This window comes from Schistocerca nitens, chromosome 11, assembly GCF_023898315.1.
Source record: "Schistocerca nitens isolate TAMUIC-IGC-003100 chromosome 11, iqSchNite1.1, whole genome shotgun sequence".
Lineage (NCBI taxonomy): Eukaryota > Metazoa > Arthropoda > Insecta > Orthoptera > Acrididae > Schistocerca > Schistocerca nitens.
The window spans coordinates 111,441,168-111,513,256 of NC_064624.1; the positions used below are offsets into that span (position 1 = coordinate 111,441,168).

At 43.2% G+C, this 72,089-nt stretch overlaps 1 protein-coding gene across 1 annotated transcript; it reads left to right on the forward strand.

Moving 5' to 3' along the window:
* Positions 1-11,149: 11,149 nt before the first annotated feature.
* Positions 11,150-40,747, forward strand: LOC126213016 (ankyrin-3-like). The gene is made up of 3 exons (XM_049940577.1): positions 11,150-11,787; positions 19,015-19,164; positions 39,949-40,747. Exons 1-3 carry the CDS (start codon positions 11,165-11,167, stop codon positions 40,433-40,435), a joined length of 1,260 nt encoding a protein of 419 aa, XP_049796534.1. The 5' UTR covers positions 11,150-11,164; the 3' UTR covers positions 40,436-40,747.
* The last annotated feature ends 31,342 nt before the right edge of the window (positions 40,748-72,089 follow it).

Consider the following 72,089-nt stretch of genomic DNA (forward strand, 5'->3'; position numbering starts at 1 on the left):
AATTATTTGCTTGACTTATTCCAGTCTCTGTCTTCCTCTACAGTTTTTGCCCTCTACAACTCCCTCTAGCACCATGGAAGTCATTCCCTCATGTCTTAGAAGATGTCCTATCATCCTGTCCCTTCTCCTTATCAGTGTTTTCCACATATTCATTTCCTCTCCGATTCTGCGTAGAACCTCCTCATTCCTTACCTTATCAGTCCACCTAATTTTCAACATTCGTCTATAGCACCACATCTCAAGTGCTTCGATTCTCTTCTGTTACGGTTTTCCCACGGTCCATGTTTCACTACCATGCAATGCTGTACTCCAGACGTACATCCTCAGAAATTTCTTCCTCAAATTGAGGCCGGTATTTGATATTAGTAGACTTCTCTTGGCCAGAAATGCCTTTTTTTGCCATAGCGAGTCTGCTTTTGATGTCCTCCTTGCTCCGTCCGTCATTGGTTATTTTACTGCCTAGGTAGCAGAATTCCTTAACTTCATTGACTTCGTGACCATCAATCCTGATGTTAAGTTTCTTGCTGTTCTCATTTCTACTACTTCTCATTACCTTCGTCTTTCTCCGATTTACTCTCAAACCATACTGTGTACTGATTAGACTGTTCATTCCGTTCAGCATATCATTTAATTCTTCTTCACTTTCACTCAGGATAGGAATGTCATCAGCGAATCGTATCCTTGATATCCTTTCACCTTGTATTTTAATTCCACTCCTGAACCTTTCTTTTATTTCTATCATTGCTTCCTCGATGTACAGATTGAAGAGTAGGGGCGAAAGGCTGCAGCCTTGTCTTACACCCTTCTTAATACGAGCACTTCGTTCTTGATCGTCCACTCTTATTATTAACTCTTGGTTGTTGTACATATTGTATATGACCTGTCTCTCCGTATAGCTTACCCCTACTTTTTTCAGAATCTCGAACAGCTTGCACCATTTTATATTATCTAACGCTTTTTCCAGGTCGACAAATCCTATGAAAGTGTCTTGATTTTTCTGTAGCCTTGCTTCCATTATTAGCCGTAACGTCAGAATTACCTCTCTCGTCCCTTTACTTTCCCTAAAGCCAAACTGATCGTCACCTAGCGCATTCTCAATTTTCTTTTCCATTCTTCTGTATATTATTCTTGTAAGCAGCTTCGATGCATGAGCTAGTAAGCTGATTGTGCGATAATTCTCGCACTTGTCAGCTGTTGCCGTCTTCGGAATTGTGTGGATGATGCTTTTCCGAAAGTCAGATGGTATGTCGCCAGACTCATATATTCTACACACCAACGTGAATAGCCGTTTTGTTGCCACTTCCCCCAATGATTTTAGAAATTTTGATGGAATGTTATCTATCCGTTATGCCTTATTTGACCGTAAGTCCTCCAAAGCTCTTTTAAATTCCGATTCTAATACTGGATCCCCTATCTCTTCTAAATCGACTCCTGTTTCTTCTTCTATTACATCAGACAAATCTTCACCCTCATAGAGGCTTTCAATGTATTCTTTCCACCTATCTGCTCTCTCCTCTGCATTTAACAGTGGAATTCCCGTTGCACTCTTAATGTTACCACAGTTGCTTTTAATGTCACCAAAGGTTGTTTTGACTTTCCTCTATGCTGAGTCTGTCCTTCCGACATTCATATCCTTTTCGATGTCTTCACATTTTTCCTACAGCCATTTCGTCTTAGCTTCCCTGCACTTCCTATTTATTACACTCCTCAGCGACTTGTATTTCAGTATTCCTGATTTTCCCGGAATATGTTTGTACTTTCTCCTTTCATCAATCAACTGAAGTATTTCTTCTGTTACCCATGGTTTCTTCGCAACTACCTTCTTTGTACCTATGTTTTCCTTCCCAACTTCTGTGATGGCCCTTTTTAGAGATGTCCATTCCTCTTCAACTGTACTGCCTACTGCGCTATTTCTTATTGCTGTATCTATAGCGTTAGAGAACTTCAAACGTATCTCGTCATTCCTTAGTACTTCCGTATCCCACTTCTTTGCGTCTTGATTCTTCCTGACTAATGTCTTGAACTTTAGCCTACTCTTCATCACTACTATATTGTGATCTGAGTCTCCTGGGTACGCCTTACAATCCAGTATCTGATATCGGAATCTCTGTCTGACCATGATGTAATCTAATTGAAATCTTCCCGTATCTCCCGGCCTTTTCCAAGTATACCTCCTCCTCTTGTGATTCTTGAACAGGGTATTCGCTATTACTAGTTGAAACTTGTTACAGAACTCAATTAGTCTTTCTCCTCTTTCATTCCTCGTCCCAAGCCCATAATCTCCTGTAACCTTTTCTTCTACTCCTTCCCCTACAACTGCATTCCAGTCGCCCATGACTATTAGATTTTCGTCCTTTACATACTGCAAAAAAAAAAAAAAAAAAAAAAAGAAATGGTTCAAATGGCTCTGAGCACTATTTGACTTAACAGCTATGGTCATCAGTCCCCTAGAACTTAGAACTACTTAAACCTAACTAACCTAAGGACATCACACAACACCCAGCCATCACGAGGCAGAGAAAATCCCTGACCCCGCCGGGAATCGAACCCGGGAATCCGGGCGTGGGAAGCGAGAACGCTACCGCACGACCACGAGATGCGGGCTTACATACTGCATTACCCTTTCAATATCCTCATACACTTTTTCTATCTGTTCATCTTCAGCTTGTGACGTCTGCATGTATACCTGAACTATCGTTGTCGGTGTTGGTCTGCTGCGATTCTGATTAGAACATCCCGGTCACTGAACTGTTCACAGTAACACATCCTCTGCCCTACCTTCCTATTCATAACGAATCCTACACCTGTTATACCATTTTCTGCTGCTGTTGATATTACCCGATACTCATCTGACCAGAAATCCTTGTCTTCCTTCCACTTCATTTCACTGACCCCTACTATATCTAGATTGAGCCTTTGCATTTCCCTTTTCAGATTTTCTGGTTTCCCTACCACGTTCAAGCTTCTGACATTCCACGCCCCGACTCGTAGAACGTTATCCTTTCGTTGATTATTCAATCTCTTTCTCATGGTAACCTCCCCCTTGGCAGTCCCCTCCCGGAGATCCGAATGGGGGACTATTCCGGAATCTTTTGCCAATGGAGAGATCATCATGACACTTCTTCAATTACAGGCCACATGTCCTGTGGATACACGTTAAGTGTCTTTAATGCAGTGGTTTCCATTGCCTTCTGCATCCTCATGTCGTTGATCATTGCCGATTCTTCCGCCTTTAGGGGCAATTTCCCACCCCTAGGACAAGAGAGTGCCCTGAACCTCTATCCGCTCCTCTGCCCTGTTTGACAAGGCCATTGGCAGAATGAGGATGACTTATTATGCCGGAAGTCTTCGGCCGCCAATGTTGATTATTTATCAAAATACCGAAGACGTTTTGATTATGAATCAAAGACGCTACCCCTAGACCACGGGTCCTCCTCATGTTCATCTGGACATGATTTCAGCTCACACTCCTGATGGAAACCTCCAGCAGAATCTCCTGAACCTCAAAGATCCATTTCTCATCAACTTCCTGTCATTCGGGCTTCTGAGCAGTCTGCGATGGCAGCAACTTTTATCAAAGACCCAACTCTGGTATTTTCCACCTATTCCGAATTGGAAACTTTACCACATTGGTTGTTGCCCCAAGTCTGGAAAAGTCCCCGATGCCATTTTCACAAGGCGAACTGTGTTACTAGGAATTAGTGTGCCCACAAAGCTGAAATCTGCCACACCTCCACTTCTATATCTATGGACTTGTGACTGGGTGATGCCAGGGAATATTCTTCCCAACCATATTTTACAGAAGTGACACCGGTAGAGGCTATCCTCCTGCAGTCAACTCAGTTGCTGTCTATACAAGTCAAGTTGACACTGGGTCATCAGCTACAGTAATCGACTGGGCTACACAAGCCATTAAGTCTCCTCCAGGCACCCCTTCACAACAAAGTTATGTACTTTTAGTAACAACACCATTTCTGTTACAAGAAGTATCTGTTACAGGATATTTGCATAGCAGATGCTACTGTGGTGCACAGTAACTCCAGCTGGGATTCTGATAGTTGTGGCCCCTGGGGTCTCTAAACTGTCCAGCCTAGACCCATTCCATGCCTTGGGGCTTGAGATCTGCACCACCTCTGATACAGTCCAAGCCCTGGGCCTCTCCCTACACACCAACATCTGAGTCAAATTAGGACCAGTGTTTTGCCAGTGAGCATTCTGGGGTTCCAGTCACATATATCCCTTACACCTACTGCAGCTGCACATTTGTTTAAGGCCTGTAGCGTTGAGTTTGCATACCAGGATAAGGTTCAACAGGACTTGCAATACCTTCAGGATGAGAGCGTCCTCATCCCAGTAACACATGGCCAATGGGCCCTTCCATTTTGACTGTGGAGAAATCATCATGCACTGTGAATGCCCACTCCCAAGCTTCAGGACACTGTTTCCATCTCGCTGGATCTATGGTATTTGCCAAAAATGACCTTCATGATGGTTAGCTCCACCTCGCACTGCATAACAGCTCCCAGGAGATTGTAATCATAACTACCATAACCACTCCTTTTGGATTGCTCCAATATACACAGCTTCCGTTTGGCATAGCCAGTGTTACATCAAATTTTTGGAGGTACTATGAGCAAATCTTAAAGGACATCTCAGGGATCATTAGCTACCTTGATGATTTTCTGGTTGTTGGAAAGAATACAGCTGATGTTGCTCTTCTCCACATCCACAGAAGCTTACCTTCGTTGTAATCTTGGCAAATGTTCATTTTTTGTCCACCAGGTCGAATAATTAGGACACATCCTCAAGACATCAGGCATGTGTCTTATACCACATTGTGTGCCTGCCGTCCAAAATTTTCTGGCCTCGATAGATGCATCCCAGCTGAAGTCTGTCTTAAGTCAGCAGAACTGCTATCGACCATTCATGCCCCATGCTTCAGCGATTGTGGCACCACTCGCTCTGTAACAGAGTTCCCTGGAAGTGGCCACCCTAATGTAATAAGGCGTTCCAAAACCTGAAGATCTACTTGTCTCATGGCTTACAATCCAATGAAACAATTGGTATTAGTGGCTGATGCTGACTAGCACAATTTGTCCCATATTGAGAATGGCGTGGAGCGACCCACTGCATTTGTATCCAAGACACTTACAGCAGGATAGAGGAACTACAACCACATAGAACAGGAGGCTGTGGTCCTCATCTTTGGCAGCAAACGCTTCCATGACTACATCTATAGCCGCTGGTTCACACTCATGACAGATCATAAACCTCTAATGCGTCTCTTCAGGTATTCATCATCAATATCTACCTAACAATACCAACTCACATAGTGCACCAGTTGCCACTGTGGGCTCTGTTTCTCTCAGGATATGCCTGTTGTAGCCAATATCACCCTAACGCCACCCATGCCAATGCCAATATCCTATCGCAATTAAAAGTCAGTCAGAACCCAGAATTTCATGAAGATCCAGAAGTCTGTTTTCATGAGGACAGTGAGACTGCCATCATCAAAGGCCCATCTTCCAATTGGTGCACGCCTTGTGGGATAACACACGGTGACAGGCTGTGTCCTCCAGGAGGTTTTGCATTATACAACAGAAGGATGGCCTGCAGCAAAGTAATGTCTCATGTACCCAGACCTCCAAGCCTTCTGTAACACACAGCAAAAGTTATTATCCTTGCATCGCATTGTGCTGATAAAGGTCGTGATGGGCCGCGCTCTGGTGCTCATTCCCAGAACCCTATGGCATAAAGATCTTTGGCATCTCCATGATGGTCATTGTGATGTCATTTGGTCTCTCCTAGCAATGCATCCACTGGAAGGGTATGGAGACACTTAATGCAAGGATGATGAAAAAGTGCCTTGCATGTCAAAACAAGCGAGCTATGCCCCCCTGTCAGTATTTTCCATGGCCTCCTATGGTGACTCATTGGTCCTTTCTTCATTTTGACTTTTCTGGCCCATTCCTTGGATCAGTGTTTCTTCTGCCCCATACCTTCTTGGATCAATGGACGGTGTAGGTTTTCTTTGCAGGATCCAATGCAGGTGTGAACAGCTTACCTTTATTCTCCATTTGATTGGGCAGGCAATGTTTGAATTCCAGCTGTTGCGAAGAGGCCATTGCTGCTGGCATATCCATGAAGTATTGCCCCATCATGGATGCAAACCACTGATGGGTATCATAACTCCTTCTTCCACTGCAGACGCCTGTAAAGCGACTCTCTTTGCGCCCTCAGCCATTTCCCCACCCAAAACCTCATGTGGCCAGCAGCAATTCGTCATGGCTCTCATCACGAATAAAAGTGGATCCAGTCCCCCGCCCCCCTTCTCCCAGAATGGTGAATGCTCCAACACGGTCGAGGCCTCCAGGGCCGGCTGTTGCCTAGTTTCACTGGTGGGGGAGAAGGGCAGGCAGTGGCTGCATGAATTATGGTTGTAACGTGTAAGCCACAGAATGCAACACTCATGCAGTCCATAGCAGCCTGCAAGATTTTCAGAAGGCGCACCAAGAGCTACAGACCAACATATATCTCGCCAAGTAACAGTAAAAGGTCGCTGCCCTTATCGCCAGACCATGCCTTTATCCAGTCACGAGTTAGAACGGGACAGCACGGTTCTTCGTGGAGAATAACTATTTAAGGAAACCCAGTGATCACTGTGGACAGTACCCATCGACGGGAGTTACCCGATTCATGCTAGTGTCTATACGCCATCGATGATGACAGTGTAGCGGGGAGAAATAGGATTCTGATTTGGAAAACAGCTCTCACCGAGTATTGGTCATTTCAATGTTTAGTTCTGGCTCCAGGGAGTTACGTGGAGCAAAATCCACAGAACTGTATTTTGTTCGGAAACGCATAGGAGGTTTAGTCAGTTTGTAATGATAAATAGTGACAAACAGTTGATATGCCCTCTGAACGGACACAAAGAAACAAAGAACCTATTTTGCTTCAACTGGGACACTCAATAACGAAAAATGTATGGATTTTGCAGAAATTATCAGCTAAAGGGTAGTTCTGTAGTATGAATTCATAAACCCCACAGGAATTCCCCTACATAGATGCAGCACAGTCATAGACTTAACGGCGGAAACACGAGACATCAGGACTAAATTTTATCGGGAGATGCTTTACAATGGCACGAAAGTTACCCATGAACTTGTCATCTTGTTTGTCAAGTTCAGTAGGATCTAAGTCATTAAGGGGGCCTTAATGCAATCGCCTGACATCCACAGATATTCACCACATCGATGATAGGGTCTAGTCCTTTTCTATTTCTTCCCCACCAGCTTCGCCAACCCTTGGTCCTGGTGATGTTTCATATCTTTTGCCTTGTTCATCATCATGTGAACAAAATTTTGACCATGGATTAGAATAACTATATAGTAAGTATTGCACGCCTGGATGTTGAAATATTGAAGATCATGCTTCCACACCAGAAACTTGGAGTTTTCCAGGGCTGCAACATTTTGATTACTACCTTTACCAGACTTGTCATAGCGAAAAACAAACAGTACTTACAGAAGGCACCGTCCTCTTTGGCAGAGTATACTAAATAATGTTGAATGTACGATATTGGCAAATTTGCGAAGCGAGGGGAAATCTATAAATTGCATTAGGCACAGAAAAGGTTTGGAATTGTTGTAGCTTCATGTGGTAATCAAATTTTTTGATACTTAGCGAACAAATACGCATAGTTACAGCCCGATCGTGTATTGTCTCCACGCAGCCAAACATAACCATTTCCAGTCAATGATCGGCTCAATTGGACCAGAGGACCCAGTCCACTCCATGTAAACACAGTCCACACCAGTATGAAGCTAGCACCAGCTTGCACTGTGTCTTTTTGACTTTGTCGGGGTCTGCACCATCCTCGAACTCTACAATCAGATCTTACCAACTTTAATCGGGACTCATCCAATCAGACCACCGTCTTCCAGTCGTCTAGGGTCCAACCAATGTGATCACGAGCACAGGAGAGGGGCTACAGGGGAAGTCGTGCTTTATGCAAATGCACTTACGTTGGTCACCTGCTGTCATAGCCCATTAACGTAATTTCGCTGCACTGTCCTAAGAGGTGCGTTTATCGTATATCTCACATTGATTTTTGCGGTTGTTTCGCGTAGTGTTCCTCGCCTCTTAGCACTGATAAACGCCGCTGCTCTCGGCCTCTAAATGAACGCCGTCGGCCACTGCCTTGTTTGTGGTAGGTTCTCTCAGCATACTCCTGACGCTGTGGATCTCCAAATGTTGAATTGTCTAACGATTTCCGAAATTGAATGTCACATTTGTCTCCCTCCTCCTTCTAATCAGCGTTCAAAGTTTATTAATTCCCGTCGTGCGGCTATAATCAAGCTGGAAACCTTTTCATGTGAATCACCTAAATACAACAGACAGCTCAGCCAATAAACTGTCGTTTGATACCTCGTGTATGCCGGACTACCGCCATATGTGAAAGTGCATACCGCTATCCCATGATTTTGCCACCTCTGTGTGGATGTAGCAGCTGGCATCTCTCGTAGTTTGATTCTCGAACTTCAACCGTGGACTTCCTCTGGTATTTTTCTGATATTGTACCTAAACAGATAATCAACAAACCCCTTCTAGCCAGCATTATTTTATTGATTTCGTTGTTTGTTATCTTATTAGTCCCTTTGACTTTTCACGGTGTGCCTTTAACAACACATTTCAAAAGTATTCCGTTTTTCAGTTCCTTATATCACAGAGTCCAGATCTCACATTTACAATATGCAAAACACTACAAACACGCTTTTGGAAGCATTTTTCTGGTGTGTTAGCAGTCAGTTTTAGAGGCTAACATCTTTTTTCTAGGTTTTGTTCTGATTCTTACTTTTTCCTCGCTTCTTACTCCTCCAGCGATTTTATTTCCTAAATCAACAACAAAGTGTCAGAGTACGTGGCCATCCACGACAGGTACTCGGACGCTGATTTGTCGTCGTTTTGTCACAAACCATCGGTAATACAGTTTCGTCATGACTTTGTCCACTTCAATTTAAGGTGGAATCTAAGATGTGCTGAATCAAATTGTGCCGTTAAGGATATGTGAGTATTCACGTGACTCATTATTTTGATACAGGAAGAATGTCGTTTTGTTGTACTGACTTGTGAAGAACAATATTTCTACTAGGAGTACTATGTGGGTCGTTTTTGACCCACGACGGAATTTCGAGGCTGTTACCCGCCTCTATAATCATCGCAAGACCAAACGCTCCCGTGACTTTTCATCATTTATGGGGTTGTACAACTTACCACAATTTCATCCCCCCTAGCTCACTCACCTAGAAGTATGAAAAATATATCTGTTATACCAGTAGTACGATGTGGGTCATTTTTGATCCATAGCTATTTAACGCACAGTTTGATATCAGTAATACCGGGTTTCTTTCACTAAATATGATTTGGGCACGCCTCGACGTTATTCACGAGCTGTTAGGGTATATTATACTTTGGGCCAAAAAGAACGTTAAATACGAAGTATTCGGTTGTCGAATGATACTTTATATCAGCGAGGCTTTCCGTTTTCTATTGACTGGCGACATGCAGACCTACGTGAAGTAACATTGCAAAACTACAGAATAACATGTGACATATTATACTTCATTATTTTCATCGTGGCAGTGACAGTATAACAGAGGTAGTGGCGGAGGACATCCGTTGCCATATGTAATTTTATTTATGTTCGAAACAGGCTTATGTCTATTGAAACCATTTTATTGGTCTTGACACAGCTGCTGGTCTAAGAGATTAGTCATTTATTTGTGTGTATGACTTCTGAAGAAGGCTATATTATTATAGCAGAAACCATGGTTCAGATTTAAAAGAGACAAAATTTAGTGCAACTGTGGGCTGTTTTTCATTCGAGACAACATATTATACAGTGCAGAATCCCACCGCCCCCTCCTACACTATGGAGCACTGCTAACAGTTCTCTTAGACTACAGCAGATGTCAGTCGCGTCGCCCTTATGGAACGTCACGACTGACAGCTTCTTCACCTCCATTAAACAGGCAGATGCGCGCTGAAGTGGAGACGACACACTGTATACAACACACTCACAAGTCAGGCGACCATCTTCTCACAGCTTACGATGGGAAAACGTAAAAGATATCCGCATCCTGAGTAACATGCATGCTAGATGTCAGAAGAATGAGAATACTGAGAAGTAACTTCCAGAAACAGTGAAGTTTTATAATGACACTAAGGATGGATTCGATGTTTTTGACCAAATCGCTTGATGCTACAGTCTCGGAGTTGTTACACAACGATGCCCTGTACGTGTCTTTTCCTTGACCTCGCCATGATTAACGCTCGCACAATTTTTAAGTTACGTACCTCTGAGAAGATTTCACTTCGGGACCTTATCCTCAGAGTAGCAGATGACCTCGCTGCCTCTTACACACTGCAGACAAAAGTCAGTCTCCCCTTACAGCCACTCGATACTGCCAGTGGCCAACAAGGAATTAGAAGGTCTTCTCAAATTCAGGTTTCCTGCAGACAACAAAACAACAGAGGGAAATAAAACGTCAACTGCAACAAGTATGTGTGCAAAAGTTGACGAGCAAAAACTCTTGTCGGCTTTCTGAATCCCAGTTTAGGCAATTATGTCACGTCCTTGTTCTCAAATATACTTAAATGTTTATAATTATAGGCTGAAGTTATTTGTTCTTATGTTTTATTTCCTTCATTGAAATAACCACAAAAAATGAAGAGCATTTTAGTCACCTACTGCTTTTTAGAATCTTTCACAAATATTTGGTACTTTTCGTATTCTTCTATAAAAGGAAAAATACTATTAATACTCACATAAACAATTTGTTTTTGTTCTGTTTCAATCTTTTTATAAAGATAAACATTACAACATTGCTTTACCAAATTTACGAAAGATTGTGGAATTTCTTCTGTAACATTTAAATAAAAAGATGTTTACTTAGAGAAAATTTATATTTGACCGTGTACTATTCATTTTAGAGACGTATTGTCAACATGGAGACACTTAAAATACCACCCAAACAGGAACAAAATGGTGGTTTTCTACTGCAGGTCAAAAATGACCCACATGGTACTACCAGGGGTATGGCGAAGTCTGGTTCTTTTAGTGTTAGGAAGTGATGGTTGACGCAGATCGACTTGTGGCTCAAGCATGTTCTCACATGGAGGGTGCTGTGCAAGGGGGAAGGTCTACACAGTGACGCTGTGTTTCAGAATCGCCCACAGCAGAACAGGTCCAGGAGGGGACAGGGGCTGTAGCTGTGGACCTGGGCACCCTGCTGGACGCTGGAGGCAGCGCCGTGGTGACTCTGGGGGCGGGCGACACCCGTCTGGCAGCGCACAGGGCCGTCCAGGCCGCCAGGAGTCCCGTGTTCGCCGCTGTTTTCAGCCACGGCACGCTGGTGGCCGCAGTCCCAGACGTGGGGGGCCCGTTGCTGCGCCACCTCGTGGCCTACATGTATACCCTGCAGCCCCGCAGCTGGCCAGAATGGCCCCCCAGCTGCTGGTCGCGGCTGATAAGTACGGCTTGTCAGGCCTGAAGGCACAGTGCGTGCAGCAGTTGGCCGCACAGCTGTCTGTTGAGACTGCGGTGGCCACAGCTGTGCTCGCTATTCGGAACTCCTGTATCAGCCTTAAGAAGGCCGCCGCCGCCTTCATAAAGACTCATATTTTGCACGTGATGGCCACGAAGGGCTGGGAAGATGCGCTACATTGTCAGCCTGAAGATCTGATTGAAGTGCTCAGGCTGCTGTCTGAGCCACCAGCAGAAACCAGGTAAATACAAGAGAAGCTACATGTCTACGTTGTCCAGTCCTGTGTAGTTCTGTGTGTGTGCGTGTATTTCCAGCTCTTTTACGTGTATCTGTGCAGCAAAATACATCATCACTGACAGACATTTTCTGATATCTCGCGATGCTTTGATTGATTTCTCAGTTTAATGTTGTTGTTGTGGTCTTCAGTCCAGAGACTGGTTCGAAGGAGCTCTCCATGCTACTCTATCCTGTGCAAGCTTTTTCATCTCCCAGTACCTACTGCAACCAACATCCTTCTGAACCAGCTTAATACACTCCTGGAAATTGAAATAAGAACACCGTGAATTCATTGTCCCAGGAAGGGGAAACTTTATTGACACATTCCTGGGGTCAGATACATCACATGATCACACCGACAGAACCACAGGCACATAGACACAGGCAACAGAGCATGCACAATGTCGGCACTAGTACAGTGTATATCCATCTTTCGCAGCAATGCAGGCTGCTATTCTCCCATGGAGACGATCGTAGAGATGCTGGATGTAGTCCTGTGGAACGGCTTGCCATGCCATTTCCACCTGGCGCCTCAGTTGGACCAGCGTTCGTGCTGGACGTGCAGACCGCGTGAGACGACGCTTCATCCAGTCCCAAACATGCTCAATAGGGGACAGATCCGGAGATCTTGCTGGCCAGGGTAGTTGACTTACACCTTCTAGAGCACGTTGGGTGGCACGGGATACATGCGGACGTGCATTGTCCTGTTGGAACAGCAAGTTCCCTTGCCGGTCTAGGAATGGTAGAACGATGGGTTCGATGACGGTTTGGATGTACCGTGCACTATTCAGTGTCCCCTCGACGATCACCAGTGGTGTACGGCCAGTGTAGGAGATCGCTCCCCACACCATGATGCCGGGTGTTGGCCCTGTGTGCCTCGGTCGTATGGAGTCCTGATTGTGGCGCTCACCTGCACGGCGTCAAACACGCATACGACCACCATTGGCACCAAGGCAGAAGCGACTCTCATCGCTGAAGACGACACGTCTCCATTCGTCCCTCCATTCACGCCTGTCGCGACACCACTGGAGGCGGGCTGCACGATGTTGGGGCGTGAGCGGAAGACGGCCTAACGGTGTGCGGGACCGTAGCCCAGCTTCATGGAGACGGTTGCGAATGGACCTCGCCGATATCCCAGGAGCAACAGTGTCCCTAATTTGCTGGGAAGTGGCGGTGCGGTCCCCTACGGCACTGCGTAGGATCCTACGGTCTTGGCGTGCATCCGTGCGTCGCTGCGGTCCGGTCCCAGGTCGACGGGCACGTGCACCTTCCGCCGACCACTGGCGACAACATCGATGTACTGTGGAGACCTCACGTCCTACATGTTGAGCAATTCGGCGACTCGTCCACCCGGCCACCCGCATGCCCACTATATGCCCTCGCTCAAAGTCCGTCAACTGCACATACGGTTCACGTACACGCTGTCGCGGCATGCTACCAGTGTTAAAGACTGCGATGGAGCTCCGTATGCCACGGCAAACTGGCTGAGACTGACGGCGGCGGTGCACAAATGCTGCGCAGCTAGCGCCATTCGACGCCCAACACCGCGGTTCCTGGTGTGTCCGCTGTGCCGTGCGTGTGATCATTGCTTGTACAGCCCTCTCGCAGTGTCCAGAGCAAGTATGGTGGGTCTGACACACCGGTGTCAATATGTTCTTTTTTCCATTTCCAGGAGTATATATTCATGTCTGGGTCTCTCTCCACAGTTTTAACCCCCCACGCTGCCCTGCAATACTAAATCAGTGATCCCTTGACGCCTCAGAATATGTCCAACCAACGGATCCCTTCCTTCAGTCATGTGCTACAAATTCCTCTTCTCCCCAATTCTATTCAGTATATCCTCATTATTTCTGTGATCTACCAATCTAATCTCCAGCATTTTTCTGTAGCACCACATTTCGAAAGCTTCTATTCTTTTCTTGCCTACACCATTCATCACCCATCTTTCACTTCCATACATGGCTGGCTACACTCCATACAAGTACGTTCAGAAAAGGCTTCCTGACGCTTGAATCTATACTCGATGTTAACAAATATCTCTTCTTCAGAAACGCTTTCCTTGCCGCTGCTGGTCTACATTTTATATGCCCTCTACTTCGACCATCATCAGCTACTTTGCTCCCCAAATAGCAAAACTCATCTACTACTTTAAGTTTGTCATTTCCTGATCTAATTCCCTCAGCATCACCTGATTTAATTGAACTGCATTTCATTATCCGCCTTTTGCTTTTGTTGATGTCCATCTTATATCCTCCTTTCAAGACACTGTCCTTTTCTTTCAACTGCTCTTCCAGGTCCTTTGCCGTCTGTGACAGAATTGCAATGTCGTCGCCAAACCTCAGAGTCTTTATTTCATCTCCATAGATTTTAATTCCTACTCTTAATTTTTCTTTTTTTTTTCCTTTACTGCTTGCTTTATATATAGACTGAATAACATCAGGGATACGCTACGGCCCTGTCTCAGTCCCTTCCCAAACACTGCTTTCCTGTCAAGCCTGACTATTGTTATAGCTGCCATCTGGTTTCTGTACTAATTGTAAATAGCCTTTCGCTCCCTCTATTTGACCCCTGCCACCTTCAAAATTTGAAAAAGAGTATTCCAGTCAACATTCTCAAAAGCTTTCTCTATGTCCGCTAATGTTACAAACGTAGGTTTACCTACCGTTAATCTATCTTATAAGTTGTAGGGTCAGTATTGCCTCACATCTTGCAACATTTCTATTGAATCCAAACTGGTCTTCCCCATGCTCGCTTTCTACCATTTCCATTCGTCTGTAAAGAATTCGTGTTTATTATTATTCTGCTGTTACTTGTTAAACTGATAGTTCAGTAATATTCACACCTGTTAGAATTAAAGAAGTACTAGATCCAACTGGGTTTATTACCGGATAGGTTAGGTTAAAAAATCATTGGAGAACTTAATTATTCGTAGATTTATAAATGGTTTTATCATTATTTGCGGCCATTAGATGTGCTGAACTGCATATGTGCAACAGCCTTATAGGTTCTGGTGTAAAGTATCTGAATAAGCGGTATATTGCTGTGAAGAGGGTAGGAGCTGTATCAGCAGTGGGGTGGACACAGTGATGTGCTGCTCACAACAGATGTACACCAGACACAACGATGTGTAGTGTCAGCAGCCATGGCAGCGACCTGCAGGCTTTATTCTGTGTGCTGTGCAATTCACCAAAATCTCTTTACTCAATATTACATATATTGTTGTCTGCTGTCTCTTCTGGTGTTCACAATGAGATACTTACAACCGACATATGCTGCATAAAGGAAGGATGGCGTTGATCAACAAGCGTGTAGTCTGGCGTTAACACCAGGAACTCTGCAGCGCAGTTCAAAGAGATCAGAAAAGAATTTAAAACTTTCCATCTCTGATGTTGTCATGACATAAAAATTAAACCTTGGAAAAAAATAGGTGCTGTACAGAAGACGGTCAGACTGATCGCTATTTCCACATCACTACTGCAGTTTGATTTCTATGTTTCTCCTTCACTTTCTACACTCCTGGAAATGGAAAAAGGAACACATTGACACCGGTGTGTCAGACCCACCATACTTGCTCCGGACACTGCGAGAGGGCTGTACAAGCAATGATCACACGCACGGCACAGCGGACACACCAGGACCCGCGGTGTTGGCCGTCGAATGGCGCTAGCTGCGCAGCATTTGTACACCGCCGCCGACAGTGTCAGCCAGTTTGCCGTGGCATACGGAGCTCCATCGCAGTCTTTAACACTGGTAGCATGCCGCGACAGCGTGGACGTGAACCGTATGTGCAGTTGACGGACTTTGAACGAGGGCGTATAGTGGGCATGCGGGAGGCCGGGTGGACGTACCGCCGAATTGCTCAACACGTGGGACGTGAGGTCTCCACAGTACATCGATGTTGTCGCCAGTGGTCGGCGGAAGGTGCACGTGCCCGTCGATCTGGGACCGGACCGCAGCGACGCACGGATGCACGCCAAGACCGTAGGATCCTACACAGTGCCGTAGGGGACCGCACCGCCACTTCCCAGCAAATTAGGGACACTGTTGCTCCTGGGGTATCGGCGAGGACCATTCGCAACCGTCTCCATGAAGCTGGGCTACGGTCCCGCACACCGTTAGGCCGTCTTCCGCTCACGCCCCAACATCGTGCAGCCCGCCTCCAGTGGTGTCGCGACAGGCGTGAATGGAGGGACGAATGGAGACGTGTCGTCTTCAGCGATGAGAGTCGCTTCTGCCTTGGTGCCAATGATGGTCGTATGCGTGTTTGGCGCCGTGCAGGTGAGCGCCACAATCAGGACTGCATACGACCGAGGCACACAGGGCCAACACCCGGCATCATGGTGTGGGGAGCGATCTCCTACACTGGCCGTACACCACTGGTGATCGTCGAGGGGACACTGAATAGTGCACGGTACATCCAAACCGTCATCGAACCCATCGTTCTACCATTCCTAGACCGGCAAGGGAACTTGCTGTTCCAACAGGACAATGCACGTCCGCATGTATCCCGTGCCACCCAACGTGCTCTAGAAGGTGTAAGTCAACTACCCTGGCCAGCAAGATCTCCGGATCTGTCCCCCATTGAGCATGTTTGGGACTGGATGAAGCGTCGTCTCACGCGGTCAGCACGTCCAGCACGAACGCTGGTCCAACTGAGGCGCCAGGTGGAAATGGCATGGCAAGCCGTTCCACAGGACTACATCCAGCATCTCTACGATCGTCTCCATGGGAGAATAGCAGCCTGCATTGCTGCGAAAGGTGGATATACACTGTACTAGTGCCGACATTGTGCATGCTCTGTTGCCTGTGTCTATGTGCCTGTGGTTCTGTGAGTGTGATCATGTGATGTATCTGACCCCAGGAATCTGTCAATAAAGTTTCCCCTTCCTGGGACAATGAATTCACGGTGTTCTTATTTCAATTTCCAGGAGTGTATGTTCATTTCTGAAATATACCTACGGTTCACAGAACAAACTTTGTTTATTCTCCCCAAGTAGTAGAGTGTTATTAGATACAGGTCTTAAGATGTGTGCTAGAATCCAAGAAGACGGGTGCGGTGCTGAATCGAATCATGAGGAAGACATCCGTTTCAGGACGTGACACAAGTACGTCTGCAGGAAGCTGTAGGTACTTACTCCTCAAACAGCCTGCGGCCACTTCAGGAGACAACAGACCAGTCTCCGCAACCCAGAAAGATCCACAAAATGCGCAGATCCACACAGCGCTTCCCATTTCCTTTCGCCTTGTGTTCCGTAGTTCCAAAGGATATGTGCTGTAATTTGGACATTCCCATTCTCTAGCAAATTAGGAGAGGTGGTTTTATTAGTCAAAACACTGTATTTGCTTCTTGGTGGAACATCTGTCAGTTGTCTACCAACCTGGCAGCCTTGCTTGTAGTTCTCTATGCTGTTTCTAAAGGGTGCCCAAAGAACTTCACAGTGTTAGGACATTCCCTAGCCCATACATTGCAGTTACTGATACATCTCCCACAATATAAGTATTCATAAGACCTTTTGTCTCATTATCATTTTCTATATGCTGTATCACTTAACAAATGCACCATAAAATCCTAATGCCCAATAGTTCACACATATTTGCTTTTTGCAGATGTTTTGTGTGTGTGTGTGTGTGTGTGTGTGTGTGTGTGTGTGTGTGTGTGCAGTAGGTTCAGAAATTTCCTTTAGAGACTTATATGATTTGTAGAGGGGAGTGAGTACTGGAATCCATGTCCAGAAACAAACCGTTTCCCTCCTACGACGGTTTCAGTTCAGATGTTTAACTCATCCACTTCTGCTTGAGCAGCTGAGTTAGGTGTGATGCAGTACAGTTACTAGATAACAATTCGAAAGAAACACAACGAAAGATTCCTTTATCAGCTAAGCCTCCTTGTTTGTATTATCACTTAAATATTACGTGTTCACATTACTCCAAAACAAAAGATCAAGCTAGCATACTGTACATGCAGAAGGTAATGTTTAAGTGTTAATGCAAACAGATGTGTGGAACTGATAAATGGATGCTTAGCTGTGTTTACTTTCGGACTGTTACCCAATAACTGTATTACATCATGCCTAATTCACTTCCTGAAGCAGAAGTGCATGATTTAAACATGTAAACTCAAACTGTCGTAGAATGCATACAGTACATTTCCAGACGGGGTTCCTGTTCAACATATTATGTACTCTCCCCCCTCTACAAGTCCTAGTAGTTTTTAGAGAGAATTTCCGAACACCCTATGTATGCTTCCATCCTGATAGAGTTTCCACTCATCGACCTGTATCTTCTCCTCACTTGTAGCAACCACAGCTTACTTTAGTCACATTTAATGACTGATAATGATTTAATGCGTATTTACACAACATTGCATTGTGTCCTGTGTTACGTAACCCATGTCTCCTTAATTTAAATCCAATTCTTTCCTTCGTTCTACAGGAAATCTTCTTATCACAGTCTGATAGAACTGTATATATAGAATATGAGAATTAAACATAATTTCTATTTTCATTCGAATAACCACTTCTGACTACATATCACGCATAAGTGTATGTATAGAATGCTTCTGTTTGCCTTTTTTATCTTACTCATTGCTCAATGTTCGCTAGTTTATTGAGAGTGCTCGTTGGCCAATGTGAAACAAATATATTTACTTGCCTATTTTGGTGACAGTTAAACGTATTAAGGGAATAGCTGCACAGTATCACACATCTGTATCCCTTGCTTCTCTAAATTTCTTTTGGTGCACAGTTCAGAATCTGCTCTTCTGTAATTTACCAGCTGTGCATCCTACAGCCAAGTCCCTAACAGCTACCGATACAGTCTGATGATAATGGTACAAGTTGTACATGTAAAGATTATTTCCATTTTTATTTCTGTAGGAATGTTGTTTTTATGTATTTAAACTAGGCTGATGACTAGTTGTCATGTCAGTTCAACCTAAATGTTGACCTTAGCATGTATCTTTTATTTGTACTTTAATTTATTCAGCCTGTTGTTTGCTAAGCGATGCTACTAGTGTGGGGGCTAAACCGATTAGCACAGGAGTAAGTCCTTCGTCTCAGAGGACCCACTACTGATGTTGCAAGTGTGTGTTCTATTAGTTGTGTCTGGACAGACTCTCAGCAGCACTGTCTGCAGTAGGCTGCCCTCTGTCCTCCGTGTGCACTGCGTGACCACACCCTGTGTCTCTGCACAGCACTCCAGCCACTGGAGACAGCGAGGTCACCCCGACCAGTCAGCTGCACACTGGCCACAAAAACTGCAGCAGGGCTCCTGTTCCAGCTGCAAAGCACACAGCTACCTGCCCCACTCCCACATTTGACGATGCTTCCGTCTCTTTCCTGCGGTGAGTACTGTCGCTATGCACCATTTCCACATTCACCATACCACTTATGAGGGCATTATCTAAGTGATCTTTTCCAAAAACAGAATTTCATTTTATTGTATTTTTCGATAAAATAGAAGTTATAATTGTCAAGAAACGGCATTTTATTTGTTAATTTTTGATGTTTGTGTAAGCATGTATCATAGTGTATCTCGAGATATTTCTCTGGGAACAGAGTGTGAATTACAACCCGTTCAGACCACAGTTATTTGACAAAGGTACTATAAACAACTTTCACTCTCCAAATGTAGTGAATGAATAGGTGTGTCGGGTGAAAGTTATCGTTTCAGTGGTGGTTTCCCATCTCCTAAAGTAAATTTGTATAAAATTGGTGTTACAGCTACATTTATGCATTGTAACTAAAAATATTACTTTAATGCGAATAAATAATTATGTACAAGTTCGTTATGGTCGTCAAAAGGAAATGATGATGGGTCATTATGAAGGAAAAGACGTAAAAATAATATCCATTAGCAGAATAAAGTTATGGACTGTTGTAGAATGAAGTTTAATTTTTATGTGATTTCCTGTATTTTTCCTTCAAATTATTTTTTGACGTGTCAGTATTTAATAACAACTGAAAATTTGCGCCATACTGGGTGTAAAATACCTGTTTAACATTTGCAACAAGCAGTAGCCTTAACTAGTAGGTCATCCTATCAAACGACCTCACTTGGCTCAAACTTTCAGCTGTCAGTTTTATTTCCATGTTTGTTTTGCAGACACTCTAATTGCGTTTCACATAATGAGCCGGAACAGCGCCATTGGATGAATGGCGTCTGTAAGAGACGGAGGTTCAGTCTGCCACGAGAGCTGAATATGAGGTCGTCTGGCAGTAGTTGTTGTAAATCATTTGTTGGAACATCAGCCTCAATGAAACTGGAAGTCACACGTGTAGTCGTGTGGTGAGGCAGCCTAGTAGTAAAGGCGACTGCCTGTGATGAGCGAGAAGTCCGTATTCGACAGTCAGTATGGGACAAATTTTCGGTGGTCACTACATAATGGTCAAGATGGCTGCTCATGTTAATCAGGCAATCCTGCAGCACGTGTGGTCAGGTCGAGTCGTGTGTATTGGCGTGCGGCGTCTTCTGTAAAGAAATCCCTGCAATTGACAGTGTGTCACACGTGTTGTGGGTACAGATCTTGGCTCAGCATGGGGAAATTTCAGCGTAAATGGATCCTGATATCGACTTATGTTTATGCAAATCGATTGTCGATGGTAGCAGATAATGGTAGTTGACTTCACGAAAAACTGTAAGAGCACATTGCATTACATTTGTTGCATATTTAAAGACCTGTTACCTGACATTTTAAAAAGCATGTTTTGCATTATGCAATTTTGCATATAATACTGCATTGTTCTACATCACTAGTAAAATTAGTTTTGCGGTATAAAAGGATGGCAATAACAATGAATTAGTTGCAGGAAATAGAGTATTAATAAATGATAGTAATTTAGAACAGAAATTAGAAACATACGAAAGGAATGATCTCCAAATATTATTTTACTGTTAAAACAAAATATAACATATAAATTATGATTTGTGTGCTTGCCATTCCATGTCGGAGGGCCTTGGCAGAAACGTTACTAAATGAAATACATCATGAGTGACTCCGAGTGTATTTGTTTATACTGTCTATGGACTAGTGATACTTATTAGATCTTATCTAGGGCATACTATTGCACTATTTGTGTTGCCATGGCTTGATGTAGTTACCCATATACATGTCGTATGTGTGCTGTTATTTTGTATGTCTCTGAGCATGATGTTATTATCTTTAAGCAGTGTCATAGGCTGGAGTGGAACCACAGAACTTAAACTTTAAGTTTCGCTTCACCATATAGCATATTCCTTAGATGAGTGTCTCAGTTCTTCAATTAGTCGTTTTCCTTCCCATTTTTAACTGTTGTATTGAAAATGCATATCAGGTAAATGAAAAAATCGCATGTGATGCCTCCTTTCTTATAGTTATATTTTTTTGTCTGTTTTAGGTATTGAACCTCTTACAATATGAGTCTTTGTCTGATGCTGTTGCTGTGCTTGTGTCATTTTCTGTGCCTGCATCTACAACAATGTCTGTGGTGTGTCTGAGTTTGTGTTCTCCCAAGGATCGTGTTGTTGTGGTTGTTATGTGCTTGTCTGAGATCTGCCTTATGAGTTCCCTCGTCTGTAGATTTCGTGCAGTGTTCTTGAAACATTAACAGTTGCGTTGCTTAGAGCACACTATTTGTCTGGGTCTCGTAGCATTTCTTTGATGTCGTTATGCTCTGTTACAGATCTTATATGTGTGAGGGTGTTGAATGTAATGTCACATGTTCAGGAGACCTATATGCCCCACACGTGCAAGTAGTACTTTAGCTAAGGCCCACTCCGTTCAAGCCCAGTCGCAATGTGAACAATGGCATAGGTGGATCCGTATGCTTGTGATGAAGCTGTACCTGTAAATTGAAACATTAACAGTTGCGTTGCTTAGAGCACACTATTTGTCTGGGTCTCGTAGCATTTCTTTGATGTCTTTATGCTCTGTTACAGATCTTATATGTGTGAGGGTGTTGAATGTAATGTCACATGTTCAGGAGACCTATATGCCCCACACGTGCATGTAGTACTTTAGCTAAGGCCCACTCCGTTCAAGCCCAGTCGCAATGTGAACAATGGCATAGGTGGATCCGTATGCTTGTGATGAAGCTGTACCTGTAAATTGTGGAAGACGGAGAAAACACGATGACCTTTATCGGTCATCTCCCAGTCCATTTTTCAGGTGTCAAGGTGGCAGTTATTTAAGGGGCTCCGGAAAGGCTCAAAATCATGAAAAGTTCAATTTTAACTTTTTTGCGTTTTCTGAATCTGCAGACTATTACCTTTTAATAGGTATATAATTTATTCAATTTCGAAGAGTACAACTACTTTTAAATTGTTTTTGAAATGTGTTCTACATGGGCGTGACCCACTGTGGCGCTGTTAAACTGCTGTCAAATGGTGTTATTACAGGGTGTTTCAAAAATGACCGGTATATTTGAAACGGCAATAAAAACTAAACGAGCAGCGATAGAAATACACCGTTGTTGCAATATGCTTGGGACAACAGTACATTTTCAGGCAGACAAACTTTCGAAATTACAGTAGTTACAATTATCAACAACAGATGGCGCTGCGGTCTGGGAAACTCTATAGTACGATATTTTCCACATATCCACCATGCGTAGCAATAATATGGCGTTGTCTCTGAATGAATTTACCCGAAACCTTTGACAACGTGTCTTGCGGAATGGCTTCACATGCAGATGAGATGTACTGCTTCAGCTGTTCAATTGTTTCTGGATTCTGGCGGTACACCTGGTCTTTCAAGTGTCCCCACAGAAAGAAGTCACAGGGGTTCATGTCTGGCGAATAGGGAGGCCAATCCACGCCGCCTCCTGTATGTTTCGGATAGCCCAAAGCAATCACACGATCATCGAAATATTCATTCAGGAAATTAAAGACGTCGGCCGTGCGATGTGGCCGGGGACCATCTTGCATAAACCACGAGGTGTTCGCAGTGTCGTCTAAGGCAGTTTGTACCGCCACAAATTCGCGAAGAATGTCCAGATAGCGTGATGCAGTAATCGTTTCGGATCTGAAAAATTGGCCAATGATTCCTTTGGAAGACATGACGGCCCAGACTAGTACTTTTTGAGTATGCAGGGACGATGGGACTGCAACATGGGGCTTTTCGGTTCCCCATATGCGCCAGTTCTGTTTATTGACAAAGCCGTCCAGGTAAAAATAAGCTTCGTCAGTAAACCAAACGCTGCCCACATGCATATCGCCGTCATCAATCCTGTGCACTATATCGTTAGCGAATGTCTCTCGTGCAGCAATGGTAGCGGCGCTGAGGGGTTGCTGTGTTTGAATTTTGTATGGATAAAGGTGTAAACTCTGGCGCATGAGACGATACGTGGACGTTGGCGTCATTTGGACCGCAGCTGCAACACGGCGAACGGAAACCCGAGGCCACTGTTGGATCACCTGCTGCACTAGCTGCGCGTTGCCCTCTGTGGTTGCCGTACGCGGTCGCCCTACCTTTCCAGCACGTTCATCCGTCACATTCCCAGTCCGCTGAAATTTTTCAAACAGATCCTTTATTGTATCGCTTTTCGGTCCTTTGGTTACATTAAACCTCCGTTGCAAACTTCGTCTTGTTGCAACAACACTGTGTTCTAGGCGGTGGAATTCCAACACCAGAAAAATCCTCTGTTCTAAGGAATAAACCATGTTGTCTACAGCACACTTGCACGTTGTGAACAGCACACGCTTACAGCAGAAAGACGACGTACAGAATGGCGCACCCACAGACTGTGTTGTCTTCTATATCTTTCACATCACTTGCAGCGCCATCTGTTGTTGAAAATTGTAACTACTGTAATTTCGAAAGTTTGTCCGCCTGAAAATGTACTGTTGTCCCAAGCATATTGCAACGAACGGTTTATTTCTATCGCTGCTCGTTTAGTTTTTATTGCCGTTTCAAATATACCGGTCATTTTTGAAACACCCTGTATTAACGTCCGTGTTCATCAGGTGCATTTTAGTGATTTGAGATAAAGTATAAAACCTATTTTCAGAGACTTAGCAGCACCTGAACTGTTGAAAAAGTGTATTCACGGAAAAACTCAAAACCCCAATGAAAGTGTAAATAGTGTTATATGGTCGAGAATCCCCAAGACTGTATTTGTTGGAATAGAAACACTTCACTTTGGTGTGTATGATGCTGTTGCGACTTTCAATGATGGCAACATTGTAAGGTGCAAGGTATTTAGAAATATGGGAATGAAGATAGGTTCTAACATGGTACGAGCGATGCTTGCTTTAGACAAGGAACGCCTTCGGGCTGCAGACAGGGCTGTAAAGAGTCTAGAAATACAAGCAAGAGTAAACAGGAGGAGGAACAAGAGGAAGCTGGAGGAGGAGTTTGCAGAGGATGAAGATAATCCATCCTATGGATCTGGAATGCACTAAAAAGTTAATCCAATCTTTGTCGCTCGATTCCCAAAACTTTTATTTTCTCATACTAATTACATGTTTTCTAAGGATCTTCCAAACATATTTGTTTCAAACTTTCAGTAAATGTTACACAGTACCTTCTGCATAATTTAACACAGCCTTTTTCCAAAAAACTGTATATTTCTGAATATATAAATAAAAAATTGCAAAAAAATGTTGTGAATTTTCATTACAATTGAAAAAAATCATCTTTAATAACTGAACTAAAATTTTGTAAAATCCCTGTGTTAAGTTGTAGCCCATATTCCAATAAATAATCTGTAAAACGTTCAACTTCCTACCTCAAATACTTTGTGAGGAAAGATGTAATTTATAAGCGTTATTTTAACATTGCAAGTATAGGGCGTTCCGGAGCCCCTTAAATGACTCATGTCTACAATGTTTTCTCCTGTTATTCGTGGAATCTTGTAGTGTGTACCCCTCTTGACCCAGCACACCGCCGCTCTGTGGTGGATAATGATGTCAATGCGGCAAGACCCCAGAACCACACACAAGGCTTCTACTGACGTGGTGCCAAAAGCACGCAGCATTCTGAGTAGCATGCTCCTCTGTCCTAGCCTCACTGGGCTTCTATAGGCCACTGGACACAGGCAGTGTGTTTATGCACCTGCTGCGAAGCATTGTAAGGCTTCCAAGAGAGCTGTGTCATATGTTTGTAGCGCATGCACAGGGCCATATACTGATTTCATTGCCAATGCACTTACTAAAGTCAAAGACAATGAATTTTGCACGCGAACAATGCGTATACATGCCCACAATTAGCAACAATGACAGTGTTCAACATGCCTTCTTGATATAATTAAGGCGTAATACAATAAGATATTGTGTGGCATAAGAATTTCTTTATTATTCAAGGGGATATATGGGAGCGAAAGAAGTTTTGTAAAGTATATATTTTGGTACAAAGTCCGTAAGTGAATTTAAGGAAACACAACGCCTGCTCCACAGAGATTCCAGTACTTCGTGCTTTGGTGAACCAGGACAGTCAGCCATGGGCATGCATAAACTGTGGATCCAATTTACATTTAAAAGCCTCGTACGCCATAGGTGGACTATACAATTCACTCACAGTAATACCTAATCATGGAAGACAGAACACTTATTCTGAAGTTACATCACGAACTGGAAACTGACAAGCATTTGCCAAATGTCGTGCATAAAAGTAATGCACATGATGTAACACAAAAAGAGGTGCATGCTAACAGCCAACGAGAAGAAAGAATCGAAAAAATTATTAAAGAGACAGACCACAGCGAGAATCTGTAGAAATGCCAGGTACCTCTCTGCTTGAGGTGACAACCAAACATGCACACCGCAAAACATACGATATTGTTAAACACAGTGTACATACTGTCGAGGAAATACTTTAAAATATATTGTATGTAGTATATTCAAAATTAGTGGAATCTCGGTAAAGTACGTAACAGAAAAGGAATTATACCAATTTAAAGAGTTACGAAAACTTGAGGGACGCAGTCCCAATGAAATATCAAAAAGCGATGAGGGAACTACTGGAGAAGGAAACAAATGTTAAAACAGAACACAAAACAAATTACGACAGAATTTAAAAGAATGGTCGAGGATTGTGTTAGTAAGTATATCAAGAAGAGAGCAGAACGTGTGTCGAGAAAGACTTTTGTTATGCATGGTTCCAATAAGCACATCGATGTGCAGGTAGATGAAAGTTAAGACCTTCCTCGATGATGGCTGTGCGAACGCGTAATCCACGTTACATAAAAGATCACAAGTTATGAAAGACTAAGTGCCTACGAATGATAACCTCAGAAACGGAGAGGCTTCGAACGTGCCAGTGTCGTCGGCATCTAGAGAAAGTGGCTGGAGACCAGTGAAACCACGAGCAGACAGTGATGTGTTGAGCGCCCACATCCCATCTCAGAACACCGAGGTCAGAGGTTTGTACAGCAGGGCAGGTGGTGATTTGTTGCAGATCTGGCGACACAGTGTAATTCTGGTGCCGGAACAAGTGGTTCACAGCACAACGTTTGACACAAGTTGTTGAATGTGAATATTCATACTATATGACCTGATACAAGTTTGCATGTGGACAGAATTAAAGCATCATTGTTGGATCTTGTCCACTCGTCTTGTGTAGGGTGCCTAATGGATGTTTCGTTCTCAGAATGCTATACAACAATTCAAGCAAATAACTTTAATAGTTTTACTTCGTTAAAGCAGATTGACAATACTTAACTTTAATGTAAAAAGGAGTCGCAAGCGATGGGCGAAATGCAATATGAATTAGTCTAGTGCAATATGCAATGTTCAGGCAAGTCTGTCTCTCAGTTTATTGATCACAAATATCAGTTCTCGTAGCAGTCTCTGCTAGGCCATGCTAATGCTGTCCACTAATGTCTGGCCGAGGCTGGCAGGAGCGGCGCCTATATTCATTTCTTGCAGTTGTCACTCCAGTCATGGTGCGGTTCTAATAAGTGCACCATTGGCCCATGTCGTTTCACTGCCTTCTCTGGTCTTGCGTTCTTTGTCTTCGTTCTGGCGCCAGTGGTTACACCAGAACAGTCATTACCACTGTAGTGGGAGCAGGCTCATCGAGACTGGACAGTGGATCACTAGAAACGTATGGTCTAGTAGGATGAATCATGTTCTTTTGGTTACATTATGCTGATGGCAATATCCAGACATGCCATCATCCAGGTGAATAGTTATCCAAAAGATGCACAACATATATGCTGGACAGTGAGACGCTGGACTATGTGGTGGGTGTAATCATCTGGGCTTACATGGCATCTGTAACCGATGCCACCATGACAGCTGAGGATTACCTGTACACTAATGCAGATAACCTGTACATTTTCACGCTTTATGTCTTCCTCAACGACGATGACCCTGTCACGAAGACAGGATTGTGGTACAGTGAGTGGAGGAGAATGATACTGAACTCGTCTTGTCTCGTCCACATAATTTGCATGGTGTCAACCTGATGGAACACATCTGGCTCGCTATCAGACGGCACCTCCACTCTTACAAAACAATAGTCCATAATTTTCGAGAGCACAGTGTTGTGTAAATGTAAAGATAACACACACATAAATTTAATCAGAATTATGCACAGGAAGGCTAAATAAGGGTGACAGTTATACTGAATCTTCTGCAAGGTTTGCAGAAGAGCTTCTGTAAAGTTTGGAAGGTAGGAGACGAGGTACTGGTAGAAGTAAAGCTTTGAGGACGGGGCGTGAGTCATGCTCGGGTAGTTCAGTTGGTAGAGCACTTGCCCGCGAAAGGCAAAGGTCCCGAGTTCGAGTCTCAGTCCGGCACACAGTTTTAATCTGCCAGGAAGTTTCATTAACAACCTTGCTTGATTATAGCCATATATATATATATATATATATATATATATATATATATATATATATATATATATATAAACACAAATTTACGTAAGTCAGAGCTTCCAGATGAGCAGGAATTCCTTATGCAATTGACTAGTTCTTACCACGAGGAAAAAGGAATTTTTTCTTCTTTCTTGGAGTACCTTTTACATGTGAGTCTAGTAATACCAGTTATGGCAGGCGAGAAAATGAATCAGGTCTTAGTGCTCTGCATTTTAAACAGTACAACCATTGGTGCCTTAGACTTTCACAGACATAGCAGAGGCTAACAGTCGAATAAACCCGCAGGTGGCCGGCCGCGGTGGCCGAACGGTACTTGTCACTTCAGTCCGGAACCGCGCGACTGCTATGATCGCAGGCTCGAATCCTGCCTCGGGCATGGATGTGTGTGATGTCCTTAGGTTAATTAGGTTTAAGTAATTCTACGTTCTAGGGGATTGATCTCAGACGTTAAGTCTCACAGTGCTTCTTCATGCCGCAACTGCCAACTCTCCAGAAGAGCCCATACAGCCACATCTTAAACCCACGCGAACAGCCCACTTTTCCCCTTTCCCTCTAGAGGGAGACACCGAAGCCTTCAATTGCGACAACGGCGCCACCGCCAGAAAACGGAGGGCAACTGCTTGACCCTACGTGCTGTGGCGCGCTTTTCAAAGCTAACTTTACCATGGGTCACCAGTGGTCCTAACACCACCAGTCCCTAGCAGTTCCAGGTCTGAGGACGAGGTGGAGATTGTAGAATTCCTCAAGGTCCTCCTATATCGTGCTGACGCTTCAGACGCAACAGTCCTGGATACCAGCACTCATGGTCACACTGAGGCATAAACTGTCTCCTTGATCCCTTCATGTGTTCCCAAATGACTGACAACCTATTGCTCCAGTGGAACTGTGGCGGTTTTTTCTCCCACCTCGCTGAATTATGACAACTTTTAAGCATTAGACTTGCGTTTTGCATTGCTTTTCAAGAAACGTTGTTTCCTGTGATGTGGACCCCAGCTCTTTGTGCCTGACAGGGGTACTACAAAAATTGTACTGACTGTGACAGACTGCGAGGTGGAGTCTGCATCTATGTCTATGTCTGTAGCGAACCTATTCCCCCTTGAAACACTTTTGGAAACTGTGAGGACAATGCAGGAAATTACCATCAGCAAGATATAAGTCCCTCCAGACGGTGAACTGTTGCACCATGTATTAGCTGCACTAATTTCTCATCTCTCGCCTCCACCCCCACCTTTCCTACTTCTGGGTGATTTTAATGCCCCTAACTTTGTTTGATGATGGCGTCCTCTTGGGAAAAATATTCCGGAGGTAAAATAGTCCCCCATTCGGATCTCCGGGCGGGGACTACTCAAGAGGACGTCGTTATCAGGAGGAAGAAAACTGGCGTTCTACGGATCGGAGTGTGGAATGTCAGATCCCTTAATCGGGCAGGTAGATTAGAAAATTTAAAAAGGGAAATGGATAGGTTAAAGTTAGATATAGTGGGAATTAGTGAAGTTCGGTGGCAGGAGGAACAAGACTTTTGGTCAGGTGATTACAGGGTTATAAATACAAAATCAAATAGGGGTAATGCAGGAGTAGGTTTAATAATGAATACAAAAATAGGAGTGTGGGTTAGCTACTACAAACAGCATAGTGAACGCAATATTGTGGCCAAGATAGACACAAAGCCCATGCCTACTACAGTAGTACAAGTTTATATGCCAACTAGCTCTGCAGATGGTGAAGAAATTGATGAATGTATGACGAGATAAAAGAAATTATTCAGGTAGTGAAGGGAGACGAAAATTTAATAGTCATGGGTGACTGGAACTCGTCAGTAGGAAAAGGGAGAGAAGGAAACATAGTAGGTGAATATGGATTGGGGGGAAGAAATGAAAGAGGAAGCCGCCTTGTAGAATTTTGCACAGAGCACAACTTAATCATAGCTAACACTTGGTTCAAGAATCATAAAAGAAGGTTGTATACCTGGAAGAATCCTGGAGATACTAAAAGGTATCAGATAGATTATATAATGGTAAGACAGAGATTTAGGAACCAGGTTTTAAATTGTAAGACATTTCCAGGGGCAGATGTGGATTCTGACCACAACCTATTGGTTATGAACTGCAGATTGAAACTGAAGAAACTGCAAAAAGGAGGGAATTTAAGGAGATGGGACCTGGATAAACTGAAAGAACCAGAGGTTGTATAGAGTTTCAGGGAGAGCATAAGGGAACAATTGACGGGAATGGGGGAAAGAAATACAGTAGAAGAAGAATGGGTAGCTCTGAGGGATGAAGTAGTGAAGGCAGCAGACGATCAACTAGGTAAAAAGACGTGGGCTAATAGAAATCCTTGGGTAACAGAAGAGATATTGAATTTAATTGATGAAAGGAGAAAATATAAAAATGCAGTAAATGAAGCAGGCAAAAAGGAATACAAACGTATCAAAAATGAGATCGACAGGAAGTGCAAAATGGCTAAGCAGGGATGGCTAGAGGACAAATGTAAGGATGTAGAGGCCTGTCTCACTAGGGGTAAGATAGATACTGCCTACAGGAAAATTAAAGAGACCTTTGGAGAGAAGAGATCTACTTGTATGAATATCAAGAGCTCAGATGGCAACCCAGTTCTAAGCAAAGAAGGGAAGGCAGAAAGGTGGAAGGAGTATATAGAGGGTTAATACAAGGGCGATGTACTTGAGGACAATATTATGGAAATGGAAGAGGATGTAGATGAAGACGAAATGGGAGATAAGATACTGCGTGAAGAGTTTGACAAAGCACTGAAAGACCTGAGTCGAAACAAGGCCCCGGGAGTAGATAACATTCCATTAGAACTACTGATGGCCTTGGGAGAGCCAGTCATGACAAAACTCTACCATCTGGTGAGCAAGATGTATGAGACAGGTGAAATACCCTCAGACTTCAAGAAGAATATAATAATTCCAATCCCAAAGCAAGCAGGTGTTGACAGATGTGAAAATTACCGAACTGTCAGTTTAATAAGTCACAGCCGCAAAATACTAACGCGAATTCTTTACAGACGAATGGAAAAACTGGTAGAAGCCGACCTCGGTGAAGATCAGTTTGGATTCCGTAGAAATGTTGGAACACGTGAGGGAATACTAACCTTACGACTTATCTTAGAAGAAAGATTAAGAAAAGGCAAATCTACGTTTCTAGCATTTGTAGACTTAGAGAAAGCTTTTGACAATGTTAACAATACTCTCTTTCAAATTCTGAAGGTGGCAGGGGTAAAATACAGGGAGCGAAAGGCTATTTACAATTTATACAGAAACCAGATGGCAGTTATAAGAGTCGAGGGGCATGAAAGGGAAGTAGTGGTTGGGAAAGGAGTGAGACAGGGTTGTAGCCTCTCCCCGATGTTATTCAATCTGTATATTGAGCAAGCAGTAAAGGAAACAAAAGAAAAATTCGGAGTAGGTATTAAAATTCATGGAGAAGAAGTAAAAACTTTGAGGTTCACCGATGACATTGTAATTCTGTCAGAGACAGCAAAGGACTTAGAAATTCAGTTGAACGGAATGGACAGTGTCTTTAAAGGAGGATATAAGATGAACATCAACAAAAGCAAAACGTGGATAATGGAATGTATTCAAATTAAATCGGGTGAGGCTGAGGGAATTAGATTAGGAAATGAGACACTTAAAGTAGTAAGGGAGTTTTGCTATTTAGGGGGTAAAATAACTGATGATGGTCGAAGTAGAGAGGATATAAAATGTAGACTGGCAATGGCAAGGAAATCGTTTCTGAAGAAGAGAAATTTATTAACATCGAGTATAGATCTAAGTGTCAGGAAGTCGTTTCTGAAAGTATTTGTATGGAGTGTAGCCATGTATGGAAGTGAAACATGGACGGGAACTAGTTTGGACAAGAAGAGAATAGAAGCTTTCGAAATGTGGTGCTACAGAAGAATGCTGAAGAGAAGGTGGGTAGATCACGTAACTAATGAGGAGGTTTTGAATAGGATTGGGGAGAAGAGAAGTTTGTGGCACAACTTGAGTAGAAGAAGGGATCGGTTGGTAGGACATGTTTTGAGGCATCAAGGGATCAAAAATTTAGCAGTGGAAGGCAGCGTGGAGGGTAAATATCGTAGATGGAGACCAAGAGATGAATACACTAAGCAGATTCAGAAGGATGTAGGTTGCAGTAGGTACTGGGAGATGAAGAAGCTTGCACAGGATAGAGTAGCATGGAGAGCTGCATCAAACCAGTCTCAGGACTGAAGACCACAACAACAACAACCTTGTTTGGGGTGGAACCAAGATTGCTGCTGTGGTAAGACTGTCGAGGATCTACTAACTCACCTCGGCTTTTGCCTCCTCACTACAGGTGCCCCCATTCACTTCAGTGTGGCATCTAACACATACTGAGCCATTGATCCCTTGGTTTGCAGTCCTGGTCTGCTCCTTTATATCCGCTGGAGATCTCATAGCAACTTGTGTGGTAGTGACCACTTTCCACTCTTTCTGTCCCTACCCCAGCATCGCCAGGACACTTGCCCATATGGGCTCTTACCAGGGCTGAATGGGATGCTTTCAAGGGCACTACAACTGTTGAATCTCCTTTGCATGGGACCACCATTACTACCATTGTTGCCCAAGCTGAATCTTGAATCCCTTGTTCCTCAGGTTGTCCCAGTGGTAGTCAGTGCCTTGGTGGTCACTCAAAATCGCTGTGGCCATTAGAGACTGTGGGTGGGCCCTTCAACATCATAAGCGCCATTGATTTCTAGAGCACCTCATTGCCCTCAAAATGCATTGTGTCCAGGTCTGTCAGCTCATTGAATGATGGGACTATTGGGAACGATACATCTCCACCACTGGCACAAAAACCTCTCCTTCCCAGGTCTGGACCAAGCTCAGATGCCTTTACGGATATGAGACTCCTTCAGGTATACATGGAATTTCGACAGATGGAGCTTTATATGCCGATCCACATGTAATTGCAGAATGTCTTGTGGATCATTATCTTCGCATCTCTGCATCTGACAATTAAATCGTGGTGAAACGACAATTCGTATCTCTCGCTCCACACCAATCCGAGACATATAGTGCTCCCTTCAGTGAGTGGGAATTGCTCAGGGCCCTTGCTGATTCTCCTGACTCAACCCCCGGGGGGAGACTACATCCATTCCCAAAAGCTTAAATGTCTGTGAGTGGATTATCAGCGCCACTTCCTCGCCATCATCAACTGAATCTTGAGCGATGGCGACTCCCCATCGCAGTGCCAGTTAAGTATGATCATCCCAGTGCTAAAGCCTGGTAAGAACCTGCTAGATTTGGGCTGTTATCGTCCTATCAGCCTCACCAACGTTCTGTGCAAGCTGCTTGAATGTATGGTGAGCTGGCCGTTGTGTTGGCTCCTCAAGTCTCAACGTCTTCTGGCTCCCTCCCAGGGCGGTTTTTGGCGAGTTCGCTCCACCACTGACAACTTACTCTACCCGGAGACTGCCATCTGAATGGCCTTCTCCTGGCGTCAGCACCTGATTTCCGCCTTTTTTGGTCTGACGAAAGCCTACAATATCACTTGGCGACACCACATCCTCTCTACTCTGCATGAGTGGTGTCTTTGGGGCCCGCTCCCGATTTTTATACGGAACTTTTTATCGCTACGCATTTCAGAGCTCGAGCTGGTGCCTCACACTGTTCGCCTCACATCCAAGAGAATGGGGTCCAAAATGGCTCTGTCCTGAGCGTTCCAATCTTTTTAATCATCGTTAATGGTCCTCAATATCTCCCCACCCATATGCTGATGATTTTTGTATTTCCCTTTGCTCCTCTTCTGTTGGTGGCTGAACGTCGACTGCTGGAAGTCATACAAAAGGTGCAGCAGTGGGTCCTCACTCACAGGTTTCAGTTTTCAGGTGCCAAGACTTGTGTCATGCCGTTCTGTTTTTGTTGTACTGCCATCTCCATCAGGAACTTTACCTTGATGACCAACTACTTAATGTAGTGGAGACGTTCTGCTTTTTGGGACTGGTCTTTGATACTTTTTTAACTTGGCTTCCCCATCTTCGTCAGCTTAAGAAAATGTGCTGGCAGCATGTTAATGTTATTCAAAGCCTGCACCACAACGAATTGGGTGCTGATCGCCCTACACTGCTGCAGCTGTGCAAAGCACTTTGCAGTCCCTTCTTTCCTATGGATGCCTGTTGTGTGGTTCTGCTTTGCCCTCAGCATTTCAACTACTGGACTCTATACACCACTGTGCGACAGGAGCTTCCTAAACCAGCGTCCTAATAAAGGCTGGTGTTCCTCCATTGCGAATTAGGTGACAGCAGTTGCTTGCGAACTATACTGCCCATATTCGTTATTCGCCTTACCATTCAAATTATGATCTCCTTTCCCTAATATGGCTACCCATCGCTGACAACAGCAGCGCAGATTGGGGATGCCATTTGCAGTTTGTGTTTGCTTCTTACTGATCTCGACACTTTCCTTCTATCACTATTCTATGTGTTCACTTCGTGGTCCATACCACAGCCACTGGTTCGTCTGGACCTATCGCAAAGCCCAAAAGGCTCAGTTCCACCTGTGGCCTCCATAGCAGTTTTTCTCTATTCTTGGTGAGTTCCACGACTCAGAAACAGTCTACACAGATGGCTCAATGGCTCTTGTTGGCTTCGCTTATGCTCACGTTGGACATGCTGAACAGAGCTCCTAGCTGGATTGCTTCAGTGTTTTCACTGCACAGTTGGTAGCTATCTCTTGCACTCTTCAGCATATCCATTCCTGCACAGGTGAGTCCTTCGTCATCTGTAGTGACTCTTTAAATAGCATACAAGCTCTCAATCAGTGCTTCCCTCACCACCCTTTGCTGTTAACTATCCAGCAGTCTCTTTGTGCCCTCGGCGACAGCGGACATTCAGTGACCTACATTAGGACCCCAGGACATGCTGGGATCCTGGGCAGTGAACTTGCTGTCAGGTTGACCAAACATGCTACCAATAAACCAACTCTGGAGATCTTCCCACTGGACACTGATCTCCAGTTGGTCTTATGCTGTTAAGTTTTCAGGATCTGGGATGCTGAATGACACACGGTCAGTGTGTGTTGTCAAGGAGAATACGAATCTGTGATAATCATCCATGGAAGCTACTCGCAGGGAGTCTGTTGTCCTTTGCTAACCCCACATCGGCCGCACCTGGCTGACTCATAGACACCTCCTCCGTCGCTAGGACGTACCTCAGTGTTGCTGTAGGTCCCACTTGACTGTCGTCCTCATCTCACTGGACTGCCTTAGTTTAGTTGCTCTGCAGTGGACTTTTAACCTTCCCATCACACTGTTAACGGTGTTGGGAGTCAATGTCTTAACGGTTGACATCGGTTTACGTTTTATTTGTGAGGGGAATTTTTATCACACAATCTACCTTTATTTTAACTCTTCCTCACTCTTTCTTTGCTGTTTTTTAGCCTTGGTGTTCGTATTTTCCCTGTCCAAGTTCGTCTAGCCTTGTCTTTAAAACTGGAGGTTTGAGTGTGTTGCAGAGTGGCTCGCTCATCCTTTATTTCTGTCGTGATCACCCAGTCCTGGCCATCTGCTATGTTATTCTGATACCATCCACTGTTTTTTCTTTTATTTTTCGTTTTCCCCTTTTGTTAGCCTTTTTTGTTTTCTACTTCAGTGTAGTTTCGAGTCAGTCTTTCTCCTTTTACTTTCCCGAAATCGTTTTGGTAATGTTTTTAACCCGAGAGCTGTTTGAATGTTGGGAAAGGGACAGATGACAGCGTAGTTTGACCCTTTACTCCACACACCAACCAACCAATTAAAACTGCTTCTCATAAAGAATCGAGCTCAATGCAGTTTTCGTAGTACTATAGCTGGGAACATGTCAGATCTATTTCCAGAATGTACATATATATTTTATATCAGACCTCAGCTTGTAAATCACATCCAGCGAAAATGATAGTTGGGTTTGACAATGCATATGACTGAGTGAAAAACAATTTTTAATATGACTGTGAGCAAAATGCGATTTAACAGATGAGTGAGTAACATGATATACAGTGTTATAATTAACGAGGCATCCACAGTCATCGTTAGTCAGCATCTTATGACACCACTATACCCAGATTAGTATGGGATGGCTGCTGCCAGCAACACCACATGCTACTGATTTTAAATCACATCTCGTAATATGACTAGGACTTCAGGTTTCCAAGATGAAGAAGATATATAAGGAAAATGCTCATAAATCAGTTTGCAGTTCAACAGGAACTAAAATTTGCAGAAAACTGCACACGTTTGAACAGCAAGACCAGTAATTGACTACGAAACAGTTCCAGCTCATAAAACTAGCCTAAATATCATCTCCATAAATGTAACAGACGAGAGGATGCTTGTGGATCTTATGTATTTTCCCACAATTTACAATACGCTTTGAGTTAGTTAGGAACACAACCGTATGTCAGTAATTGAAAGGGTAGACGTCTGTGACACAAAAATTACTTATAAGATACAAGTGGTAACTTTCATGAAGACTTATACCATTGGTAAAAGTATTTAGCAGTATTATTTCTACCTTCCACAACATTTCCAAACAGAACAAAGGCAGTGGTGTATTCCTTCATGTGTAGTGACAGCACCTTCAAGGCCATCTTTAGTGTCACAATGCTACAGGACATGCAAATGTTGGATCTCAAGCCATGGAACTGAACGTCACGAAAGACAAGAAATTATTGCTATGTCCAAATGCATTCTCATTCCATATGAAGCATCTAGCAGATACACTTCGATCAATGTAGATCTAATAAATCACAAGCTAGATTCTGTTTCTGAGTATTAGTTGGACACAGTTTTTTTTTTCAGGGAATAATCTAAATAATCCCTTGCTGACCACAAAACTCAGAGCCAGCAGGTAGGAGGTAATTTGTGATAATGTTCCCATCACAGATAAATTATACAGTTTCCTATCCCTCCAAGTTTACTTTGCCTGCAATTCTGAATAGTAGACATACGATGAATGGAGCTGCATGGTGGAAAAAACATGTTCACCAACAGAGCAACTTACAAACACACGGAATTCAAGTGCATTCCTAAACCGAAATATACTGATCACTAATGCACTAAATCACTGTTTTAAAGAAAAGAAATCCTATTAACTGTCTCTCAAAGTGAAAGATTAAAAAATCTGTTAAAGTGTCTGTTCATGCTAAGCAGGAAATCTAACTTGCGGTCGTGATGTGAAACAAAATTTAAACTGTCACTAATGTTCATTACATTACTTTGCAAGTTCCACTTTTCTGAGTGGTTTTCCAGGATATCATTTCACTTCAGTGCATGTTCATTGTTTTCAGTGTGATTGGCTTCTTCTTTCTTAGTGCATTAGATTAATTTCACTTCAATTATTGCTTATGGCACATACTGTCTCCCAAATGGTTCAAGTGGCTTGGAGCACTATGGGACTTAACTTCTAAGGTCATCAGTCCCCTATAACTTAGAACTACTTAGACCAATCTAACCTAAGGACATCACACATATCCATGCCCGTGGCAGGATTCGAACCTGCGACAGTAGCGGTCGCGCGGTTCCAGACTGTAGCGCCTAGAACCGCTCGGCCGCCCCGGCCGGGTGCCTCTCAAAACTACTTACTATAACTGAATAATATTTTTATAGTAGGTTTGTGTTCCTGCTACTTTCATGAGGCGAAACATTATTTTTCATCACTAGAGAGGAAAAATTGTGTGCCAAAATTATAAATGAAAAACACTGTTTTGAGAATCATTCAGCTAAAAGTCCGTTAAGTATAACAAATTTTTTATAAAGTCATTCATACATTTCAGAGTGGATCATAAGTTAGCCCATTTCCTGTTAGTATTCTACGTACAGTAATCCATATGCAGAGAGCAAACTTTTAATTTATGGGAGCACAGTCAATCCCATGGTTTGAGATCCTACATCTGCATGTACTGTAGCATTGTGACACTAAAGGCAGTCTTGAAGATGCTGTCATTACATAGAAAGTGACACACCACTGGCTGTGTTCTGTTAGGAAATTTTTTGGGCAGTGGAATGACCGCTGTTAAATACTGAAAGAATTGGGAGTGACTCATTATTACTAACAAAGTTTATATGTATGTAATATTTGTCAAAAATATGAGAGAAAATGCTAGGAAAGCTTATGACGTGTAGTTTTCATTTTCATGCATGCAATTTTGGGCATGGTTGGCCGGTCTCCACCATATCCATTGTACATCAGTGCTAGAAACACCACTCAACAAATTGCCTGCTACACCACATCCCATCAGAGATCACTCGAGTATAGGAGGTGGCTATCGTCGGTTCACAGCTGAGGCACGCCCATGCTGGGTGGTACCACTACCAGCCCCAATAACCACACATATGAAAGGCAAAGACTCATCGCTCTGTAGAAGTTGTGTGTGGCTGCTTCAGCAACAGATTTAGAGTACAGAGTAGCGGATCATTTTTTAACAGCGAAACACTTTGTGGCACAGAAGCCCACATACGACTGATCTAACAGAATATAGAATTGCAGCATCTTGTCCACCCAGAAAATCTGTTGGATTGGAGGAGAGAGGATCATGCACTGGGTGTACTCATGAGGCAACGAGCTGTAATTAAAGTGGGAGTTCCATAAAATATTCAGTAGTAATGAGAAACCGTAGTAGATTAAGTGTCTTAAATCGTCACTGATTCTGGTCAGGTTATAAATGATTACCATTAAAGTACCAGTAATGATAGATTAACGCCTGTTTGTGAAGCAGCTTCCACAGCTCCGTATTAAATTGCCCAAACAGCTCAGAGTCTGGCTCTCATCTGTAGGAGTTTTTTGAATCTGGAGATGTGACTTTGACGTCTGTCAGTGATCTGTGCATTTAAAAACTAAGTAGCACTACTTCAAACATTCAGTGTCACACCGTGGGTACACCTTCACCAGACCACACACACACACACACACACACACACACACACACACACACACACACACACACACTCAACCATGTGTGCGAGGCAAACATAAATACACTGCCTCCACCAGGACCACACCAAGTTAAGCACTGTGGGAGTCAAAAGGGCTTCAGAGCTGTTCGTTCCTGTACAGTCATTCAGGATTCACGTCTGTTTCTCTCTATATAGAAAACATCCATTATTATCTGATGCAGTTATCAGAACTATAAAATGAGTTTTGAGTATGTCAACTGTATGATTTTCAATAGAATCAGCAACATTTGCAAATCTGTTTGCCCAAAATATTTCTAGAAAAAGGAATTATGTATTTTATCGATCAGCGGATATTGGATTCATTATTTTAATACGTCATTTACCAGAATAATGGAAATAATTACTTCTTAATTGACTTTAGTTTCAAAAAATGTTACTAAATTCTTCCCCTGAGCACATGCCGCACAGTGCGTTGTATCAGCATGTAGGTATTTTCGTTTAGACCCGTCCTAGCGAGATTGTCGCATGTAAATTACATACTTCAGCACTTTCAAGGAAACAAGATTTACTTTCCAACGGTTGTCATATCGAGACAAGTACATTAAACTTTAATTCACTCTCATGGTCTCGCTGTCGCCTTAAGGCGCATCACAGCCAGAGGAATATAAGACGAAAGTTTCTCTCTCTCTTTCTCTCTCTCTCTCTCTCTCTCTCTCTTTGTCTCTCTCTCTCTTTCTCTCTATGTGTATGTTTCTGTGTGTGTGTGTGTGTGTGTGTGTTTGTTTGTGTTAGTTCCTGTGTGTATGTGCATCTGTCAATGAGTGTGATTGTGTGTAGTGGTAGAGGAGTCCAGTTTGGTATTATTGCTGTATCCGAAACGTAACTACTAAATGGTTTCCTGGTTAACAGTAGCTTTCTCTGTTTGACGAGTTTGTGTCAAGCAACTTGTTGATAATTGGGTTTACTTTTGTTCCTGTAATAACAGAAACTTCTCTTTAAATAGCAGGAGACGTCATTAGCATTATTTGTCACATTTGCAAGTGTCAGAGAGGACTGCTGCACACAGAGACGTAGTAATGGCTGAACGAAGTGGAAGGCAACAACTTCTATAACGACTGAATTCTAAGGTCAAAAAACTAACGATCACGAATTAAAGTGACAAAATGTGATAACTTTGTATCTTGAGAGTTGGAGTGTAGGAATTTTTTGTGGAGAGTGCATGAAGAATTTGAGAGGATGACGTAACTGTGCATCTGTACGTTAATATAAAACAACTTTCTCAGTGTTCTGTATCACAGAAGGGAGATTTATCAGTTGTCAGAGGGTTGAGTTACAGAATTGGTTACAGTTGTACCACTCTGATTCGTTTCTTCATCAGAAGTGTGTGTTTGAACAAAAGTACGAGAATTTCTGTGTTTTGTGTAGGACCCTCTCGGCAGCGGAGAAAGGAAGGAGGCTGATGAAGGCAGCTAGCGATGGGGCAGTGCAACAGCTGCAGATGCTGCTGGCAGCTGGGGCTGATGTGGGTGCGACGGATGGGAACAATAATACTGCGCTGCACTGGGCAGCCTGGGAGGGCCACGTGGAAGCGGCGAGCTGTCTGGTGGGGGCTGGCGCGGAGGTGGGCGCCGGGAACTGGGTCCAGAACACGCCGCTCCACTGGGCTGCATGGGGCGGCCGGCCGGCCGTGGTGCGGCTACTGGCTGCGGCCTCTGCAGACCCCAATGCCAGGAATGTGGTCGGGGACACGCCGCTACACCTCGCGGCAGAGCATGGACGCACAGAGGAGGCGATTGCACTACTCGATGCAGGGGCTGACAGCGGGACCAGGAATCACAGGGGGAAAACCCCAGTGGACCGCGCCAGGCAGTTCAACCACCAACACTGGATAGACAAGATAAGACGAGACTAGCAGTACAATACACACCTCTGAAGTAAAAACAACGCTAGTCTACCAAAATCACAACAGTAGCGACAATGTGAGATTCATATAAACTAATGTGTGTAGCAGGAAGCGAGTTTCCTTCCATGAAAACTCAACAATAATCGAAACGTATATCATTAATAATAAACATGTTTTTAACTAAATTCATTATTGTAAAGTAATTGGTAAGAATATGCTATTACAAATAACACCACCTCCAGTGTGGCAGTAAGGCGCTGTACTGTTGCGGTAAGTTGTTGGACCACAGTAACAATAAATCTTTAATTTAATCAAGAACAATTCATTTATTGAGCCAACTGTGCAGTTTGTAAACACTGCCAGTGCAGGTCGGCCAAGTATGACTTTAAGTAAACAGTTATGATGAAAGTCTAAAGACAGTCGTCTGAACAGAAAAAGAGCATGTTGTATTGAGCAGGAACATCAGTCATTCCCAAGGAAACCCCACAGGCTTAGTTTGTGCCTCAGAATACTGTAATACAGTATCACAGTTGCTGTGGAAAAAATAACAATGATTACTCAACGCAAACCATTCCTCTTACAATACCATAAAGATATTACAGCACTTCTTAAAAACATCAAGAATTTTCTTATTTGCCAAGACAAGCATTTACAAGAGAAACATACACTCACTAATTATATCCATGTCTTGCGGAGATGAAAATGTGTTCACAATGCAACAATTTCCAAAATTCATGATAAGGCATACACCCACAGAAATTTTCATTGAAGGAGTCCACATCATGAAAATAAATCATCTTTGGTAAAACAATTACTGATTGGTTCTTCCATGTAGTATGCTGCACAAAGTGCAAACCATAAGAAATAAAAGGTAAAATATTATTAATCTGACCTTAAGAGAGAATGTAACAATATATCAAAAAATGCTCAGAGCTGTATCCCATCTAGAGTAATTTAAGATTATGTTTACATGTTATTCTAAGCCAATTACATACATGAAAAACAGTTTTGCATCACCCCAGTTTCCAGAACTCCTGAAGATAGATGTCGACTTTGGCTACTGTATCACAGACACAGTCTATTTTACTGTTCAGAGTTGTCTATACCCGCCCAAAGATGTAAACAACCATGTATGAGCAGCGCCTATTAGACGGACGGAGTCCGACAGCTGATCAGTTCCAGTCATTCCACCAAGAAGGAGGTACATGGCTAGTGTTGTCTGTAGTTCAACCCTGCCTAGACGGTCAGTACTGCGGTCTGATTGCGTTCGCATTTTTTCTTTGTGTCACGATGGGCTCTCAAGAAGGGAAGTGTCCATGCGTCTCAGAGTGAATGAAAGTGATGTTGTTCAGACATGGAGGATATAAAGAGAGAGAGGAACTGTCGATGACATCCCTCGCTCAGGCTGCCCAAGGGCTAGTATTGCAGTGGATGATCGCTTCCTACGGATTATGGCTCGGAGTAACCCTGACAGCAACGCCACCATGTTGCATAATGCTTTTCGTGCAGCCACAGGACGTCGTGTTACAACTCAAACTGTGTGGAATAGGCTGCATGATGCACAACTTCACTCCAGATGTCGATGGTGAGGTCCATCTTTGCAACCACGACACCATGCAGTGCGGTACAGTTTGGCCCAACAATATGTGAATGCATCCCTCAGGACTGGCATCACGTTCTCTTCACCGATAACAGTCGTATATGCCTTCAGTCAGACAAGCGTCAGAGATGTGTTTGGAGGTGACCAGTCAGGATGAATGCATTAGATACACTGCCCAGCGAGTGCAGCAAGATGGAAGTTCCCTGCTCTTTTGCTGTGGCATTATGTGGGGCCGACGTCCGCCACTGGTGGTCTTGGAAGGGGCCATAATGGCCGCACGATACGTGAATTCCATCCTCCGATCGATAGTGCGACTATATTGGCAGCATATTAGCGAGGCATTCGTCTTCATAGACCATAATTTGCGCTCCCATCGTGTACATCTTGTAACGATTTCCTTCAGGATAACGACAACGCTTGATTAGTTAGAATGGCCAGCATGTTCTCCAGACATGAACCCAATCGCTCATGCCTAGGATAGGCAGTGCGGTTTATGGACGACGTGACCCTTGAACCACTCTGAGGCATCTACGCCGAATCGCCATTGAGGAGTGGGACAATCTGGAGCAACAGTGCCTTGATGAACTTGTGGGTAGTGTGCCACGACGAATACAGGCACGCATCAATGCAAGAGGACGTGCCACTGGTTATGAGAGGCACCGGTGTGTACAGCAGTCTGGATCACCATCTCTGAACGTCTCGCTCTATGGTGGTTCAACATGCAGTGTGTGGTTTTTATGGGCAATAAAAAGGGAGGAAATGATGTTTATGTTGAGCTCTATTCCACATTCTGTACATATTCCGAAACTCTCCGAACCGAGTTGATGCAAAGCTTTTCTTGATGTGTGCGTTTTAGCTGGTCAAGAGGCATCAGATAAGGCGCTCTAGCTTAACTTCTCTCTGTAAATAAATGAATGTATGAAAAGGAACTTCATATATGTCGGTCAAATGTGACCATACATATAATTTGACATAAACTTCTACCTACTGTGTGAAACTAGTATATAAAAAGGAGACGAAAATAAACTTAAGTAACCAATTGCTCTAACTGGAACAACTTAGCAGAAGTCTTGTTGGGCAGAGTAGTGCCCAACAGCCAACAGCGCTCCACAGGTTACAAACAGAGTAAAGTTAACACTACGCTGGATACCTGTAGGAGGCTCACGACGAGGAGTAAATAAGCTCACTATGCAATTAATACACACTGGCCTACGGTTACTATTAAAGGAAACGTAACATATCCAAATACCTCAATTACGATACGAACAAAGAATGAGTGACGGTGGATAAACAGTGTTACGTGGATTAGTACAATTTTTAAGTTAGCCAGACTCCCCTTTAAGACAAGTAATGACCTTGGTCACAAAACCTGGCTTAGGCCTGTACTATTCGTATTTTTATTTAATAATGGACATTTATACTAGATCTTAAGTCACTGGCAAGAATAGTAGGAATTAGTACACAACAACAAAAATAAATAACAAGCAGCCAAATCAGTAGTTTTCTCAGAACAGTCCATCAGTTGGCTCACACTAAAACATATTGTAAACCAGAGCATAGGTCTGTAAGAGAAGCGCGGAATACTAACACAAATCAGTCACAACTAACGAAATCTGCAGTTAACACCGAACATCAGTTACTCTCACAGCCCATGAATTAACCACACAGAAATGTATCTGAAGTTCCACCACTGCATGCAATATATAACTGCTAAACTTTGTACAAATTGACCAGGTAAAGGCGCCAGCAAAATCATAGAGGAGAACATTAACTGAACGAAGATAGAGGTGGAACCAGAATGCGATGGATTACTGCGATGTGAAACCAGTACTTGGTGAGACATCAAGTGTCACAGTTAATTACAAGAATTGCAGTATCGGGAAGTCCAAACCATTTTCCTTCCGCCTAAGGCCTGATGTATTAATCACACAGCTCCATTGGTCATCTACAATCCAAGACTCTGCAAAGTCCAACAACCGCAAACACAGAAATAATAGGTCCCCCTCAGCGTCCATGACTCTGACCACGAAATTCTGCATCGGTCATGTAAAATTGTCCTTCATGTGCCCAAAATACCCTGTGCTCGGGCACCTACAGCTGACCAGCGGAGCTAGGAACTCTTAGCTTCGCTGGAACCAAAGAGTGCGCGTGAGCTACTGATATACACTGGTGCCAAGAAAACAGAACACGTGTATGGCACATCCATATTACTGGCATATGAACTCTATGGTTAGAATGAATTTTCACTTCAAATCTAAGACTGCTTCTGTGTGTGCAGACGATGCATTAATTGGCGACCTCTGTTATAATATGACATTAATAGCAATATTCACACCACTTAGTTCTGATCCCAGACTAAATTTACTCATGTGTCAGCAGTAGAGATGGTTTGAAAGCTAGTGTGTTCATAGCATGGCGTTAGTACCAATATTTGCACCATATCGTTTGCGCATGATATGAAACAATATAATAGGTTTACGTTTATTTACAACGAATTGTAGAAAACCGTTAGTAACACGTGTCCCAACAGAGCTGTAAAACTGTAGTTCCACAACACATTACGATGTGTGGGGTAAAGTAGACCTTCACGGTGACATTGCAGGGTGCTGCAGCATATTTTCCCTTTTTCAATTATTGCCTTCCATCCGTCGTCTGTGCATCTCCCTGCACCAGGCGTCACATCGGCAGAGCGCCTGCAGGTGCCGCAACTCTGGCAGGGCGGGTGCAGTTGCCCTAGTCAGCAGTGTGATGAACTGCAGAAAATGTACCGCTTGTTCAATGTGCAGATTGAATAACATTTGGGATAGGCTACAACCCTGTCTCACTCCCTTCTCAACCACTGCGAGGGCTTTGTGTATATCTTGGCTACAATAATGAATTCAATATGCTTTTCGTAGTTGCTTACCCGCACTCCTATTTTTTAAATCATCATTAATCCTACTCCTGCATTACCTCTATAACCCTGTATTCACCTTACCAGAAGTTTTGTTTCTCCTGCCAAAGAACGTCGCTAATTCCCACTATATCCAGCTTTAACCTGTCCATTTCCCTTTCTAAATTTTCTAACCTACCAGCCAGATTAATGGATCTGACATTCCACGCTCCGATCTGGAGAACGCCAGTTTTCTTTCTCCTGATAATTATGTCCTCCTAAGTAGTTCCTGCCTAGAGATCCGAACTGGGGACTTTTTTACCTACAGAATATTTTACCCAAGAGGGCGCCATAATCATTTAACCATACAGTAAAGCGGTGCCTCCGGAAAAATTACGGCTGTAGTTTCCCCTTGCTTCCAGCCGTTCGCAGTGCCAGAGCAACAAGGCCGTTGTGGTTACTGTTACAAGGCCAGGTCAGTCAATCATCCAGACTGTTGCCTGTGCAACTACTGAAAAAGCTGCTGCCCATCTTCAGGAACCACACGATTGTCTGGCCTCTCAACAGATACCCCTCCATCGTGCTGGCAACTACGGTACAGCTATCTGTATCGCTGAGGCAAGAAAACCTCCGCGCCAACGGCAAGGAGGTCTATGGTCCGTGGATGGGAAATGGAATATATTACACATCAAAAATGAAACTGATACCATCTTCATTTCATCATGCACACATTTCATCATCCAAATAAAGTTGTCAAAAGGGTAGAAGTTCCCATTCAGGCAAAAGTGAAACTGTGACCTATGAACACAAGACAGTCAAACAAATTTCACAAAGATAGACATGAAATGGAACCCACCCTAGGCAGAATGGTGCAACTGAGGCGGTAATAACAGAAGTACAGGGAATAATTTGATACTTTTTCCATAATTCAAGTAAATAATTGTGATTAAGTTAGTGATCCGTCAGCTGAGTTGCTGATATCCATATTGATGGAAATTAAACAGCTTCTTTGAGTCTCCGTGAATGATAAAGCGTAATATGTCTATCAAACGTTTGTAAAAGTTAAGCTATCATTACCTATAGATAATGACACAGCTATTGACCTTCACTTGGGGAGTATCAACAACATATACATCTACACGGATTCTCAACAAATCACATTTAAGTGCCTGGCAGAGGGTTCATCGAGCCACCTTCACAATTCTCTATTATTCCAACCTCGTATAACGTGCAACGAACGAGCGCCTGTATCTCTCTGTACGAGCTCTCCGTTCCCTTATTTTGTCGTGATCATCGTTTCTCCCTATGCAGGTCTGTCTCAACAAAATATTTTCGCATTCGGAGGAAAAATTGGTGATTGAAATTTCGTTACAATATTCCGTCGCATAGAAAAACTCCCTTGTTTCAATGATGTCCAGTCCAAATCCTGTATCATTTCAGTGACACTCTCTCCCATATCTCGAGGTAATATAATACGTGCTGTCCTTCTTTCAATTGTTTCGATGTACTCCGTCAATCCTATCTGGTAAGGATCCAACACCGTGCAGCAGTGTTCTAAAAGGGGACGGACAAGTGTAGTGTAGGCCGTCTCCTTAGTAGATCTGTTACATTTTCTAAGTCTCCTGCCAATAAAACGCAGTCTTCGGTTAGCCTTCCCCACAATAATTTCTGTGTGATCCTTCCAATTTAAGTTTTTCGTAATTGTAATTCCTAGATATTTAGCTGAATTTACGGCCTTTAGATTTCACTGATTTATCGTGTAACCGAAGTTTAACGGATTTCTTTTAGCACTCATGTGGATAACTTCCCACTTTTCGTTATTTAGGGTCAACTGCCAATTTTCGAAGCATTCAGATATTTCTTCTAAGCCGCTTTGCGATTTGTGTTGATCTTCGGACGACTTTATTAGTCGATAAACGACAGCGTCATCTGCAAACAACCTAAGATGCCTTCTCAGATTATCTCCCAAATTGTCTATATAGATAAGGAACAGCGAAGGGTCTATAACACTACCTTGGGGAACGCCAGAAATAGCATCTATTTTCCTCGATGACTTTTCATCAAATTACTGCCAACTGTGACCTCTATGACAGGAAATCACAAATACAGTCACATAACTGAGACGATATTCCATAAGCACGCAATTTCACTACGAGCCGCTTGCGTGGTACAGTGTCAAAATCCGTCCGGAAATCCAGAAATAGGGAATCAATCTCAAATCCCATGTGAATAGCACTCAACTCTTCATGCCAATAAAGAGCTAGTTGTGTTTCACAAGAACGATGTTTTGTAAATCATTGTTGACTGTGTGTCAATAGACTCTTTGCTTCGAGGTAATTCATAATGTTCGAATACAATACATGTTCCAAAATCCTGCTGCATATTCAATCCTCAGTGCGTTTTCATTTAAAACACACACACACACACACACACACACACACACACACACACATATATATATATATATATATATATATATATATATATATATGAGTTACTATTTTTTTGCTGCCAGCATAGCCGAATGGTTATCGTCATTGCCTTCAGTGCAGAAAGAAGAGAGTTCGAATCCTGGAACCACCTCAGTGTTTCTATGAGGCCAGGAAGTCTGGAAAAGGGTCCACCCAGCCCTTGAGGCCAGTGGAGTAGCACCTCGAATAAAGAACTGGTGATACCATCAGGATTCATCTGTGGCAGTAGCAGGTGGAATTACTGGCTACATGACGATCACAAGGGCCACGGTCATAGACAGCTCATCAGTCTGATTTGTAGGCATAAGTTGCCCAGACTGAACAGACCTAAGGCTTAACCTCTTAATGGTTTACGTTCTATATCCCATATTTTGTATGTACAGTGTACAGGTGATATGTCACTAAGACAGAACGTACACTTTTTCACCATTAAACACTATGAGGTAACAAAAGTCTTGAGATACCTGCTAATACCGTGTGAGACCACCATTTGCTCGCCGGCGCGTAGCAACTCGACGTCGCATTGACTCAACAAGTCGCTGGAAGGCCCCTGCCGAAATACTGAACCATGCTCCCTCTACAGCCGCCACTGACTTGTAAAGAGTGTGTCAGAACTCTCCACTACATGAAACAATATATCCAACTCAACGCTATTCTCTCCATTATGTAAGCACTCAGATATCGGTAGTAACAATATGAGGGCGAAAGATGGGAGCGCATTGTTGTGAGACGAGGTGTGTCTGCGGGAGTGGAAGCAGTGATGTCGGTGGAGACCTCGGAGACAGAAGACGTGCCACGCTGCCCTCTCGGCTGTGGCGGCAGATCTTACCACACTCGAGGCCTGATGTCATTTATACAACCAGGAGAGATTTAGATGGCTTAACTATGCTTGGAGATGGAATTCTAGGTAAAATTCGCAAGCCTAGCGCAAAAGCAATTGCAAGGTTAGACTCGTGATTGTTAGTCCGAGTTTGCAATAATCCCAAGTTTCACTTGTCAGTGAAAGAAGGCATAGAGCAAATAATAATAAATATTCTCCACATATAAATAATATGCTGTGGTTACTAAATGTTAACGCAATTCTGAAACTGAAATGATTTGTTAATCTGGCACTCAGCCATTATTGACACATACATCATTTGTCATTGTCATTATTAATACTTGCTCATGATGATTCTGAAGTTTACAATAGAGTTAATTGATAAAATCCGTTCTGACAAGTTATTTAGTAGTCAACAGGGCCCGAGCAAACTACTTTTTATTAAATTTACTCTTAGTAACAATAAGCTTTAGCCGCTGCTGCTGCATATTGCTGCGAATTGCTGTAAACGACATGGAAAAAGGCAGTCATCTAAAGAGGTGAGTGCAGAACTTAGGGCCAAAACAGAGACACTAACTCACCACAACATGTCATGTACTCTAATCCAGTGAGTTCCGTTGCACAAGTCAGATTCTGTATCACCTGTAAATTCTGGTTCAAAAACGCAATCAGATAATTTGGGTACTGTTTCAGATTCATTTGTTCCTGTAGTTTTTCATATTAAAATACGCATACAGATAGCTTATCCAAATGTTAGTTTTAAGGTTTTCATGTAACGATCTGCTGAGGGCTGAAATGACAGTGAATATGACACTCATACAACACGCACACAGTGTTATATGCAGGTTAGATTCCGCTTACTGACAGCTCACGTTGCTTACCAAGTCCAGTTTCAAGGACGAACATAGGCAATTTTGGCTGTAGATACGTTACATATATTTGTTGAATATACGTTACAAACAGCGGAAATGTTGCCATTGGAAGGTTTTGTGACAAAGTGACGTCTCGATTATGTCCCATATTTTTCCATTCATGTCGGCCGATTTGGGAGGGCAGTTATTCGCGCGAACTGTGCAGAAAATTCTTAAAACCAGTCGTGAACTTTTGTGCCCCGGTGACATGGTACACCATCATTCATAAAAATTCCGTTGTTGTTTGGCAACATGAAGTTCGTGAATGGCTGCAAATGGTCTCCAAACAGCCAACATAGCAGTTTCCAGGCAACGATCGGCTCAGTTGGACGAGAGGAGCCAATACGCTCTATGCAAACACAGCCCACAGCATTGTGGAGCCGTCCCCCACTTGGACAGCGGCTTGCTGTCAACCTGGGCCCATGGTTACGTGGGGTTCGCTCTTAGCAACTGAAATCTGGACTCATGTGATCAGTTCGCGGATTTCCAGAAGTCTAATGTCAATATTCCAACAGAGGTGGTGCAGGCGATATCGAGTTGTTTACAAAGGTACCCGCGTCGGTCGTCTACTGGTACAGCCCATTAACGCTAAATTCTGCACCACTGTCCTAACAGATACGTTCATCGTACGTCTCACAATGATTTCTGCAGTCGTTTAACGCAGGTTAGCTTGTCTGGTAATACTGACAACTCTACGCAAACGCTGTTGTTCTTGGTTGTTAAGTGAAGGCCGCGACCACTGCGTTGTCCGTGGTGAGAGATGATGCCTCAAATTTGGTATTCTCGGCCCAGTCTTGACGTTTTGGATCTCGCCATATTGAATCCCCTAACGATTTCCGAAATATAATGTCCTACGACTCTAGCTGCAACTACTATTCCGCATTCAAAGTCTGTTAATTAACGCCCTGGGGCCAATCGCGGCAGTAACCTTTTCACATGAATCACCTGAGTATAAAAGACAGCTCTGACAATACGCTGTCCTGTCATACACTGTGTGATCATATGTGTCCGGACACCCCCAAAACCAATCGTTTTTCATATTAGGTGCATTGTGCTGGCACCTATTGCCAGGTAGCAACCAGACATCGTGAGAGAACAGAATGGGCCGCTCCGCGAAACTCACAGACTTCGAACGTGGTCAGGTGATTGGCTGTCACTTGTGTCATACGTCTGTAAGCGGGATTTCCACACTCCTATTTATCCCTAGGTCCACTTTTTCCGATGTGATAGTGACGTGGAAACATGAAGGGACACATGCAGCACAAAAGCGTACAGGCCGACCACGTCTGTTGACTGACAGAGACTGCCGACAGTTGAAGAGGGTCGTAATGTGTAAAAGGCAGACATCGATCCAGACCATCACACATAAATTCCAAACTGTATCAGGATCCACTGCAAGTACTATGACAGTTAGGGGGGAGGTGAGAAAACTTGGATTTCATGGTCTAGCGGCTACTCATAAGCCGTACATCACGCCAGTATATAAAAAACGACGCCTCGCTTGGTGCAAGGAGCCAAAACTTTGGATGATTGAACAGTGGAAAAACGTTGTGTGCAGTGACGAATCATCGTACATGTTGTGACTTGGCAAGACAACCAAGCCACTCTGAGGAAGCCGATAGGCACGCGTTTAAGCTCACGCAGGCTGGCGTGAGGTCTGGAACTGGCCAAGGACGTTATAGTAGGAAAGAACGTACGTAACTACTGGAATACTTAACTTTAATCCATAATTGGTGAACATCGGTCTGACGGTACATGCATCACAAGATAAATAGCAAATGATAATGGCGCCTTGCTAGGTCGTAGCAAATGACGTAGCTGAAGGCTATGCTAACTATCGTCTCGGCAAATGAGAGCGTAATTTGTCAGTGAACCATCTCTAGCAAAGTCGGCTGTACAACTGGGGCGAGTGCTAGTAAGTGTCTCTAGACCTGCCGTGTGGCGGCTCTCGGTCTGCAATCACTGATAGTGGCGACACGCGGGTCCGACGTATACTACCGGACCGCGGCCGATTTAAAAGCTACCACCTAGCAAGTGTGGTGTCTGGCGGTGACACCACAGTACACAATGTCGCGGTCCGATGACAGGGTGTGGGTATTGCGGATGCCCCGGTGAACATCTGCATCATCTGTAGTGCCAACAGTAAAATTTGGAGGTGTGGTGATATGGTGTGGTCGTGTATTTCATGGATGGCGTTTGCACACCTTCTTATTTTGCGTGGCACTACCATCGCACTTTTCCACATTGGTGTTTTAAGTACCTTCTTGCTTCCCACTGTTAAAGAGAAATTCGGGGATGGCGATTGCACCTTTCAACACGATCGAGCACCTGTTCCTAACGCACGGCCTGTGTCGGAGTGATTACACCACGAAACATCCCTGTAATTGAGTGGCCTGCACAGAGTCCTGACCTGAACCATATAGAACACCATTGTGATGGTTTGGAAAGCCGAATTCGTGCCAGGCCTCACCCACTGACCTCTGTTCAGTGCAGCAGTCCATGAAGAATAGGCTACCATTCCCGAAGTAACCTTCCAGCACCTGATTGAACGTATGCCTGCGACAGTGGAGGGTGTCATCAAGGCTAAGGTTGGGGCAATACAATATTGAATTCCAGCATTACCGATGGAGGGATCCATGAACTTTTAAGTCATTTTCAGCTAGGTGTCCGGATACTTTTGATCACATAGTGTACTTTGTGTACGCGATACTACCGCCACCTAATATATGCATATCGCTATCCCATGACACTTGTCGCCTCAGTGTATTCTCATTGAATGATTATCAACGAATTAAGACCTCATACACGGCAACCAGAACGGATTTCCATCACGCATTTCTCCCAGAATACCCCGACAGCAATGGATTAACGGCCGCACAATGTCGTACAATGGGAAGCATATACTGCCATGTAGTTCAACACTTTTTAGAGAGCGGATATGGCTGGAGAAATGTTGATAAGCCCAAATGCACAATGTATAGTAAAACACCGAGTATACTCCATACAAGTACTGATACAAATTAAAGTCTTTTGTACCAGCTGCATTATGTCTATCAAGGACAATATGTAATTACATTTCTAAAAGCGATGCTACAGCAGATCGTTTTATTCGTTACAATAGGCCTGCTATGATAAATAGGTATCGTCAAGTTATCTGCAGGTACGTGGTACATAATTTTGGTACAATGCTCCTAGAATTACAGGTAAATATTAACTAGAATACATTATTATAATTTTTTTTACATACATCAGATAGGTTTGACAACCATAAGTTATCGTATTTCTATCACTGTCTCTTGGTTTTAATTATATTCCATTAGTGCTCTTTGAGTAATACCGGTCGGTTATACTAGATATGAATTATTATCTGACGTAATTTTCAAATTGTCTTCCATTTCTTATGAGTAACAATTATCTGACAGCATATTTAGCAGACGTACCAGCGTTATTGTATGGTTACAATCAGTTTATCATGCTGTAACTGCAGTAGCCTTTACTACTGGTATCATGAGTGGACAGCAAAAAGAAAATGGTCCCACTATCGTATTCCAGAGATCTCTGCACTGATAAAGAAAGCAGCCACATGAAGTGTAGCACAATTTACCTTCTATACCGGTTTTTATATTTATCCAAATTGGGTTTACGGAAAATTCGTGTTGTGAGGTTCTCAACGGCATAGCTATGAGCGCCCAATCTTTCTGCTGTTTCGTCTCACTATTTCCCGGATGATGATGAAATGATGAGGACAACACAAACACCCAGGCCCAGGCCAAAGAAAATCCCCGACCTGGCTGTAAATCGAACCGTAATCCAAAGACAGCAACGTTAACACCAAGAACTGCGGATTTTTTCTACAACTAGTCCCATCGAACTTCCCTAAAACTCGTTTCCTGCCTACCGACACGTCTGCCTGATAATGACTGCAAACAGTGGTTCACTGCCCTAGAATACGAGTAAGTTGCAGTTCAAATAGTTCAAATGGCTCTAAGCACTATGGGACTTAACATCTGAGGTCATCAGTCCCCTAGACTTATAACTGCTTGAATCTAACTAACCTAAGGACGTCACACACATCCATGGCCGAGGCAGGATTCGAACCTGCGACCATAGCAGCAGTGCGGTTCCTCACTGAAGAGCCTAGAACCGCTCGGCCACATCAGCCGGCTAGATTGCAATAGTCTGTTGTATGCGAATTATTATTGATGTGCACAACACTTTGAAGGAACCTCCCAAACAAATGTAATCGACCCACGCCCCATGGTGCGTATACAATGACGAAGTTGATAACAGATAGTGTGACATTAATTTGCAGCCCACAGTAGTGTCACAGTTTTGATGACTGTAAAAATTTGAAAGGTGGGAAGTGAAAATACATCCAAAATTCCAAGGAAATGGCTGTACCAGTTATTTGTACAAAATATTGTGACACATCAGGCAGAAGAATGGACACTGACAATGTGAATAAAAGAAAGGGTCCACTCAGTACAAATGATGTGTTTGATGAGGTGTTGCTGTAGACAGAAAAAGAGAACAGACCATGTGATGAGGATATCAGACAAGTTATGGAAAGAGATTCAGTATTTATACTGATGCACCCGTGCTCTTGGGATAGCATCTATGATTAGTAATCAAAACGTCCTCGGTCCCTGGTTAGAAACACGCCTAGTTTTGATTAATAATCAGCATTGGCGGCCGAAGGCTTCTGGCATAAGAAGTCAACCTCATTCTGCCAATGGCCTTGTCAAAGAGGGCGCAGGAGTGGACAGAGGTTCATGGTACTCTCTTGTCCTTGATGTGGGAAACTGCCCCTAAAGGCGGAACAATCAGCAATGATCAACGGCATGAGGATGCAGAAGGTATAGAACTTGTGAATTGTAATTGAAAAAGGGTCGTGATGATCTCTCCATTGGCAAAATAATTCATGAAAGTTCCCCATTTGGATCTCTAGGAGGGGGGGGGGGGGGGGGCGGACTGCCAAGGGGAAGGTGACTATGAGGGAAATACTGAATAAGCAAGTAAACGATAACGTTCCATGAGGCTGGGAAAGGAATGTCAGGAGCTTTAGTGTGGTAGAAATCAGAAAAGTCTCAATCTAGACACAGAAGGTATCAGTGAAGTGGAAAGAAGACAAGGATTTATGGTCAGATGGGTATAGAGTAATATCAACAGCACCAGAGAATGGTATAATGGGAGTAGGATCCGTTATGAGTAGGAAGGTATGGGAAAGAGTAATAGGGCTGTTCTTACCAGAATCGATAGCAAGCGAACAATGACAACGATAGTTGAGGTATACCTGCCGACATCGCAAGGTGAAGGTAAAGATAGAGAAAGATATGAAGATACTTAAACTGTAATACAGTATTTAGAAAGCGATGAGAATCTAATAGTCATGAGGGACTCGAATGCAGTCGTAGGGGAAGGAGTAGAAGGAAAGGTTACAGGAGAATACTGACTTGGGGCAAATAATGAGCTAGTGGGAAGACTAACTGAGTTCCGTATTAAATTTCAGCTGGTAATAGCGAATACTATGTCCAGGAACCACAGGAGGAGGCGGTATAATTGGAAAAGAATGTGTGATACAGGGATATTTCAGTTAGATTACGTCATAGTTAGACAGAGATTCCGAAATCAGATACTGGATTGTAAGGCGTACCCAGGCGCAGATACAGACTAGATCACAGTGTAGTAGTGATGAAGAGGAAGCTGAAGTTCAGGAAAACACCAAGAAGTGGGATACGGAAGTACTAAGGGATGACGAAACACTCTTGAAGTTCTTTAAGACTACAGATACAGCAATAAGGAATAGCTCAGTAGGCAGTACAGTTGAACATGGATGCACGTCTATAAAACGGGCAATCACAGAAGTTGGAATGAAAAATGTAGACTCAAAGAAGGTAAGTGCGGAGAAACCATGGGTAACAGAAGAAATACATCATGAAAGAAAGAAGTACATAAATGTTCAGATAAATTCAAGAATACAAAAATACAAGTTGCTGAGGAATGAAATAAACACAAAGTCCAGTAAAGCTAAGACGAAATGGACGCATGAAAAATGCGAAGAAATCGAAAAAAAAAATGGTTGTTGGAAGGACTCAAAATGTAACAACGACAAAACAACTTTCCGTGACCTTAAAGGAAGGGTGATAGCATAAAGAGTGCAATGGGAATTCCACTGTTAAATGCAGAGGGGAAGATTTGTCTGATGTGATAGAAGAAGAATCAGGAGACGATTTAGAAGAGATAGGGGATCCAGTACCAGAAAAAGAATTTAAGAGAGCTTTGGAGCGCTTACAGCAAACAAGATAGAAAGGGTAGATAACATTGCATCAGCATTTCTAAAATCATTGTGGGAATTGGCAACAAAACGACTCTTGACGTTGGTGTGCAGAACGTATGAGTGTGGGGACATGCCATCTGGCTTTCGGAAAAAACATCATGCACATAATTTCGAAGGCAGCAAGAGCTGACAAGTGTGAGAATTATCGCACGATCAGCCTAACAGCTCATGCATCCAAGTTGCTAACAAGGATAGTACATAGAAAAATGGAAAATAAAATTGAGCATTTGGCCTTGGAAAAGGTAAAGGCAAATGACAGGCAATTCTGACATTTCGATTGATTCTGGAAGGAAGAGTAAAGGAATATCAAGACACATTCATAGGATTTGTCGACCTATAAAAAGCGTTCGACAATGTAAAATGGTGCAAGATGTTCAAAATTCTGAGAAAAATTGGGGTATGGTATAGGGAGAGACGGGTAATATACAATTTATAAAAGAGCCAAGAGGGAAAAATAAGAGTGGACGAACAAGAACGAAGCGTTCTAACCGAAACGGATGTAAGACAGGGGTGTAGACTTTCCCCGCGACTAGTCAGTCTGTACATTGAAGAAGCAATGATGAAAATAAAAGAAGGGTTCAGGAGTGGAGTTAAAATTCAGTGTGAAAGGGTATCGACGACACGAATCGCTGACGACACTGCTACCCTCAGTGAAAGTGAAGAAGAATTACAAGGTATGCTGAATGGAATGAACAATCTGATGAGTACAGAATACAGACTGAGAGTAAATCGAAGAAAGACGAAAGTAATGACAAACATTAGAAATGGGAACAGCGTGAAACTTAACATCAGGAGTGATGAAGTTAAGGAAATCTGTTAGCTAGGCAGCAAATTAACCAATGATGGCTCTAGGAATGAGGTCAAAAATGGTTCAAATGGTTCTGAGCACTATAGGACTTAACTTCTGAGGTCATCAGTTCCCTAGAACTTAGAACTACTGGAACCTAACTAACCTAAGGACATCACACACATCCATGCCCGAGGCAGGATTCGAACCTGCGACCATAGTGGTTGCGCGGTTCCAGACTGTAGCGCCTAGAACCGCTCGGTCACTTTGGCCGACCAAGGAGGACATCAAAAGCAGACCAGCACTGGCAAAAAGGGCATTCCTGGCTAAGAGAAGTCTACAGGTATCAAGCATATGTCTTCATTTGAGGAAGAAATTTCTGAGAATGTATGTCTGAAGCACAGCTCTGAATGGTACTGAAAGATGGACTTTAGGAAAACCGGAACAGAAGAGAATCGAAGCATTTCAGATGTGGTGCTACAGATGAATGTTGAAAATTAGGTAGACTGACAGGGTAAGAAAAGACGACGTTCTGCGCAAAATCGGAGAGGAAAGGAATAAGTAGAAGACACTGACAAAAAGACATCCGTTAAGACATGAAGGAATGACTTCCATGGTACTAGAGGGAATTGTGAAGAGTAAAAACTGTAGAGGAAGCCAAAGACTGGAAGACGTCCAGCAAATAACTGAGGACGTAGGTTGTAAGTGCTACTCTGAGATATAACGGTTGCAGAGGAGAGGAATTCGTGGCGGCCGCATGAAACCAGTCAGAAGACTGAGGACCCCCCCCCCCCCCCAATAAAAAAAATATTCTGATTATATGAAAGAAACAACTGAAGCAATAGGGCCACTTTAGACATGTGGATGGTAACCTGTGGCATGGTGGCTGTGTTAAGCTTCCTGTAACTGTGCTCATTTTGGGCTGTGCGTTTCACAAATACAGTCTCTCGTCTAGGGCGACGAACATTAATTCGGTCAAGAAAAGATGTATAAAAATCGACTGAAGCATTCGTGTCACAAAACTGTATAATGTTGAGTGTTGTTCTGCTGCAGGTTTGTTTCACATGTCGGATCTAGATTCACTAAGTAACTGAAGTAAGCACTTTGAAAAACATATGTTTCATGTGTTGGCATAAAGTCACAATAACTGTCACCAAGCTTGTAACACGCAATGCACAGTACTTGCTACAAATGTCAGCGTTAGTTTAAAGCAATCAGTCTTTACGCTCTATCCAAAACCCGCCATCCTCATCGAACCAACGAGCTACCGGTAAGAAACTGCAAGTAAATACAGTGTCATTGTCAAAATTGTTCTCATAATTATGATAAGCATTGCTCTCCTAAATATTTCATAGTTCATTACTTCATAGGTAGCTTGCATCTCACAGCACTATTGCGACTTGGATTACGAAAACTCACAATAAAAATACCCAAAATGGACGTTAATAATTATGCCGGCTTGATAGTGTTTTCTGACATACAGTTGTTAAAGAAACTACATTAATGAATTAATTTTAAAGAAACCCTGTAATTTATTATACAGTGAGATCCACATCTCCACCAACAAACATTCAGAGATTTTTCAGGGAAACCTTCTGAGTGTTTCGGTATGAGGGACTCATGCTCTCTGGTAGCTTTATCTGAGTTTTTGTATTTAGTTAGGTATTTTGCTGCAGTTAGCTTTGTACATCTCTTACAGTGAAAACGTATGCACAATAGCGCGACAGAATTTGGTGTGTGCCCTGTTTGGAAACAAACTTGTTCCATTCATTCAGCGCACCGGCTATTAACAACAATAACGCCTACTTCAATCTCGCCCTCAAGATTGTATACGGTACAGCACGCTCTTACCTCCTGTTTGTTTTTCCAGTGGTGTCCGTTGAACGTCGGCATCGAAACACGGGAGTAAGGGTAGGTTTACTGGTAGGTATTTGGCCAATATGCACATCGTGTACGACTTCACTGAATGCAACGAAGAGAGGCATAGCGATGGTAGGCCGAGTAGCTGCTTCCACGTCACACTACTTTTGCGATTGAGGGTTGTTGCGTAAGACTCTGCTTAATGACATACATCCTTGGCGATTGCGTGTTGTATAGTTTTTTATTGTTGTGATGAAGTAAACCGACTAAATCAAATAACATTATTACTCAGTAATGGATATTTTACTTTGTCTACCCGCTTGGTTGACGAGCAGTGCCATCTTAACTCACGATCACATTAAGGTGAATAATGCCATATCTACTGTTATAAGCTTACGAAGGATAACCGAACAACGTGCAGGTATGCATAAGAGTACTAAACAAATAGTGAAACTTCCCTGTGCCACTTCCCACCTCCCACGTACCGTACAATAGAAGGGGAATAGTGTTCGACCTGGGACAGTTTTAATTTCTTCGAGATGATGGATCTCCACTCCTCCCCCCTGCCCCCTGGTGTAGATGTCGCAACGTCACACCGACAAAGGAACGGGTTTTCACCCTCCCCGTTTTCCACCTTCCCTCTCCCACTTCCCCTCCCCCACTTCCCCTCCATTTCCCCCATTCCCATCCCCTATACCAGTTCGAAGTAGGTGGGAAAAAGCTCAGTCTGTGATAAGGTGCTGGTGTGGAAAGGCATAGGGCACTTTATTTCCTTTTCTGTGTGTTATCGTGTTGGAAATTGCGGGAAATTCCAATTTTTGGTGGTACATGCGTTCAACTGATGAGATCTTGGAGGAGTTTAGTAACGATATTACCTGTGAGCATTCAACTGAAGACTGTCTCGACAGTGCCCTACATGGCGATTGGAAAGACAAGATAATGGACGAGAATAAGAGGGAGAATACCTTTCAGTAATAATGGTCAAGCAGCAGGACGATTTGCCATGTGATCCAATCTAATACTGTCAATTACATTGCAGAGGATATGTTTTTTATTTACAAAATTCAGTTTGCATAACGATTTGCTGTGGTTGAGTATCTTTATTTGGCAGGAAAGGCTCATCATCCTCTGCATTTTATTTAATTTTGAAAGGTGCGAGTGTAATAAAACACTTCGATAACAATCATTGATCTGTCGAGAAGTAATTAAGTACGGAAATAGATCGGATTTTACTATAGGGCGTGCAGTACCGCCACAAAAATGGCATCAACATCAACATAAATCACCACATGTAGTTACACTGCTGTAGATCGCCATCGCAATCTAGTACTGAATATAGTCAGTTTAGATATATCTGACAAAACAGAGGTTTTTTTGACAGCGCGTTATACGAGGGTAATTCAATAATTAAAGACACAAATTGGTCTGAGGAAAAAGGCGTTTATTTTGAAAAACGATACTTTTTCTACTTTTCAAACACAATCTCCTTAAAAATTTATTCACATGTTCCATCGGGCTACAAGCTTTTTTATTCTGGCTGCAAAGAACTCTTTATCTTCACGTTTCAACCAATCTCCCAAAACGTTTTTCATGTCCTCGAACCTCTTCTCATGTAATGCCTGATTCAGTGATCCAAACAAATGGAAATCACTAGATGCTAAATCAGAATTGTAAGGGGGATGAGGCCGTACTTTCTAGAGCACTTTGTCGATGGTTTCATGGGTTAGTAGGGCAATATGAGGACGTGTGTTGTCTTGCTGGAGAATAACACCTCTCCTCCGAGATCCATGACGTCTCTCTCTCGTGGCTGGCTTCACCTTGTTTAGAAGCAAATCCTAGTCTTAATGGCTGTTCATTGTACGCTGCTCGTCGAGAATGGACCTTCAGAAACCAAAAAAACCGTCAACCCGACATTTTCTGCTGATGCTTGGGTTTTGAATTTTTTCTTGACAGGTTAGTTGGTCTGCTTCCACTCCATGCTTTGTCTTTTTGATTCTGGATGATAATAGTGAACCCAAGTTTTATCACAAGTCAAAATTTTGTTGAGGAAGTGCTCAAATTGTTTTTCATGACGTTTCTTTAGCTCTGTGCACACTGTCAACCTTGTTTCCATGTACAGATGTGTCAACTCCTTTGTGACCATCTTGCACATGTTTTGTGGTACTTCAGGTTACAGATAATGTTAAGAACTGTACAAGTACTAACTTGAACCTCATCAACTATCATTTCCACAGTCACACGGCGGTCGGCACGAATAATGTCATCAATTCGACTTTCAAGTGACAGAGTTGAAACTGAAACTCGTCGGCCAGTCACTGAGTCGCGACCATTTTTGAACTGCTCTACCCACTTGTAAACATTTTCACGGTTCATACAACCTTCACCATAAACTTAAGAAATTCTTCATTATATATTGACTGGTTTCTCGCCTTCAGCAAGTAAAAAACGAATAACAGAATGTGAACGTTTCAAACAGACTCGTCATCTTGGAATGTATTTTTGAGCTTATAAACAAAACAATGTTGGTACATCAGTTGATCAAGGCTCATCCCAGTGATTCCAACTTAAAGCCATAAAAGTGCCCAACTTTCCCTACTAACAGCTTTATCCCCAAACCAATTTGTCTCTTTAATTATTTGATGACCCTCGTACATACCGTGATAAAACAGATGGAAATAATCACGTAAAATTGAACACACACCATTTTACACCAATCACTCACTTGTAAGTAGACGGTAAAGCGTTAACGCTGCAAAAAGTCAGTAATTACAAACCTCTTCACGGGTAGAAATAATCACGGGGAACTGAAGTGACAGCCATCAAGTGCGTATAAATCGGCAGGAAATCGTACACATCGCGGGAAGACACCGCAGCGCTCAGCGCTGGGCGCACGTTCCCGTGCCGCAACTCTCAGCAGTCTGCCGGGTAGCGCAGTCCGGCGCAGAAACGCCCACCGTCTGGCGGTGACTGTGCCAGCTGCATATAGTTATGTGTATCTGTGAGAAGGAAACATCTGCTATGTGGATGGCTGCTTGGAGGGCCTTCCTGGAAAGACTATGTCGCCCTATGCGAGGCAGATGTGACCGGTCTTGGCAGAGTGTTTTTGTCCTTTTTATTGTTTTTGTTTCCTTCCTAACTGTCCAGAGACCAGAGGTGGCGTCTTGTGGCCATTGTGTTGGTTTCACTTTCTTCTCGTTTGTCAGCTTGTAGCGGTTGAATCAAAGCCATTCCTCGAAGGAGTGATCACTTAACTATTTATTTGCACCATTGCATTAGTTCGTTATAACAGTACAAAAGTTAAAACAGTTTCAGGAGTGGAGACCTTTAATAATAGGGATGTGATAGCAGATCGGAGAAGTGTATAACAGAGGTATGGGTAAATCCTATGTTTAATCTAAAATGGCATTGGTATTAAGGACTCGTAATCATCGTAAAATTAATGAATTGGAAGCAGTATGTATATGGACTAAGGGTGTGTAAAAAACTTAAAATTGTTGGTAACTCATTATTATAGAACTTAAATAAACCTCTTTCTAACTCTTTTCGTTGTTTATTTCGCGTCCCACAACCGCTTATCGCCGACCGACCTTGGCAAGGCCGCGCCATTTGCGTGAGCGACCTTCGACTTATCAGTGCTTACATAAGCGCACCAGTGGGGACGCGTGGGCTTTTTCGTGTCATAATTATTAGTGTTAGTAATAGAGTGCAAATAACAAAGTCTGTCTTCATTGAAAAAAGAAGTATTACATGACAATATCCAAACTGTGTTAGCGTTGTTAAAAACAACCAAAATGCTTCTGAAGGGCCCAATTGTATCCCTGTTGTCGAAAATAATCAAATTGTATCTCATGAACCAAATTGTGTCTATATACCTATGAGAATTAAATAAACGATTTTTGTTCCCATGTGTTTTCGTTGTTGTTATTTACACAAAATCTATGCTCATTGTACTGTGAATAAATGGGTTGTGCAAAACACGCATATGTCACTAACTTTGAGTTAGGAAAGCAGATGGTATGTAACCATGTACACTTCCATAGACATTTACCAAACATGTCGTGTGCTTAATGAAAACAAAAAGACCTGCATCTATAGAAAGCTGTGTAGGGTGAAATCAGTACAAAAGTACACAGAATGCAAGGTAAAAATTAATTTATTTTTCATCCAACTTTGAAGTAATTTCACATTTTCAGAAATGGCCTCAACACTATTTTGTTCATATACACACATCTTCTTCAGTTGATGAACAGAATCTGTAGAAAACCAGCCGGCCGCGGTGGTCTCGCGGTTCTAGGCGCGCAGTCCGGAACCGCGCGACTGCTACGGTCGCAGGTTCGAATCCTACCTCGGGCATGGATGTGTGTGATGTCCTTAGGTTAGTTAGGTTCAAGTAGTTCTAAGTTCTAGGGGACTGATGACCACAGCTGTTAAGTCCCATAGTGCTCAGAGCCATTTTTTTTTTTTTTTTTGTAGAAATCCAGGCCTTGAATAGGTGCATACTTGTAGATTCCACACATGTATGTTACCTCCTTTCTCTGACAAGTACGGTGGTATCTGTGAAGTCAAATAATCATAGAGATGTCATCATATTTATATAGGGTATACCAGGATCGTCCCAATGAATTCCATTCTAGAAACGTGTTAATTACTTTGCATTCCTCCATGTTTTTAGAACACTTCATATCTTTGAAAGGCTTTTTGGATCCTGTGTTTGTTGAGAATGTCTTTATTACACCAACAATTTCTGTGAATGCTATGAATTCAATACCTTTAAATATTAACCACCTGCACTCTTCATGGTAGATACCATGTACACCTGCAATGATACTTTGAAAAGCCGTTGTGAAATGGTTTGGGTATGGAGCAACACCTATTAATTAGCACAGCTTGCTGCACAACACCAGAGAGTGGACAGCAGTTAATCACACAGTCATGTAAAACTAGAGCGTATGCCTCAATCTGGTCTGGGAAATTTATTGAAGATTTAAATTCACTTCATACGTCTATCAGTCATGATTCTACTATCTCATTCTGTTTTGAGCCTTCTATTACGATGACTGGTGTCAGCTCCTTGAATGTCTGTGGGCTAGTACACATTCTTTCTCTTCAACATCTTCATAGTAAGAAGAACTAAACTGCACATACCTGTGAAATGCTACTACAATGCATACATTTTCATCCCACTGTAGCAGTAAATTGTCATACAGATAGAATTATAAATGCAAGTAGGCTCTGGCATAAGTGAACTTACAACTAGGCAGCGTTGTGGAATAATTTGCTACGAGTATATTCCGACTTCCATCAGACTGAATTGCAAGTGTGATGAATCCAGGTGTCTCCAGTTGAACAGAGGTTTTAATAGCCCACGTTTGTCTTGTTACCATCAGTAGCACTGACTATTGAAAAAGCTCCCATGAACAGAATTTTAATGACAGACATGAACCAGCATTCAGAAGTTTTAAAAGGTTCAAATACTCCACGTCGACTACAGTGACATGAAGTTTTTTCCATATTTTATTGATGATGATCTCGTTCTCCTCTTCGATTCCTTGAATATATGAGTTGTTGTCTGCCATACTCTATACCAGAATTAGTTCCTGTTTAGCTTCATAGTAATTCACTGCATGTCTTCAAAGTACCCCATAAACAGTTTTAGATGTATGCATGCAGTAAATTTCTTGTACTCATCCACTGTTCTACCGTCTGGTTCGTCTATGAAACATCCTGCATTTTATGGACCACTCACATCCAATGTTGATGCAGAGATATATGTTTTAATGGTTCATTTAATGCCTACATTCCGTGTACAGTCAATCTCAACCCAATTAAGATCAAATTACATCTCCTGAAACAGGAATGCTGAAGTATTATGTGTAAGCTTCGACCCAACTTAAGGAGAATCACCCTTTCTCCTAAAGACCACATCTGAATATATGAAACTGTTGTATGGGACGACTGAACTGTAATGGTGCTGAATGACAATCCTAATTTTGTTATTCTTGTTAAATGTGGTTGAAGCATAAGTCCTGCATGAGAAGTTTTCTTGTTGTATAATTCGCTCATCATATTCCTCTGGGGCCATTATACTGAGTGACATTTCACGGCAGTTGTTTCAAGGAACTCGTAGACTGCACGTGTTATCACCTTGTGGTTCTGCTGCGAAGTACTGTGCCATGGGTTGTGTGGATTGACCTTATAACTTAACGCCCATCCTGTCTTGGATGTAGTCGCACAATGATTTCCCCACCACAAAAGTGGATAAGTTGACTATTCTGGTCCACAATATACAGCTCCAGATATTCACTTGAAGGTATTTGGCGTTGGTGGGAGTGTCAATAATCTAATACCCCAATCAAACTGATCGGAAGAATCGGTAAATTATATAAATCAATCTGTCACTTAGATAGAAGTTTGTTGCAATGTTACATACGACATAAATTGTACCTACTAGGAGTACATCTATCTGATCACATCTTTAAAATTTATTAGAATCTTTCTTCAGAACCTGTACTTTTATGAAATCTAGTAGTCGTCCTATTTTGTGTTTCTGGATAACGTCAATCGTTTCATTCACCGTCCTTACTTCAGATTTATATGTATTGATGTTTGCACGTAGCTTGATCCGTTTTCCAGACTGTTTTAAACTTTGTTTAAATCGTGTGTATCATATGCTCTGGGTTCTATTTCTAAAATTTATGCAAGCTCCAGATGCAGTTTATTTTTACTTTCTGTGATATTTAAGTTGTTTTTGTAGTTCTCCAAACCATTTGGTACAATACTTCAATCTCCAACGCTTAAACCAAGCAGCATTAAGTAAGTCACACATAATACTGACAACCTTTCTTTTAGAGTTAGAGTATATGACATAGGATCTGAACCTGAACTGGTGAATGGATGCTTAATGTACCTCCTTATACATCTTTATTTGCAAACTTTAGGAGAGACATGATGCATAAATGACTACAGAGGGAAGTATTAAAGCCTGTATAGCGTTGAAAGTTGTAGCACATATATCTTCTGTTGGTTGCACAGGTTACAGGTCACCAGATGAGTCGAAAAAGTAGATGGTATCTGTAATTTTTTTTAAACATATGCCACCCTATGGGTTCCAGGTCCTCCAGAAAATCTAAATTGACATTGTCTGAATTTCCACGTAGTCTTATGTAACACACCGCACATAAACACACCATGGAATCCTGGAAATTTGAACTTTTTTTTTAGTAGATCTGTATTTGTAAGCGCACTAGATTGCCTAAGCGACTTGTTTGTTTATGAAGAGACCTATTTCTCTCTTGTAGGGTTTCAAGTATAGTCATTTCCTGACGATTGCTGCTTCTGTCATGCGGTTATGGCTTCTTGCCTCCAGTAGTTGCTCCTGGGAGTTCTGTGCGCTCTTGACCGTCCCGGCGATAGCTGCAGCACCGGTGAATCACCTGTGGGGACGCCTGTGAGGGCTGGAATAAGGAAGGGTATAATTCCACCTGACGCCTTGCTAATTGGCAGAACCATGTGTGCTTTAACCGCTCCTTTTCGATATCGCTTTTATAGCTACATACATTCCCGTCAGGACACGGTTTTTTAAACACCCCTCTTCCATCTTCTAGTTGTTCCTTAATGCGTGATATCCTGTGATGACAACTTGCTTTAAACTCTTACCCAAACTTAATTTTAGCGTGCTTGGTTTTACCAACTGCAAATGATGCAATTCGCAGTCCTGTAAAAATATCATTTCTTGCACGTATTGCCTTGAATTTATCAGTTAAAATTCGATCTGCAACATTACGTCCTGGCAGATTTCTGTTGTAAATGTATTAATGTGGTGTTCCATACACACTTCGTCACCACCATGAGCCAGCTGTTTTTCAAGCTCTATTCCAAGTCCACAGTTAACATATCCCTGAATGTGTAATTCGAATGGCAGTATGTTGAGAATACAATCACCTCCTCTAATACTTCTCCTGTCACACGTTTTATGTTAGTGTGGTGATTCTGGTCTGGGCACCCTATTATATATCAAATCGCCCATGTCAATCAAAGTGTTCTCTATTGCAGGAAAACCAAGCCATTTACCTAGTGCTCTTCTCCTGCAACGTCTTATAACACGTTCTGTTGGAATCGTATGTGGTTCTGGGAATTTCTTCTGCATAAAAGAATCCTGAAATTTTAGTACCACTACTATCATTGAGGATCTAGGTTCTGGGATTCGTTCTTTACACTTTGGAATCTACAAATATCTCGACCACTCTGGTAGGAATGCATTTTCAAACGTCGTCTTCTGTTTAGAAATATGTACTGAATCACGTACATTAGGTTGCTGTTGGCCGCAGACCTACTATTGTAATACGATAGTATGCTGTATCTAGGAGTCCATTATCAAAAACAGCAAATGGTCACGTTTTCATTATGTGCTGTTTGGTTCGATTATACTGTGCAGTTATTTGTGGGAGGATAACTATCCAATCACATGAAGCATCAAGATTAAAGCGTATCCATATTTATACTTTCACTGTGCTGTTCAGACATTCCATCTTACTCGCCATTAGGTCAGTGATTGTTGAGTAACATATTTCATACCGCTCCCTCAGAGTCTCGAAATATTTATTGCAATATTCATCACTGACATTTGTTCGAAGATTTTCAGGGCAGCAAATTTTTACTATCTGCAGCAATCCCTCAGACACCTCTGCAACATCACTCCCTGTTTTTGTTTTAAAAGGTAGTGCCTAGACAAATTTAGAGTATATATCAAGGGCCATTGAAATATATTTGACACTTGCATTCACAAGTGAATATTTCCTCAAATCTACAAAATCTGCTTGCCATAAATTATCCAATCCATTATAAATTGCCTGTGGAGGTATGTTTTGCACGCTGGTTTCTGCAGGTCCCAAACTACAGTGCGATACTTGTTAGACGATACCTCTCTCTCTAAGCTCGGAAATGACTGAAACAACCTCATTTGAATGAGCTGTATTACTTGCAACAGCTGAAGCTATTAGTCGTTGTAGTTGATCTATTAGCTCGTTGGGATCGTCGTAAAATATATACTGTGGTAATCGATAATTCAGTGTTTCATGGGGGACATTCAGCATAAAATAATGAACAATCATTACTCACGCCCAGTCCTCACAGCCTTAACCCCGCCAATACATCGTCTCCTACACTTCAAACTTCACAGAAGCCTCATGCGACACTTGCAGAACTAGCACTCCTGGAAGAAAGGATACTGCGGAGACATGGCTCGGCCACATCCTGGGGGATGTTTCTAGAATGAAATTTTCACTCTGCAACGGAGTGTTCGTTGATATGAAATTTCCTGGCGGATTAAAAATGTGTGCCGGACCGAGATTCGAACATAGGACCTTTGCCTATCGTGGGCAAGTGTTCCACCAACTGAGCTACCCAAGCACGAACCACGCCCCGTCCTCACAGATTTAATACCACCTGTCCCTCGTCTCCTGCCTTTCAAACTTCACAGAAGCCTCCTGCGACCCTTGCAGAACTAGCACTGCTGGAAGTAGGATATTGCGGATACATGGCTCAGCCACATCCACGAGACGATTCTAGAATGCAATGTTCACTCTGCAACGGAGTGTTCGTTGATATGCAACTTCCTGGCAGATTAAAAATGTGTGCCGGACCGAGACTCGAACTCAGGAACTTTCCCTTTTGCGGGCAACTGTTCTACCAACTGAACTACCCAAGCAAGACCCACGCCCCGTCCTCACAGCTTTAATACCACATGTACCGCGTCTCCTGCCTTTCAAACTACACAGAAGCCTATTGCGAACCTTGCAGAGCTAGCACTGCTGGAAGAAAGGATATTGCGGAGACATGGCTCTGCCTAATCCTAGTGGATGTTTCTAGAATGAAATTTTCACTCTGCAACGGAGTGTTCGTTGATATGAAACTTCCTGGCAGATTAAAAATGTGTGCCGGACCGAGAATCGAAGACAGGACATTTGCCTTTCACTTGCATGTGTTCTACCAATTAAGCCACCCAAGCACGACAAACGACCCGTCCTAACAGCTTTAACACCGCCTATAATTTGTCTCCTAACTTTCATACTTCACCTAAGCGTCCTGCGATCCTAGCAGAACTAGCACTCCTGGAAGAAAGGATATTGCGGAGACATGGCTCAGCCACATCCTGGGGGATGTTTCTAGAAAGTAATTTTCACTCTGCATCGGAGTGTTCGTTGATATGAAACTTCCTTGCAGATTAAAAATGTGTGCCGGATCGACACTCGAACACAGGACCTTTGCCTTTCGCGGGCAAGTGTTCTACCAACTGAGCTCCCCAAGCACGAACCACGACCCCTCCTAACAGCTTTAACACCGCCTATACTTTGTCTCCTAACTTTCATACATCACCTAAGCGTCCTGCGATCCTAGCAGAAGTAGCACTCCTGGAAGAAAGGATATTGCGGAGACATGGCTCAGCCACATCCTGGGGGATGTTTCTAGAAAGTAATTTTCACTCTGCATCGGAGTGTTCGTTGATATGAAACTTCCTTGCAGATTAAAAATGTGTGCCGGGTCGACACTCGAACACAGGACCTTTGCCTTTCGCGGGCAAGTGTTCTACCATCTGAGCTACCCAAGCACGACCCACGCCCCGTCCTCACAGTTTTAATAACACCTGTACCTCGTCTCCTGCCTTTCAAACTTCACAGAAGCCCCCTGCGACCTTTGCATTACTAGCACTCCTGGAAGAAAGGATATTGCGGAGACATGGCTCAGCCTAATCCTGGGGGACGTTTCTAGAAGGAAATTTTCACTCTGCAACGGAGTGTTCGTTGATATGCAACTTCCTGGCAGATTAAAAATGTGTGCCGGACCGAAAATCGAACACAGAATCTTTGCTTTTCACGGGCAAGTGTTCTACCAACTGAGCTACCCAAGCACGACCCACGACCCTTCCTAACAGCTTTAACACCGCCTATACTTTGTCTCCTAACTTTCATACTTCACCTAAGCGTCCTGCGATCCTAGCAGAACTGGCACTCCTGGAATAAAGGATATTGCGGAGACATGGCTCAGCCACATCCTGGGAGATGTTTCTAGAAAGTAATTTTCACTCTGCAACGGAGTGTTCGTTGATATGCAACTTCCTGGCAGATTAAAAATGTGTGCCGGATCGACACTCGAACACAGGTTCAAAATGGTTCAAATGGCTCTGAGCACTATGGGACTCAACTGCTGTGGTCATAAGTCCCCTAGAACTTAGAACCATCACGAGGCAGAGAAAATCCCTGACCCCGCCGGGAATCGAACCCGGGAACCCGGGCGTGGGAAGCGAGAACGCTACCGCACGACCACGAGAGACTCGAACACAGGACCTTTGCCTTTCGCGGGCAAGTGTTCTACCAACTGAGCTTCCCAAGCAAGACCCACGACTCCTCCTAACAGCTTTAACACCGCCTATACCTCGTCTCCTACCTTTCAGACTTCACAGTACCCTCCTGCTATCCTTGAACACTAGCACTCCCGGAAGAAGGGATATTGCGGAGACATGGCTCAGCCTAATCCTGGGGGATGTTTCTAGAATGAAATTTTCACTCTGCAACGAAGTGTTCGTTGAAATGCAACTTCCTGGCAGATTAAAAATGTGTGCCGGATCGACACTCGAACAAAGGACCTTTGCCTTTTGCGGGCAAGTGTTCTACCATCTGAGCTACCGAAGCACGACCCACGCCCCGTCCTCACAGTTTTAATAACACCTGTACCTCGTCTCCAGCCTTTCAAACTTCACAGAGGCCTCCTGCGACACTTGCATAACTAGCACTCCTGGAAGAAAGGATATTGCGGAAACATGGCTCAGCCTAATCCTGGGGTACGTTTCTAGAATGAAATTTTCACTCTGGAACGGAGTGTTCGTTGATATGAAACTTCCTGGCAGATTAAAAATGTGTGCCGGACCGAGAATCGAACACAGAACCTTTGCTTTTCACGGGCAAGTGTTCTACCAACTGAGCTACCCAAGCACGACCCACGACCCCTCAACAGCTTTAACACCGCCTATACCTTGTCTCCTAACTTTCATACTTCACCGAAGCGTCCTGCGATCCTTGCAGGACTAGCACTCCTGGAAGAAAGGATATTGCGGAGACATGGCTCAGCCACATCCTGGGGGACGTTTCTAGAAGGAAATTTTCACTCTGCAACGGAGTGTTCGTTGATATGAAACTTCCTGGCAGATTAAAAATGTGTGCCGGACCGACACTCGAACACAGGACCTTTTCCTTTCGCGGGCAAGTATTCTACCAACTCAGCTACCCAAGCACGACCCACGCGCCGTCCTCACAGCTTTAATACCACCTGTACCTCGTCTCCTGCCTTTCCAACTACACAGAAGCCTATTGCGAACCTTGCAGAGCTAGCACTCCTGGAAGAAAGGATATTGCGGAGACATTGCTCAGCCTAATCCTGGGGGATGTTTCTAGAATGATGTTTTCACTCTGCAACGGAGTGTTCGTTGATATTAAACTTCCTTGCAGATTAAAAATGTGTTCCGGACCGAGAATCGAACACAGGACCTTAGCCTTTCACGGGCAAGTGTTCTACCAACTGAGCTACCCAAGCACGACCAACGACCCCTCCTAACAGCTTTAACACCGCCTATACTCTGTCTCCTAACTTTCATACTTCACCGAAGCGTCCTGCGATCCTTGCAGAACTAGCACTCCTGGAAGAAAGGATATTGCGGAGACATGGCTCAGCCACATCTTGGGGGATGTTTCTAGAAAGTAATTTTCACTCTGCAACGGAGTGTTCGTTGATATGCAACTTCCTGGCAGATTAAAAATGTGTGCCGGACCAAGGTTCGAACACCGGAACTTTGCCTTTCGTGGGCAAGTGTTCTACCAACTGAGCTACCCAAGCACGACCCACGACCCCTCCTAACAGCTTTAACACCGCCAATACATCGTCTCCTACCTATCAGACTTCACAGAAGCGTCCTGCGGTCCTTGCATAACTAGTACTCCTGGAAGAAAGGATATTGCGGAGACATGGCTCAGCCTAATCCTGGGGAACGTTTCTAGAATGAAATTTTCACTCTGGAACGGAGTGTTCGTTGATATGAAACTTCCTGGCAGATTAAAAATGTGTGCCGGACCGAGAATCGAACACAGAACCTTTGCTTTTCACGGGCAAGTGTTCTACCAACTGAGCTACCCAAGCACGACCCACGACCCCTCAACAGCTTTAACACCGCCTATACCTTGTCTCCTAACTTTCATACTTCACCGAAGCGTCCTGCGATCCTTGCAGGACTAGCACTCCTGGAAGAAAGGATATTGTGGAGACATGGCTCAGCCACATCCTGGGGGACGTTTCTAGAAGGAAATTTTCACTCTGCAACGGAGTGTTCGTTAATATGCAACTTCCTGGCAGATTAAAAATGTGTGCCGGACCGACACTCGAACACAGGACCTTTTCCTTTCGCGGGCAAGTATTCTACCAACTCAGCTACCCAAGCACGACCCACGCGCCGTCCTCACAGCTTTAATACCACATGTACCTCGTCTCCTGCCTTTCCAACTACACAGAAGCCTATTGCGAACCTTGCAGAGCTAGCACTCCTGGAAGAAAGGATATTGCGGAGACATTGCTCAGCCTAATCCTGGGGGATGTTTCTAGAATGATGTTTTCACTCTGCAACGGAGTGTTCGTTGATATTAAACTTCCTTGCAGATTAAAAATGTGTTCCGGACCGAGAATCGAACACAGGACCTTAGCCTTTCACGGGCAAGTGTTCTACCAACTGAGCTACCCAAGCACGACCAACGACCCCTCCTAACAGCTTTAACACCGCCTATACTCTGTCTCCTAACTTTCATACTTCACCGAAGCGTCCTGCGATCCTTGCAGAACTAGCACTCCTGGAAGAAAGGATATTGCGGAGACATGGCTCAGCCACATCCTGGGGAATGTTTCTAGAAAGTAATTTTCACTCTGCAACGGAGTGTTCATTGATATGCAACTTCCTGGCAGATTAAAA

Bases quoted from the DNA above. Each gene is read 5' to 3' on its own strand.
- LOC126213016 (XM_049940577.1), top strand. From the start codon at position 11,165: ATGTTCTCACATGGAGGGTGCTGTGCAAGGGGGAAGGTCTACACAGTG. The intron at 11,788-19,014 runs GTAAATACAAGA...GTCTCTGCACAG, and splicing joins GAGCCACCAGCAGAAACCAG to CACTCCAGCCACTGGAGACA. The intron at 19,165-39,948 runs GTGAGTACTGTC...TGTTTTGTGTAG, and splicing joins GCTTCCGTCTCTTTCCTGCG to GACCCTCTCGGCAGCGGAGA.